Source organism: Salvelinus namaycush, chromosome 15, assembly GCF_016432855.1.
Source record: "Salvelinus namaycush isolate Seneca chromosome 15, SaNama_1.0, whole genome shotgun sequence".
In the NCBI taxonomy this organism is placed as follows: domain Eukaryota; kingdom Metazoa; phylum Chordata; class Actinopteri; order Salmoniformes; family Salmonidae; genus Salvelinus; species Salvelinus namaycush.
In genome coordinates this window covers 19,049,028-19,120,629 of record NC_052321.1, presented here as the reverse complement: position 1 = coordinate 19,120,629, position 71,602 = coordinate 19,049,028, and the positions used below count along the sequence as shown (strand labels likewise).

At 41.1% G+C, this 71,602-nt stretch overlaps 4 protein-coding genes and 1 long non-coding RNA gene across 8 annotated transcripts; 3 read left to right on the top strand and 2 right to left on the bottom strand.

Annotated features, from left to right (window-relative positions):
* The first annotated feature begins 13,233 nt into the window (after positions 1–13,233).
* LOC120060274 (pre-mRNA-splicing factor syf2) lies at positions 13,234–19,137 on the top strand. Of its 2 annotated transcripts, none has more exons than XM_039009455.1 (7): positions 13,234–13,286; positions 13,699–13,794; positions 13,960–14,085; positions 16,029–16,146; positions 16,882–16,972; positions 17,579–17,677; positions 18,606–19,137. In XM_039009455.1, exons 1-7 carry the CDS (start codon positions 13,269–13,271, stop codon positions 18,769–18,771), a joined length of 714 nt encoding a protein of 237 aa, XP_038865383.1. In that variant the 5' UTR covers positions 13,234–13,268; the 3' UTR covers positions 18,772–19,137. The 2 variants fall into 2 exon arrangements, with proteins under 2 accessions (XP_038865383.1, XP_038865382.1); XM_039009454.1 differs by having other exon boundaries at positions 13,238–13,326.
* A 7,184-nt stretch (positions 19,138–26,321) lies between these two features.
* Positions 26,322–42,482, bottom strand: LOC120060273. 2 transcript variants are annotated; one of them, XR_005478215.1, is made up of 4 exons: positions 42,337–42,482; positions 39,600–39,729; positions 26,601–26,679; positions 26,322–26,472 (listed from the first exon to the last, which is right to left on the bottom strand). It is a non-coding gene; the product is annotated as an uncharacterized LOC120060273 (long non-coding RNA). The 2 variants fall into 2 exon arrangements; XR_005478214.1 differs by lacking the exon at positions 42,337–42,482 and adding an exon at positions 40,661–40,871.
* Positions 41,327–43,652, top strand: mgst3b (microsomal glutathione S-transferase 3b). The gene is made up of 4 exons (XM_039009453.1): positions 41,327–41,546; positions 42,128–42,250; positions 42,793–42,865; positions 43,254–43,652. Exons 1-4 carry the CDS (start codon positions 41,421–41,423, stop codon positions 43,352–43,354), a joined length of 423 nt encoding a protein of 140 aa, XP_038865381.1. The 5' UTR covers positions 41,327–41,420; the 3' UTR covers positions 43,355–43,652.
* A 5,287-nt stretch (positions 43,653–48,939) lies between these two features.
* Positions 48,940–59,380, top strand: LOC120060271 (transmembrane protein 50A). Of its 2 annotated transcripts, none has more exons than XM_039009450.1 (7): positions 48,940–49,066; positions 49,863–49,996; positions 50,091–50,203; positions 50,339–50,406; positions 58,008–58,100; positions 58,250–58,310; positions 58,556–59,380. In XM_039009450.1, exons 2-7 carry the CDS (start codon positions 49,895–49,897, stop codon positions 58,599–58,601), a joined length of 483 nt encoding a protein of 160 aa, XP_038865378.1. In that variant the 5' UTR covers positions 48,940–49,066; positions 49,863–49,894; the 3' UTR covers positions 58,602–59,380. The 2 variants fall into 2 exon arrangements, with proteins under 2 accessions (XP_038865378.1, XP_038865380.1); XM_039009452.1 differs by having other exon boundaries at positions 48,956–49,066; positions 49,886–49,996.
* Positions 59,381–59,386: 6 nt separating this feature from the next.
* On the bottom strand, positions 59,387–62,850 carry rhd (Rh blood group, D antigen). The gene is made up of 10 exons (XM_039009449.1): positions 62,418–62,850; positions 61,597–61,783; positions 61,307–61,457; positions 61,078–61,225; positions 60,788–60,966; positions 60,446–60,583; positions 60,247–60,374; positions 59,950–60,029; positions 59,791–59,864; positions 59,387–59,654 (listed from the first exon to the last, which is right to left on the bottom strand). The coding sequence occupies exons 1-10, from the start codon at positions 62,563–62,565 to the stop codon at positions 59,628–59,630; spliced, it is 1,260 nt and encodes a 419-aa protein (XP_038865377.1). The 5' UTR covers positions 62,566–62,850; the 3' UTR covers positions 59,387–59,627.
* Positions 62,851–71,602: the final 8,752 nt, after the last annotated feature.

Sequence of the window (71,602 nt, the reverse complement as noted above, 5' to 3'; positions counted from 1 at the left end):
ATGGGGGTGCAATAAATGAAGAGACAAAAGGGAAGATTGCTCTTTACTGTCGAGGCATGTTCCAGAACAACAATCTAATTTGTATAATTTTCTCCACATCCCAAGTCCTCAACCCCCAACAGAATAAATAGTATGGTATTCTACGGTTTGTTTCTCCAGACAAGGCCACAGACCAGACCGATTCAGTCCATACAACCATCGCTGGTGCAGGATTTTGAGATTTGGAGGTCACTGTGGCTTATAAATAGGGGTGCAAAGGGAATTTTTCCGGAAATGTTCCATGGGAAGTTAAGCCCGGGTATTTAAGCCAGGAATTTGGGGAATTTTGCTTAAATTCATTTAAAAAAGTTAGCTTATAACAGGTAACCTTTTTTGTGGGATACACAAGGCAATTCTAGGTCTTGTGGCATATTTTGGTTAAACTACCCCAATTCAATGGAATTGCAACTCTCTGCATGTACAGTGCATTCTTCCATCACATGTACAGTGCACTCATCCATCACATGTACAGCTGATTCTCAAGATCTTGCACACTAATGAGATGCTATTGAGCCCACACTACTACACTGTCTGAGCCAAGGACTACATGCTTTCTGGTAAGTTTTGATTACAGTACTGGGTGGGGTGAATATATTTTATATGACATAAATATTCAGAGGACAGATTAAACTAAAGTTGAGATGTTTGGAAGGAACACACAACACTATGTGTGGAGAAAAAAAGGCACAGCACAGGAACATCAAAACCTCATCAAAACTGTAAAGTATGGTGGAGGGAGCATCATGGTTTGAAGCTGCTTCACTGCCTCAGGGCCTGGACAGCTTGCTATCGTCGACGGAAAAATTAATTCCCAAGTTTATCAAGACATTTTGCAGGAGAATGTTAGGCTATCTGTCCGCCAATTGAAGCTCAACAGAAGTTGGGTGATGCAACAGGACAACGACCCAAAACACAGAAGTAAAAACCAACAACAGAAAGGCTTCAACAGAAGAAAATAGGCCTTCTGGACTAACCCAGTCAGAGTCCTGACCTCAACCCGATTGAGATGCTGTGGCATGACCTCAAGAGAGCGGTTCACACCAGACATCAAGAATATTTCTGAACTGAAACAGTTTTGTAAAGAGGAATGGTCCAAAATTCCTCCTGACCGTTGTGCAGGTCTGATCCGCAACTACAGAAAACGTTTGGTTGAGTTTATTGCTGCCAAAGGAGGGTCAACCAGTTATTAAATCCAAGGGTTCACATACTTTTCCCACCCTACACTGTGAATGTTTACACGGTGTGTTCAATAAAGACATGAAAACATATTATTGTTTGTTCTGAGTTTAAGCAGACTGTTTGTCTATTGTTGTGACTTAGATGAAGATCAGATCAAATTTGATGACCAATTTATGCAGTCCAGGTAATTCCAAAGGGTTCACATACTTTTCTTGCCACTGTAACTACATAATCTCCACCCCTCAACTACTATTCTACAAGAGCACAGACACAAGGAACAACAGACACACCGGTCTCTACACTGCAGATGAGCTGAAGGCAGTCATCAATAACCTTGGACCACTGAAGGTATTTGCACTGGTGACAGACAATGCTGTGAGCATGAAGGCTGCTTGGTCTAAAGTGGAGTAGTCGTACCCTCACATCACACACATTGGCTGTGCTGCTCATGCACTGAATCTGTTCCTCAAGGACATCATGGCACTGAAAACAATGGACACAATCTACGAGAGATCCAAGGAAAAGGTTAGGTATGTGAAGGGTCATCAAGTTATAGCAGCAATCTACCTCACCAAGCAAAGTGAGAAGAATAAGAGCACCACATTGAAGCTGCCCAGCAACACCCATCTGGTGGTGTTGTCATCATGTTTGACAGTCTCCTGGAGGGGAAGGAGTCTCTCCAAGAAATGGCCATATCACAGTCTGCCGATATGGACAGCCCCATCAAGAGGATCCTCCTGGATGATGTATTTTGGGAGAGAGTGGTAAGCAGAGAGTGAAACCTATAGTAGTAGCCTTTGCACGGATTGAGGGAGACAATGCCATCATGTCTGATGTTCAGAAATCCGTACTGCCCTGCACACTTCACTATTTGCTCCAAGCAGAGGAAACTGCAGTTCTGAAATACATCAAAAAGTATGAAGACTTCTGCCTGAAGCCCATACACGCCGCAACGTACGTTGGACCCCAAATATGCTGGCAAGAGCATCCTGTCTGGTGTAGAGATCAACAACGCCTCTGGTGTCATCACTACCGTGTCTCACCACCTTGGCCTGGACGAAGCAAACAGGGGCAGTCAAATGACAGGTCAAGCAGGCAGGGGTCGATAATCCAGAGTAGTGGCAAAAGTACAGGACGGCAAGCAGGCTCAGGGGCAGACAGAGTGGTCAGGCAGGCAAGCTCAGCGTCAGGACAGATAAGGGTCAAAAACCAGGAGGACGAGAAAAGAGACTGGGTAAAAACAGGAGCTGAGAAAATGCTGGTTGACTTGAACAAACAAGATGAACTGGCACAGACAGACAGAAAACACAGGTATAAATACCCAGGGGATGAGTGGGGAAGACAGGCAACACCGGGAGGAGGGTGGAGACATGCACAAGGACAGGTGAAACAAATCAGGGCGGGAAACTTCCAAGCAAGGGCTTTGAGATGGAGATGCAATATGACAGTCGTGCCAACATATCTCATCAGCCAGCCACCTGGTGGAAGGGATTTTGTGGATCTGAGGCTCTTTCCCCTGTTGCCTCCATCATCCTCCAAATCCCACCAACATCAGCCGCCTCAGAGTGCAACTGGTCCTTGTTTGGGAACACACACACCAAAGCACTCAACAGGCTGACCAACACAAGGGTTGAAAAATTGGTGGCCATCCAGGCAAATTTGAGGCTTTTTGAGCCTGACAACGAGCCATCCTCAACAAGGTTGGAAAGTGACAATGAAGATGAGGCCTCAGAGTCTGATGTACAAGAGGTGGACATTGAGGAGGTCCAGGGAGAAGACATGGAAGCCTAAGAGGAAGACAACCAAAAATTGAGTTTCTAGACTATGTATGTTGGAAAAGTTTTTGGGAGATGCGATGGATCATTGGGGATCATTCAATATTTCCTATATTTTGTTGTTCAGTGAAATTATCCCATGTGAAGAGTCCTCATTTAATTAAAGTTAAATTTGTAACTGAATTGTTTTTTAAATTTCTATTGGAAGGATTTAATCATTTGCAATTATGTCTACTTATGATGATGTTAAAGTTTATGTTTCTGTCTCCATATGATATGGTAAATATATCCAATGCAAAAAACATCTACATTTAAATGGTATTAATATCATTTGCATATATTTCCGTGAATTCCCATATATTCCCGTTATTTCCCATATATTCCCGTTAATCTCACGGAAAGTTTCCACCTCTGAATATTCCCCAAAATGTGCAACCCTACTTATAACCTCACACTAAGTGCCAGTTTACATATTGCTTGTGGTCAAAGTTAAACAAATATAAAAAAGAAAGGTGGACAAAGAGGCCTGCTTTAGGCCCTATTTTCAAAATACTAAAGATCTATACAGACACACAATAAATTATACTTCTGAATGTGTGTTTATAAACAAGGCTCAATAATATCGTGAATTTTAATCTGAATCCGATAGATTATTCCTCTGTCAGTTCAGCTTCCTCTGCAATATGATCTGACATTACCTCCATCAGCTAGAGGAGACAAGCGCCTCACTCTCTCTTTTTCTCTCTCTCTCTGTTTCTCTGTTTCTCTGTTTCTCTCTGTCTCTAGCTCACTTACTATCCCTGCAACATCATCACAAGAGCTGGACTGGGCTCATGAGGGGCTGTGAGTCTGGAAACACCCCAACCCATTACTCACTCCCAGTCTGGTCTGGGGAGAGTCTAGCCGGCCCGCTAGTTACAGCAGGGAACATGCACCTCCATAGTATAGACTACCCCCATGCCAAACACAAGCCTTTCCCTCCGAGGTATTAGGCTTTAATGGACTCTGCTAAACACATTCTCTCCCTATTGGGGGGATATCTGGTTTCTACACCCTGTTTACATAGTTTCTCTCTATTTCTCTCTCTTTCTGTCTCTCTTTCTCCCTCTCTCTCTGCTTCTCTCTCTCTGAGACACACACACGCACACACACACATTATTTGCTGGAACTTTCCCCTCATGTATCAGGATTAAGAATAAATTCACACAGAATACTTTACATAGCACTCTGTGAGCTCTCCCTAAAGGGCTGGATTATAACCCACTGTAGAGGAAACACCTCATACGTTTACATACTGAACCCACAATCTCTACATCATTGGAGTGTTTAGAGAGCAATACGTGAAACAGTCCAACAGCCCAGGTCAGTTACTCTGGGATTCACTACATGACCAAAAGTATGTGGACACCTGCTTGTCGATCATCTCATTCCAAAATCATAGGCATTAATATGGAGTTGAACGCCCCTTTGCTGCTATAACAGCCTCACTCTTCTGGAAAGGCTTCCCACTAGATGTTGGAACAGTGCTGCAGGGATTTGCTTCCATTCAGCCACAAGAGCATTACTGAGGTCGGGCAATGATGTTGGGCGATTCAGTGTTCCAATTCATCCCAAAGGTGTTTGATGGGGTTGAGGTCAGGGATCTGTGCAGGTAAGTCAAGTTCTTCCACAACAATCTCGACAAACCATTTCTATATGGACCTCGCTTTGTGAATGGGGGCATTGTCATGCTAAAACAGGAAAGGGCCTTCCCCAATTGTTGCACAAAGTTGAAAGTACAGAATAGTATATGTCTTTGTTTGCTGTAGCTTTAAGATTTCCCTTCACTGGAACTAAGGGGCCTAGCCAAAACAATGAAAAACAGCCCCTGACCATTATTCCTCCTCCACCAAACTTTACAGTTGGCACCATGCATTGGGGCAGATAGCGTTCTCCTGGCATCCGCCAAACCCAGATTCGTCCGTCAGACTGCCAGATAGTGAAGCGTGATTCATCACTCCAGAGAACGCGTTTCTACTGCTCCAGAGCCCAATGGTGGCGAGCTTTACACCACTACAGCCGACGCTTGGCATTGCGCATGGTGATCTTAGGCTTGTGTGCGGCTGCTCGGCCATGGAAACCCATTTCAGGATGCTCCCGACAAACAGTTATTGTGCTGACGTTGCTTCCAGAGGCAGTTTGGAACTCAGTAGTGATTGTTGCAACTGAGGAGAGACGATTTTCTTCAGTCCCATTCTGTGAACTTGTGTGACCTACCACTTCGCGGCTGAGCTGTTGCTGCACCTAGACGTTTCCACTTCACAATAACAGCACTTACAGTTGACCGGGGCAACTGTAGCAGGGCAGAAATTTGACGGACTGACTTGGTGGAAAGGTAGCATCCTATGACGGTCCCACATTGAAAGACTCTGAGCACTTCAGTAAGGCTATTCTACTGCCAATGTTTGTCTATGGAGATTGCTCAGGTGGCTGAGGTTCTTGATGTCCTTCTTGGTCTTCCTGTGACACCAGGTGCTGAAGATGTCCTGGAGGGCAGGCAGTGTGCCACCGGTGATGCGTTGGGCTGACCGTACCACCCTCTGGAGAGCCATGCGATTGTGGGCGGTGCGATTACCGTACCAGGCGGTGGCCCGACAGGATGCTCCCAATGGTGCATCTGTCGAAGTTTGTAAGGGTCTTCGGGGCCAAGCCAAATTTCTTGTAAAAGACAATAGTTTAGAGGGAGGCCTGCTTGTTGCACATTAAACAAGTGGTCATGAGCCTCCACAACTTGTGGAAAACTCAGTTAATAATTGATACCGTTGTTCTTAAAGAAAGATCTCATTTACCACTTGAATGTCAAAGAAGCAACCTGGCAGTAGCTTGCATCACCAGATTTAATATTATATCATTGGTGGTGGTGTGAACTGGAGATAAAAATACCAATCAGGTTTTTTTTTTTACATGTAAAATGGTTTGTTACTGTTCCAAATGTTCTGATGGGAGGAAGCTGCTGTGTGTGTTCCGCGGTCAGTTGGTTTGATGTTGGGCCTGATTTGCTGCGTTGACCAAAGGGTAGATAGGAAGGACTGTTCCCCACACAGCTGTATATCCAGAGGCTGTTGGCAAGGCCAGGTTCCTACGCAGCTGTCCACAACAGAGTATTGTGAAGCAAAGTGAGAACTGTAATATCTAATTAAGCTTGTGGGGAAAGACGATGGGAACAGAGATGCGTAAACACATGACACTTTTGGCAACGCGCAACCGGGTGACACCTATATTGAACTTGTGTGTTTATGAATTAGTTTCTTGCTTTCATCAGTGCAACGTATCCAAATCTATTGATCTATTAATTAATTAATCTATTAAAACTATTAAGCTTTGATGAGTTCGAAAAAATAATGGTGTGCTTATTTCTATGGAGCCACACTACATGTCCTGTTTATGGTATAATTTTATTGATTGAGAATGGCCCTTTAAAAGTGAATCACAATGGACATTTTATCTCACCTTGTGTAATATCAACTATAGGTTTTTGGATTTTACCCTATTACACATAGTTGCTCATTAATGGTGTTGTATGTCGCCCTCTTGTGGTCATGGGCATCCCATCCCCCCAGGTCCAGTAAGACAACTGCTCAACAAGAAAAGCAAATGCCCACACTTCTAACTCTCAAATTCCATTTACTTTTGTATTGCTGTCCTCAATAAATGCTGCTCTCTCACTTTCATTTTGATCAGTAGAGGAGAGTTGAGTAAGTTTATTTATTTTTTACATTCAGCATCACTCTATCAAGGGAAATATAGTATTCTTCTAACAAAAATATCTACATACAGTATATTTCAGGATGTTGTGTATCCCTGGAAATAATCAGTATTCATGTAAACATTACAGTTTTTAAAACATAGCTTGTCCAAACAAAGTGGTCTCTTGGCTCACCTTACACAACTTATGGGGACAGGGTAAGTTAAGCCACCTACACATTTCTGTACTGAATGAAATATTACCACTAACTTTTTAAATCATGTCTATCTTTATTTCCCAAACACAATTCAACACAATCACAATTGCTTTTTTGTCTTTTAATCGTTTTAAATATATTTTAGTCCAAGCTTAACACCTAACAAACACGTTGTACTTTTTTAAAACACTTTTTACATAGGCCAGGCCCTGTTGTTACCTCATATCCCAGTGATAATGCCTTGCAGTACGCCTGGGAAGAAAACTCTTCCATTTGCTCAACTTGCAATTGGCGCAACCATTGGCTCAACTTACCCCACAGCCATTGGCTCATTTTGGCAAACATTTGACGATATTAGCCCACACAGCTACAAGGATGTACTTTCTTGTAGATTTAGGACCTCATATCGAAGCTTATGGAGACCCCAACTGATGTATAGAACAATCTTAATGATCTACTTTGGTTTAGATACAATAATTATGAAACCTCTAACACAATAAATTAATTTAACGTGGTGAAAATCTGTTTTTTGGACCTAACTTGCTTACCACTTTTCTTCCTTCACAGACTCCATGAAATGTTGACCTCTTCCTAAATATTTGGTCAAATGATGGTTTCCTAGAAACAAGGGTGGCTCAACTTACCCCTTTGGCTCAACCCACTCTCCCCTAATTATGATCATAAAGTTTGTGGATTAGCCTGAGTTCCTTTGGATAACAGCACAAGAGACATCTGTTTACCCACAATGTTGAGTCCGTGGTGCTGCTCTCCGTGGTCGTTTCTAGTGGAACAACCATAATGGGCTTTAATTGGGAATGTAAGTGTGTGTGGTGCAGAAAGAGCATTTACTACAAAACCAGTGGTATTTGAGTGCATACATTCATCTTTGTGTATGAATCACTCTCTAAATTCTCTTATATCGCACACTTAATCCTTTTCCACTCGTGGATAATAAAATGGTTCAAGAAGAATCAGAACATTCATTTCCATCATACAAAACATACTAATGTGAGGGATAGTGAAGCTTTTGGCTGAAATTAACGTGTGTCAAGCATTCATCACCATGTACGTATGCAGATGCAAAGATACGTTTGGTGTGACACATTTTACAAGGAGATGCATCTATGTATCCATGTGTAGCCTCCATTCATCTGTGCCCGTTGGCTATGTGTGAAGGCAGTGGGAGCTGTGAAATCAATGGGACACATTACAACTGCTAGAAAGAGATGATAATGACGTATTGTAGAGTTGGTTTCCGTTGATAATTCTGTGTGGGACATATGACAGTGTGAAAGATTGTGATTTCCTTCCAGCACGTGTCTGGGGCAGGCAAGAAGGAGAATTGCTTTAACACCTCTGGAATTATGGGCACAGGCTGGCCACCAGGCTGGCCACTAGACTGGCCACCACCAGGGCCATGGCTGTCATCACCACAGAGAATCTCACCTCCACCAGCAACCACACAGACAGGGAGGAACAGTGGGACAGTCAGAGTGTGTGAAAGAAGTGAGTGAAAAATAGTTTTGGAGAAAAGAGAAGTACTGAGCTATAGAGAGAAAAACGGTAGGTGGGTCATTAAAGGCATGTGTTGAACATACTGAGAAGCAGTGAAAGAACAAGGGAGAGAGAGAGAGAGAAGAAGAGAGAGGGAGAGACAAAACAAGAGTGGTTGCGCCTGTCATGGTTTTACTGACTTCAGTGGTGGATTTGGTGGGGATGGAAAACAAGACGCCATTTCGTGTTCCATTAATATATGCGGCACCATGGCCTCCTATCCCCGCACATACACGGGGGGGCCTTGATCCCTTACATGTGGGGCTTCCAGCCCAGTGATAGCGCTCTGTAGTCGGGGTGATGCAGCTTCAGGAGTAGCTCCTCATATTGGAGGAGTGTGTTTGTGTTGGCCCAGAATTAATAACTTTTCATTTAGTGCGGAAATGACAGGAATAGTAATTAAGGAAATGGAATGATTTTATTGGCCATGATGTTTATATTAAGTTCCAGATGTAAGGCAGCTGCTCATGCAGAGAGGCCCTGCCCCCGGAGCGATATCACTGGGCTAGAAGAAAGGGGGTGGGTTATTAAAGGAAGATAACGACACAAGCCAAATGCATTTCCCCATGTAAAAAAACATATAGCAGTGGTGGGTAGCCAATAAGACCAATATAATGTGCTGTTTTATGAATCAGGAAAGATTATGAAGTACTCTGCTATATGCCATATTTATAAATGTCCCCTGTAGCATTTTTGCAAGTGTGCCTTGTATTTGCACATATCAAATTACCCTATTACAGGCCCGATTTGCCTGACTGGAAAAGTTAATATTGAAGAGTGGTGGTTCAGCATTTTTTGGGTGGCCCAAACCCATGGTCGTCCCATCTCCTACTGTAATGGGGGCTTAACATCCCTTAACAAGCAGTGACAGAACTGTTGAGTCTCTCTATTGGAGGGCTGTGGGGCCCAGGGCCAGCCAGGGTTCCTAATTTAAAGTCAAGAATTTGAACCTTGCTGGGGCCTACTCTCCTGTATGTCCATAGAAAAGACTGACACTGGTGGTTCTAGAATACGCCATCTTTGTCCACACTAACCCAGGTCTATTGGAGGTGGCGTGCCTGGTAACAGCAATCCCCAGTATGCGTCAACAAGCCTTTTGTCCAGATGGACACTTCCAGTAAACACAATATGGGTGTCCTCCTGGCTCCTGGACTAATTGTGTCTGATATGTTGTCTCTAAAGCTGATCTCCAAACAGTGTCATTAGAGTAATGGTCATGAGTGAGCTGCTTTAATCAGCCTTTACAGCTCTGGATGAGATGGGGATTTATTCAAGAAGGGCTGGAGGAGAAACAGTCCTACACATTGGAACATGGAAGGACTCTCTCGCTCCCTCTCTGAGAACATTCTTCCATTGATTTGGGGTGTTCACCCATTCAAGTTATTTGTAATGGAGAACTCCTGAAGGAAGTTATTGGTTAATGTGTTGTGTGTGTGTGTGTGTGTGCGTGCGTGTGTGCGTGCGTGCGTGCGTACGTGCTAGCGTGTGTGCATGCTGCGTAATTACACGCGTGTGTGTGTGCTTGCCTGTGAAAGTGTGTTTATGATATACAACTGAGATACGTGTCAAAATCTGGAAAGATATTAATGGCACTAGAGTGATGTATTGCTCTTGAGTAACAACAAAGAGGACAAGCCACACGCTCATATTCAAAATTGCAGATACTCACACACGTATCATCATTTGCCAGAATTTAAGGATAACACGGAGGCAAAAGAACTGTTCCAAAAAAGCCTGTGTCAGGTTACTTTCTCCTTCACAATATCAAGATGAATGTTCTGCAAGCCACCATTTTGTGTTGAAATAGACAGTCTTTCAGTTGCTGTTGTTTTTAATGCACTTTGCCCTCTTTTTTATTTCCTATAACAGCAATGGCAGGGCCCTGCCCATTCCTTTAGTGCTGTTTTGCTTCGCTGTGATGTGCTCCCATCTGGTTCCCAGTGAAAATGCATCACTCCATTAACATTGCCTGTGATCTAGAGGATGCTTTAATCTAAGACTATAAACTCCACTTAATTACATCCTCAAAAAGAGCTCTATTAGTATAATGCAATCAAATAGGGAATACATCCATTCTGGCAAGTCAAACATGCTAAAGTTGCCATTTAACAGGGTTCACTATTGTCTAAAGAACAGATCTTAAAATCATATTTAATACATTCAGGCCACTGCATACTGTATTGAATTTGCCAAGAAAAGGATGTATTGTTGATTGGCATGAGCTGCCATTTTTTGTGCAGTGAAAGAGCATAACAACTGAGACTTCAAACAAATCAACAGTCACTGTCATGGTCTCTGGTCTCTGTCAGTGTGGAAAACTGAGGTCTGACTTTACGCTTGACCTTTCATGCTTTCTATTACTTCCAGTCATATCTGTAATCACACCATTGTTTGATTAAACATCAGGAGAAAAAAAGTAAAAGTCTGGTTATAATTTCAACATAAAGACATTATTATGAAATGCAAGATGCAAAGCAATGACTTTTGTCATGGTGTCACGATAATAGATCTGGCTCTCACACTGTGACATAATAGCTACGGTGAATACTCAGATAGCTCTCTATCTGTTCATAATTTAACCTTTTTTTATTGTTTATGTAACTAATGCCTGTCTCCCTGACATATCCAATAAGTGTCATTGTTACTTGATCCTCAATTCTTACAGAACTTTGAAAAATATATACAGTACCAGTCAAAAGTTTGGACACACCTACTCATTCAAAGGTTTATATTTATTTTTTACTATTTTTTACATTGTAGAATAATAGTGAAGACATCAAAACTATGAAATAACTATGTAGTAACCAAAAAAGTGTTAAACAAATCAAAATATATTTTAGATTCTTTAAAGTAGCCACCCTTTGCCTTGATGATAGCTTTGCACACTCTTGGCATTCTCTCAGCCAGCTTCAATTGGAATGCTTTTCCAAAAGACTTGAAGGAGTTCCCACATATGAAAATGTGTATTTTTTTATTTAACTAGGCAAGTCAGTTAAGAACAAATTCTTATTTACAATGACGGCCTACCCCAGCCAAACCCGGATGACACTGGGCCAATTGTGCGCCGCCCTATGCGACTCCAAATCACGGCTGGATGTGATGCTGCCTTGATTCAAACCAGGGACTGCAGTGATGCTTCTTGCATTGAGTTGCAGTGTCTTAGACCGCTGCGTCATGCGGGAGCCCACTTGTTGGCTGCTGTTCCTTCACTCTGCAGTCCAACTCATCCCAAACCATCTCAAATGGGTTGAAGTCAGGTGATTGTGGAGGCCAGGTCATCTGATGCAGCACTCCATCCCTCTCCCTCTTGGTCAAATAGCCCTTACACAGCCTGGAGGTGTGTTTTGGGTCATTGTCTTGTTGAAAAACAAATGACAGCCCCACTAAGTGCAAACCAGATGGGATGGCGTATCGCTGCAGAATGCTGTGGTAGCCATGCTGGTTAAGTGTGCCTTGAATTCAAAATAAATCACTGACAGTGTCACCAGCAAAGCACCCCCACACCATCACATCTCCTCCATGCTTCACGGTGGGTACCACACATGCGGAGATCATCCGTTCACCTACTCTGCGACTCAAAAAGAAACGGCAGTTGGAACCAAAAATCTCAAATTTGGACTCATCAGACCAAAGGACAGATTTCCACCAGTCTAATGTCCACTGCTCATGTTTCTTGGCCCAAGCAAGTCTCTTCTTCTTATTGGTGTCCTTTAGTAGTGGCTTCTTTGTAGCAATTTGACTGTGAAAGCCTGATTCACACAGTCTCCTCTGAACAGTTGATGTTAAGATGTGTCTGTTACTTGAACTTTGTGAAGCATTTATTTGGGCTGCAATGTCTGAGGCTGGTCACTCTAATAAACTGCAGCAGAGGTAACTCTGGGTATTCCTTTCCTGTGGCGGTCCTCATGAGAGCCAATTTCAATGGTTTTAGCGACTGCACTTGAAGAAACTTTCAAAGTTCTTGAAATTTTCCGGATTGACTGACCTTCATGTCTTAAAGTAATGATGGACTGTCGTTTCTCTTTGCTTATTTGAGCTGTTCTTGCCATAATATGGACTTGGTCTTTCACCAAATAGGGCTATCTTCTGCATACCTTGTCACAACACAAACCTTGTCACAACACAAATGATTTGCTCAAACGCATTAAGAAGGAAAGAAATTCCACAAATGAACTTTTAACAAGGCACACCTGTTAATTGAAATGCTTTCCTGGTGACTACCTCATGAAGCTGGTTGAGAGAACGCCAAGAGTGTGCAAAGCTGTCATCATGGCAAAGGGTGGCTACTTTGAAGAATCTAAAATCTAAAATATATTTTGATTTGTTTAACACTTTTTTGGTTACTACATGATTCAATATATGTTATTTCATAGTTTTGATGTCTTCACTATTATTCTACAATGTAGAAAATAGGAAAAAATAAAGAAAAAGCCGTTTGACTGATACTGTATATGTTCTCAGGTCAGTGGTAGTATCTTACTGGAGATAATGAATGAGGTATACACATGTGTGGAGTGAAAACAAGGTGACTTTTTTTATCCACCTATCAATGTATTAGGCAGGACAGTAGCCCCTTATTGGACAGAACAGTAGCCCCTTATTGGATTTCCCCCTTTATGAGTAATTATGTTTAATGTATTTTAAAAAATCTAAATACTATACAAATAATATTAAATATTTGATTTATTAAAAAATTAAAATTTATATGACGACCTGCAGTTCCGTTCATTGCGTAACATCCGACATTCAGAGTGAAGACTTCCTGCCTGCCAACCCAACGATGTCGTCCTGTTTTGAGGTTGGTGTTTTGACAAATGAAATCCTTCAATAATGAAAAGGTGTTTTTCATTATTTGTGATGAAGATAAACAATTATTGAAAATAAATATGGCATTTGAAATGTGTTAGTGTACCCAATGGAGTACTCCTGTCTTTTACAGTCCAATGGCCAGCGCTAATAGCATTAGCAAGCTAACGTTAGGTAATTTGCTAGCATTTCAGACCATTCTCTTTCGAACTCTTAGCTAGTTAACGTTATATGTTTTTAATTTGCTTTTAGTTGCTGATGTTTGTAGTGGATTAGCATGGTACGTAGAAAACGTTACCTTGCTTTGTCTTGCCACTGTAAGGTACAGCACGGATCCGACATTCGGAGTTAGTACTTTATGCAAGCTAGCTAATTAACGTTAGCTAAAACTATATTTTCCATAGGTATCTGCGTCGGTCACTGATGAACAGACCGAATGTGCTGCATCTCAGAAAAGAGAGGAGAGACTGCGAAAATTCCGGGAACTGCATTTCAAAAGGGTCTGTGTTCCAAGGTTATTCCATTTCAGACACATTTTAGTAACGTCATATGAAGCCTATCCTCATTTGAGTTTGGAAGTAGCTTGAGTTTACATGGTATATCTTGGATCTGCATTCTTTGTATTCACGTTCTGTAATTTATGTATTTTGTGGTATCCATTGCAGAATGAAGCACGCAAGCTCAATCACAAGGAGGTTGTGGAGGAGGACAAAAGACTGAAGCTACCAACTAACTGGGAGGCAAAGAAAGCCCGTCTGGAGTGGGAACTAATGACTGATGAAAAGAAAAAGGTACATGTTCATCAACTGACTTAATTGTAATATATTAATTATATATGCCATTTAGCAGATGCTTTTATCCAAATTAGTCATGCTTGCATACATTTTACATATGGGTGGTCCTGGCAATCAAACCCACTATCCTGGTATTTTTAAGCGCAATGCTCTACCAACTGAGCTACAGATGTCCACAGCTATGTTGAACATTATTATTATCACAGAGGCACTGCTTTCTGAATGAACCGTCACATGTGTAGGACAATGTTTTTTTTGTTGGCTGATGACAGAGAGCAGGATGTCAGAAGTCAACTGCAAGTTGGATAATAGATAAGTAATAGAGGTCGACCGATTATGATTTTTCAACGCCGATACCGATTATTGGAGGACCAAAAAAAGCCGATACCGATTAATCGGCCAATTGTTTTATTTATTTGTTATATTTATTTGTAATAATGACAATTACAACAATACTGAATGAACAATAAACACTTTTTTTCAACTTCATATAATGCATAAATAAAATCAATTTAGTCTCAAATAAATAATGAAACATGTTCAATTTGGTTTAAATAATGCAAAAACACAGTGTTGGAGAAGAAAGTAAAAGTCCAATATGTGCCATGTAAAAAAGCTAACGTTTAAGTTCCTTGCTCAGAACATGAGAACATATGAAAGCTGGTGGTTCCTTTTAACATGAGTCTTCAATATTCCCAGTTAAGAAGTTTTAGGTTGTAGTTATTTTAGGAATTATAGGACTATTTCTCTCTATACCATTTGTATTTCATATACCTTTGACTATTGGATGTTCTTATAGGCACTATAGTATTGCCAGCCTAATCTCGGGAGTTGATAGGCTTGAAGTCATAAACAGCGCTGTGCTTCAAACATTGCTAAAAGCTGTTTGAAGCAAACGCAGTAAAGTGCTGTTTGAATGAATGCTTACGAGCCTGCTGCTGCCTACCACCGCTCAGACTGCTCTATCAAATATCATCCTATACTTAATTATAATAAACACACAGAAATACGAGCCTTTGGTCATTAATATGGTCAAATCCGGAAACTATCATTTCGAAAACAAAACGTTTATTCTTTCAGTGAAATAAGGAACCGTTCAGTATTTTATCGAATGGATGGCAACACTAAGTCTAAATATTGCTGTTACATTGCACAACCTTCATTGTTATGTCATAATTATGTCAAATTCTGACAAGTTAATTACGGTCTTTGTTAGGAAGAAATGGTCCTCACACAGTTTGCAACAAGCCAGGCGGCCCAAACTGCTGCATATACCCTGGCTCTGCTTGCACTGAACGCAAGAGAAATTACACAATTCCCATAGTTAATATTGCCTGCTAACGTGAATTTATTTTAACTACATATGTAGGTTTAAAAAAATATACTTGTGTATTGATAATAAGAAAGTCGTTGATGATTAGGTACATTTGTGCAACGATTGGGCTTTTTTCGCGAATGCACTTTTGTTAAATCATCACCCGTTTGGCGAAGTTGAAGTAGGCTGTGATTCAATGATAAATAACAGGCACCGCATTGATTATATGCAACGCAGGACAAGCTAGTTAACCTAGTAACATCATCAACCATGTGTAGTTCACTAGTGATTATGTGAAGAATTATATATTTTTTTATAAGATAAGTTTAATGCTAGCTAGCGACTTACCTTGGCTTTTTGCAGCCACAAGGTCCTTTTGATGCTGCACTCGCGTAACAGGGGGTCAGCCTGCCACGCAGTCTCCTCGTGGATTGCAATGTAATCAGCCATAATTACGTCCAAAAAGGCTGATTACCGATTGTTATGAAAACTTGAAATCGGCCCTGATTAATCGGCCAAGCCGATTTAATTGATCGACCTCTAATAAGTAACGTTATAAGTTATATAGTAATTGTATGCACACTGTTGCTGTTTACTGACTTGGTGTGTGTCTGTGGGATTTCAGGAGTGTGCGGCCAAAGGGGAGGACTATGACCGGGTGAAACTGCTAGAGATCAGTGCTGAGGATGCTGAGCGGTGGGAGAGAAAGAAGAAGAAGAAGAACCCTGACCCAGGATTCTCAGGTGAGAGAGATTACACATTTTTTTGAGCGAACTGGATAGCTATGCCTCAGCTGGTCAGTTTTTCTGAACAAGAAAAACTATGGTTTCTACTTATAAGCTATAACTGGTAAGGCCACATGTTCAGGAAGAGCTACGGTCTGCCTCTTTAGCTGAGGGCCATTCAATCGTGCGCTTGGAGAGCATCTACCAGTATGTCATGCTGTACATCCTCAATCCATAAAAAAAAAAAAATGCTATCATCTAAAATAAGATACGCCTGGAGATACAAGTCGGAAAGTGTGACTTTAATATTGTGCTGTAGAGCCTGGTTGTTTTTGAAGACACCAACTTGTTTTTGAAGACACCAAAGGCCAGTCAGTAATGCAGCAGAAGTTAGATTGTGGAAGACGACTACTGGAGGTGGTACTGTCATTCCACAACAGGGCAGCCCTGTACCAAGGTATTCTGTAACGGAATTCTGGGTGCGTGTAAAGACCCCTCGGGATAAATCATTTTTAACTACCTCCAATTTAATCTGCCAAAAGGGATCACTGCGTTCCCCAAATATGGCTGCCATCTGTTGCATCAAAACGTCTCTGAATTAAACCTCTGGGGAGAAAATTATCACCAGAGGGGCTTGAAAGCGGCCTCCTCATCTCCCCTAACCAGACGCAGGTTTTGTCGCAGAGCTTTGCGCCTGCTTGTCGTTTGTTCCGGTAATTATAACCTCTCTTGTTTGCTGCCATTGGCCCGCAGGTTACGCGGAGGCCCAGCTGCGACAGTACCAGCGCCTCACCAAACAGATCAAACCAGACATGGACGGCTACGAGAGGCAGCGAGAGCAGTGGTGAGCCGGAGCCCCCTTATAAAACTCCTCTCTCATTTTCCATTACTGAGTGTCTTTGATATTGTCTCCAATGAGTCGACCGTGCAGGGTTGCCTCCCAATGTCCTCAAGCACAAGTCCTATATATTGGTTTTGAAAAGGCACATGTTTCAAAGACTGTTTCCCCCATAAAACGGGTACTATGAAATGTTTTAATTGTGTCAAATGGATAATTGACGCTACTATCACACAGTTTTCACTGATCATGTGCACAAAGGATTCAATTAAATGTCAGGCAGTGTTGCCCACTCCTGCCCCATGGTTAGTTTTGACATTGTCACAAAATCATTTAATGTCTTAAGTGTCAATGTGAGGCATACGCTCAGAGAGGAACGGTATGGTTATAGTTATGGTGGGTTTTCTTGATCAGCCAAAGATGAGTTCAGCACCCACAGGTTTTTCGCCTTAATTGCTGCCACATGTGGAGCTGTGAAGGGTGCACTACACTACAGCATAATGTTTCCAGTCATAGAGATGGGTCATATTCAGCTTGGAGAGATGGATGGTGTTGAGGAGGATCATTTAAAATTGATATTGTGTTAACCGACTCTCCTGTTCTGTCTCACAGTGGCGAGGACTTCCACCCCACATCCAACAGCCTGATCCATGGGACCCACATCCCATCCAAGGAGGGCATCGACCGCATGGTGGAGGATGTGGAGAAACAGTAAGTGTAACAGAGATGAGAGCGAGATCCTAACCTCCTCTGACCTCCCATTTAATGTACTGGAGTCCAAAACAAGGTCCATTTGTGGAAAGAGTGAGAGCCCTCTGTGAATGGGAGAGGCAGACATGTGCGTGCATGAAACCAGGGCATATCTGATGCCTACTGAATGAATCCCAGTGTTGGGAGCCTGATGGGACTGGCTGATAAGGCTCTTTTATGGTATCTCCCGCTGGGGAGGTGCTGGAAAACTTAGAAAGAAGATATGTGGCCTAGTTAATGAGCCCTCCTCTCTGATTCTCACCCCTTAGATTACCCTAGTTTCTGGTGCATCTGCATGATTTGGTGTTAAGTTGGTCAGAACAGATTTTCCCCAATAAAGTAATGCATGGCGGTGCCTTTCAAAAGAATGGCCATGGAATAGAGCGGTCGAGCTGCACGTTAGACCTTCCGTACCAGCTAAGGTCAAGTCCTGAAGTCCCTCACACCTGACCAGCATATTCCCTTCCGTAGTGTCCCTTGGTTACCTTTGCCTTCTATCTTTTCTCTCCTCTCAGTGCTAAACTATTTTTGAGAGGCCTTGTGTTAGTGATGCTCCTGTGAGAGATTAGACAGAGAAGGAGCTGCCAGGGCATGACGCACATCTCTGCTTTGAAGACACTAAGTTAAGGCTGTGAGTTAGAAAAGTGACTGTGTGCCAGCCTGTGTGTTCGAGTAGAAGAGTAAGGTTTTCCATTGGTGCTTTGGCATAATTATGAACTTGTAGACTGTCTTCGTTTAGGGATTGTTGCCTGTGTGTGTGTAAGTCGTTCTGGAGAGGTCAGATTTTCAGTGACTGAATGAGGTTTTTCTACTATGATTGTCATTCTTTTGGTTTGTAAGTTGTGTCCTTTTTGCTTTCTTGACACTGATCCTTTGCTGTTCTTCACAGGATTGAGAAGCGGGCCAAATACAGCCGACGCAGGGCCTATAACGATGACGCAGACATCGACTACATCAATGAGAGGAACGCCAAGTTCAACAAGAAGGCAGAGCGGTTCTATGGCAAATACACAGCCGAGATCAAGCAGAATCTGGAGAGAGGCACAGCAGTCTAACTGGACTGGTCAATCTAATGGACGCTACCATTTCCACTGCTTTGTTGTAACTGAAGGCCATAATTAGTCACTGTGATTACAGGACCGGCCATGTACATAGAAACCCCATTTCAGTTGGTCACAATGCTTACGTATCAGAGATCTAAGTTTGTATTTTGACGCTGACATTTCTTTAGAGCCATTTTCTAACATTTTACTGTATTGTTACTATAACACTGAATCAGGTGGAATGGCTAACTCTTGAGTACAACCTGAATAATCTTGTAATGCTATTTCTGCCTTTCTGTCAATGTTTATCGTGTGAATGAACACGCATTAAAAAAAAAAAGGAACACTTATAAAATAAAATAGCGTTTTTGTAATATAGCTGATTTGTAGGTCTTATCCTCAGATTGCTGCATGCAGTATGGGTTGGGTGGGGGGTGGCTTAATGTGAGAATGAAACGCTATCATTCACCTTAAGGCTACACTGTGTTTATTAGTTATGCCAGCAGAAGAATGTGCTAGTGTAGGTGCACGAGGGGATAAACAAATTAAACAATTTCATCGTTATCACTCATCTCTGTTAAGCCGACTGCCCCCAAGCAGAATATGAGCTAGGAGAGGCTTGTGACCTAAAATGAGATCAAAGACAGTCAACAGATTCACATGCTATATTCAGTTTCTCATTCTGTATCAATGCACACTATGGGTTATTCAAAAATACGATGTGGGGGTCCTATAAACGCGAATAGAATTTGATCCTCATCCTTCGTAGTTTGAATCAGACATCTGTGTAATGTTTCGTCGTTCTGAATAAGCCTCATGGGATATGGTAATAAGATGGGGAAGAGGTGTTTCAAAGGTTAGCATGCAAGAAAATATTTACAAGTTTATGATTTCTTGGTAGATGAGGACGGAGTGTGGGGGGTATACACCCTAGTCAAAAAATCCTATAGGATTTTGTGTCACCTGTATCAGAATCCTATTGGAATTCTATTTGACTAATTATTTCCTATTGGGAATCAAAAGTAAGGATTTTGTCACCCCAATCACAATGCTATTATAGCTTGTTTTCTCAAATGAACCCATTAAATTATAATTTGTCATTGGTTCCAGTACAATACAACAGCATTAATTACTACATTTCCATTGATCATTTCTGTTTGTCACCTGTAAGAAAGCCTGTCCTTTTAAGAGTGACTGATGACGTCACAACTAACGTGCGCTTGCAGTGTTAATTATCCTAACACCCAAGTTTAGCTCGCCAACTGTGGCTGTTCAGAGAATCTCCGGTTTTCTAACATTATTATTCGAACTATTTTATCCTTCACTGTGCGTAAATGCAAACACTGTGAGCACAGTATTTGTTTCCTGACGAAGTTTGAAATGTTTTAGTGAAATTTTCGTAACTGCAGCATTTATCCACTCGTTTTTATGCTAGCTAAGAAACTATGGTAACAGTTGCTGTTAGCCACATTTTGCCTGTCAGCTGACTCGCTCGCTAGCTTTTGTAACTATTTGTATGTGGTTTTTGAGTCGGTGTATTGTTATAGCAGATGAGAAGTTTTTTCTAAATGTTTGTGCCTTTTTATTATAGGCAAGACTACGCCATTTTCACGATTTCTGGTAGATCCCTTGTAGAAAAATCCTATAACATTTTGGAATCAGTCCTATTGGACTGCTATCCTATAGGATCTTATCTTATAGCATCGTATAGGAATCCAATACAAAAGTCCTATCAAATTTTGGAACCAGTCATATTGGACTCCTATTGGATAAAATCCTACAGGATATAAGGTCTATAGGATAGGTTCCAAAATATGATGATTTTCTATTGGATTTTTATATTTATTGGAATCCTTTTGGATTATTTGACTAGGGCAATCACTTTGGCATTTGATTCTACTTTGCAGAGTTGTTGGGACCTGGTTTGGTTCTCAGGTGAGGGTTGTTTCTTTTGGATTATCCTCTGATCAGCCTGAGGATATTGGCTGAAGATGTAAAGCAGGGGTGTCAAACTCATTTCATGGAGGCCTAGTGTCTGTTTTTTTCCTTTCAATTAAGTACTAGACAACCAGGTGACGGGAGTTCCTTACTAATAAGTGACCTAAATTCATCAATCACGTACAAGGGAGGAGAGAACCCGCAGACACTCGGCCCTCTGTGGAATGAGTTTGACACGTGATGTAAAGGAAATAAATACTACAAAACATTAAATAACCAGCTTACATTTAAGGCTATAAAACTATGATAGTGCTTTGCATTTTAGCCTCATGGAGAGCCAACTTTGGCAGTTATCTTTAGTGGTCTTAAATGGGCAGCACCATACATTTTATAGGTATTTCCTCTCCCTTTTCACTATTGGGCCAATCCACAATCATGTGCCTGATGAGCAGGCAATGACCCACAGATACCATGTCATGTTTTTCCATCAGAGAGATCACATGAAAGGGCTTTTTCCCCGTACAATGAGAAGAGAATGTGATAGGTTAGCCAAACGGCTGTTGGAAGTTATTCTCTTTGAAGATTGATTAGATAAGAGCGTGTATCAGTTAGAAATCTGCATGGAATTTGATTTGTTACACAGTGATAACTATTGTTAATACCCGTATATGGTACAGGGCTAGGTGTTTTTGAATGAAAATCTAATTCATGTGATTTACCCAAATAGATGCTTGGTATCCCTGGTAGGATAAATGAAATATCAAATGAAGTTTGCCCGCAAGGGGAGACTTTTAGCATTTTTCTCACGACAAACTGAAAAGGCATTCTGTGTTCCACACCCAATGTAATCCTTTATGCCCTGCTGTAAACACTAGTTTTTTTCTTTCCTAAAGATGTGTAAAGACACTTTTGTGGCATTGCCAGAATGTTCCCGATATAGGGCTCTATTCAATCAGATCCGCTTTAGCCGACATCTGCATAGCGGTTATTTTGATGGTGTAGGTCACAGGGGTGTCAAACTCATTCCACGGAGGGCCTAGTGTCTGCAGGTTTTTGGTTTTTCCTTTCAATAAAGCCCTAGACAACCAGGTGTGGGGAGTTCCTAACTAATTAGTGATGTTAATTCATCAATCAAGTACAAGGGAGGAGCGAAAACCCGCAGACACTCGGCCCCCCGTGGAATGAGTTTGACACCTGTGGTGTAGGAGGTGGAACTGCGTTTGAGCTGTTAAATCCACAAGTGGCTCCCGGCATTATACCTAAAGTGAACATTGCCATTGGCTGCGTGGAGTTGCATTAACAGAAATACAGCCTTGTTTACAAGTTGAAACACTGGAATGTGAGATGTAATCTACACCTCCATTAGGAAGATAGAAATGCTAATTTGAATGATTTCTCAATATGAGCGTCATTATTTCTATATAGCCTACACTTTCTCGTTCTGAACTTTTAATGCCAGGGGCGGGTGTGGCTTCATGACAATGATCGCAAGAGCAGCTGCTCAGCGATTTGACAGCGCAAATGCAGTTTCACCTCCAACGCTGCCAAAACATCTGCTATGCGTGTGTCTGCTATCGCCGGCAAACCCTTGATCTGATTGAATCTAGCCCTTATAGACTGCAGCTCCTTTTGTGGCCAGATCATACAATCAGAGGAGAGAAAATACCCTCATGTAAAAAGACAGAAGGGAGAATATCTGTCCTGAGGTGTGGCTGATTGCATTACTCCTGCCTGAACGCTTGCTCGTTATGCAGTAATTTATGCGTATAAAAGTAATGATATAAGAAAATCCTTGTGCATGAGGAATCCTCTAGACACACAAGGATGACAAGTCAGACCTGCCTTTCCTCCTCCCCATCTAATGAAATTACAAATGATTGTGGTTTGTTTGAGACTATGCACAATGACATTGATATTGACATCAAAGGTGTGGTGATCATACTTGCATTTTCATAGAGATAAGACAGTTGCTAAGCATGTACTGTATTGAACAATGTAGGATCTTTGTGTGGCATCTTTGATTGTGTGGCATGACATGGGAATATCAGATTCAAACCTCAAGCCATGGGATTGCAGTTTAATTTATTACTCCCCCATTGATAAAACACAGGAAATCACAGTTTATGGTAAATTAATCAGTTAAATTTACACATACGCCAAGATCTTGTCATAATAATAGGCTTACTGAGTCTCAGGTAAAATGCATCTGAAGGAAAGTATCTGAATACTAGCCAGTTTTATGAGCCATAATGACACTTTGGGTTAGATCAGGTAACTCAGGAGAGAACATGTTCAAAAAAAGCTCAGTCATGTGTTAGCAGACATTTGGCATGTGTTAGCAGACATTTTCTCTCCTCTCCCTGAACAAAGAGTTTAACTCACCCGCCAAAACCAAACCCCACCTTCACAAATACTGCTCTATGAGTGTGGCTGTGACTTCTGGATGATGTATGGAAAGTTTATTACACTGAAATCTGAGCCTGAGTAAATCATTCATTAAAACCACTAAACATGAGGTGGCCGTGTTGAAGGTAGGTGCTATGACAAGCTAAGCTATGCAGTTGTTTTTTTACCGGGGGTCCAATTCAGACCTCAAATCACTAACATAGCCATTGTCCCCCAATCAATTACTTACATTTGATTGGCTTTAACCACCAAAAACCATTCCATCACTAAACTAGTTGTCAGTGTCACTCATCTCTTGAAGTGTTGACTAATCAGAATACGTTCTGCAGCACTCACTTCAGTGGTGCAACTCTGACACTATGTGGTCAACATGTGCATCACAGCCAGGGGTGCAACTTTCACTGGGGGGAGCATGACCTCCTCACATTCAGAAATGTCATTTTTGCCCCCCCAGTTTTATCATTCTATTGTGACACAAAAAGCGGCATCGGTGTGCTTTAGGACCATGCGGACTCAGAGAGGTCAGGCAGGCTGTTTGGTGGTTTCAGCCGGCTGGAATTAGTATCGCGCGGACACCACAGAGTGTGAACAGAGGCAGCTGTTGTCTGTGTGTGTGTTTTTTCTTCTCTGAGTTGTAAAAGCAAGCAGAGCTACTAGCTACTCTATTTGACTGATGTAGCTGGCATGGTAACTGCTGTTTGACTTAACTAAAAAAAGTATTTATTCCCAGTGCTGAGCTAGTAGTGTATCTGACATGTAACGTTAGCTAGTGTTTAATCCCCTCTCGAAGTTCAGTGTGAAGTGAATAAACTAGCTAGCTAGTTAGTAGATACCACAGCCAGTTCAGTTCTAGCCTCTAGCTATCTGTCAGGTAGCAGTGTCTAACAGCTTGTGTGTATGGAAATGTTTTGTCCTGTTTCAACAGAAGTAAATTAACTCGGCTCGTTTTTGCCAGTTGATGTATGATTGTAGCTAGATATTGTTTTTGCTACATTCACAGTCAGTATAGCAATGTAACATCAGTTTCCCTGGCTAATTTCCTACTTTTCACACTGACACGGTATGAACAGCTCTACAGGCTTCACTGTCATGGTGCACAGTCAGTACACAACACTGCTCATCATGTCTTAGCAGGATCAGATGGTGACAGGTGTCCCAGTATGGTCAGACAGCCAGGCAAGACCAGTCTACGGAGCTCAGCTGAATTTTGCAGTATATTAACAGTATCAGTGAATGATACAAAGTTCCCTGTAATTGATGGGCAGACCTACAGTAGCAACAGGACAGCTGTTTAAAGTTACAGTCTGGGATCTGGGAATAATGGTAATTTCAATTATTAAACCATTGATTCTATTCTTGGATAATATAATGTATAAATGTACACCAAGGTAATTCTTTGTCATGCCTCATTTTAGGAGGATCAGATGGTGACATGGGGTCTCAGCAGGGTCAGGCAGCCAGGGAAACTATTTTAAGGCGGTCTGACAAACCTCAAGTTGATTTCCAAACTGTGTCAAGGATTGACAGTCTTTTCCCTGTTGACACAAAACATGTAAAACAAAAATGTGAGGAAGACCTGGGAGACACAACTGATGATGATGAATGGATTCAGATGTTAGAATGCCCCGTCATGTTGATATAATCTCAGGCATAATACTGCAGTTTAAGACCATCCATAGAAGGTACTATATGCCAGTGAAACTGAACATCATGCATTTAGAAGTAGTTCCTCTGCTGGAGGAGTCAAATCCAAATGGCGACATTTCAATATGTTATGCTATTGTGAAGGCTGGCTGAATTCTGGGAAAGAATATGTTCTTTTATCTCAGCATGTCTACAGATTCTCCCTTCTCCCTGTTTTTGTTTGCTTGGAAATGTGGATACTGGAGACTTATCAGAAGAAACTGTGTAACCAAGCATTTATAGTGGCTAAGAAATGCATTGCCATTAATTGGATGGTGGTTATCCTCCCACAATGTCACAATGGATGTTAAGTTATGTATCACTAGATTTGATTTATTACACGATTAAGGGTATACTATGCAACTTTCATAAGGTCTGGATGCCTTATATGGAATACTGTACGACAAAAAGAGTGTATTGGAAACATGTCCACGTCAGGGGTGATACCTATTTAGGTGTTCCTTAGCTGCTAGGTTGCTCAGTCCTGGCCCTAGGGGTCTGCCGTACTGTTGGTTGTCACTCTAGCCTTGGCCTAACACATCTGAAACCAATAATGAATGGTTCATTAAGATCCTAAAGCTGAATGGGATGTGTTGGGTTGGGGCGCTGCAGGGCAGTGGACCCCTAGACGCAGGACGGGGTGATCCAGCTATATTGTGTGCAAGTAAAAAGAGCTCTACAGTACTGTTAGGTCTATGATTTGAATTACAGTGAAGCATTTTACTCCTACTTTTGGCTCTATACTTAAAATCAAACGATGACGATGAAGTTAAAGTGCAGGTGAACATTTTTGTCTCATCTGATATTTTGGTTAAAAGACTCAGGCCACAAAAAAATAAACAATATACCATATTAGTTCTTACTAGTAATATATTTATTGCTTTAGAAACAAAGCATGCTCCGTGTAATTTTAGCGGAGAAAATTTGTTTTGGCTGGTAAAAAAAATCTGAGTGGCTGATATATTTTAAAATCTACCTGCCACAGTGGCTGGTGGACAGAAAAGTACATTTCACAAACACGAGTGAAATGCTAGCACTGTGGAGCCCTGACTTCCGTTGACTAGTGAAATAGACATTTTGGCATTGTACCCGCCAATGCCAAAATCTACCTGCACTTTGCAGGTGGCGGGCATTACATTAAGCCCTGAACATATTCTATTCTTATTAACAATAAAAGTGACACCAAAATGTTAAGAGTCAAATTAGATTGTTTAGAAATGAAGGAAATTAGGTTTGGATACCCAAAAAATTCTGACTGAGGACCCCCAGACACCCCGCCAGGTTATGTCCCCCCCACTTCTAAAGCCAAAGTTGCGCCCCTGATTACAGCTGACTAATACAACAGCAGCAGCATATACTGGAGGAAACCTTGATTTGATTCTGCTATACTTAAAAATGATTTCATACTGCTGTATGCACACAACCTTTATATGTTGACTAATGCCACAACAAATTAAGTAATTCCTGTATTGGTAATTATTGAATGAGAAAACACAGTTAAGTCAAGGAGCAAGGAATTTATTTTAAGTGTCTTTATTGGTTCGCTAATCAGCACTAGACACCACAATACGCTTCCGGGACCCAGTGACCAAACAGGTTCCTGCATGCTGTGAAGCACTCCACTCTTGGTGTTACTGTTGATGTGGTGGAAACTGAAATGGCTGTGGGCTTGGCCACTGAATTGTTCTGTGTGAACAAATAAAAGAGAAACTTTAGAATAATACAATTCAAGTGTGGCGCACAATACTTCAAGGAAACGTCTAAGAATTTTCAAATATAACATTTCTGCTAACTCAAACACTTGTGGCACTTACATGAATAATGCATGAGATTTATCTTCCTCTTGGGAGACATTTTAGGGATTGGGGAATCCTCAGGCTCTATGTCACTGTTCTGCAGCAAAGAGAAAACAAAAAGACTAAGTTGAGTAAAAAATCATATCAGTTGCTTTAGCAGTTATTTTCTAGTCTCACTATCAACACACAAAGCATAACTATCAATACATTGTCCTAGATGAGCAAAAGCTCACTTGTCTACAGTACAGTCGTGGCCAAAAGTTTTGAGAATGACAAATATACATTTTCACAAAGTCTGCTGCCTCAGTTTGTATGATGGCAATTTGCATATACTCCAGAATGTTATGAAGAGTGATCAGATGAATTGCAAAGTCCCTCTTTGCCATGCAAATGAACCGAATCCCCCAAAACATTTCCACTGCATTTCAGCCCTGCCACAAAAGGACCAGCTGACATCATGTCAGTAATTCTCTCGTTAACATGGGTGTGAGTGTTGACGAGGACAAGGCTGGAGATCACTCTCATGCTGATTGAGTTGGAATAACAGACTGGAAGCTTCAAAAGGAGGGTGGTGCTTGGAATCATTGTTCTTCCTCTGTTAATCATGGTTACCTGCAAGGAAACACATGCCGTCATCATTGCTTTGCACAAAAAGGGCTTCACAGGCAAGGATATTGCTGCCAGTAAGATTGCACCTAAATCAACCATTTATTGGATCATCAAGAACTTCAAGGAGAGCGGTGCAATTGTTGTGAACAAGGCTTCAGGGCACCCAAGAAAGTCCAGCAAGCGCCAGGACTATCTCCTAAAGTTGATTCAGCTGCGGGATTGGGGCACCACCAGTACAGAGCTTGCTCAGGAATGGCAGCAGGCAGGTGTGAGTGCATCTGCACGCACAGTGAGGCAAAGACTTTTGGAGGATGGCCTAGTGTCAAGAAGGGCAGCAAAGAAGCACCTTCTCTCCAGGAAAAACATCAGGGACAGACTGATATTCTGCAAAAGGTACAGGGATTGGACTGCTGAGGACTGGGATAAAGTCATTTTCTCTGATGAATCCCCTTTCCGATTGTTTGGGGCATCTGGAAAAAAGCTTGTCCGGAGAAGACAAGGGGAGCGCTACCATCAGTCCTGTGTCATGCCAACAGTAAAGCATCCTGAGACCATTCATGTGTGGGGTTGCTTCTCAGCCAAGGGAGTGGGCTCACTCACAATTTTGCCTAAGAACACAGCCATGAATAAAGAATGGTACCAACACATCCTTCGAGAGCAACTTCTCCCAACCATACAGGAACAGTTTGGTGACGAACAATGCCTTTTCCAGCATGATGGAGCACCTTGCCATAAGGCAAAAGTGATAACTAAGTGGCTCGGGGAACAAAACATCGATATTTTGGGTCCATGGCCAGAAAACTCCCCAGACCTTAATCCCATTGAGAACTTGTGGTCAATCCTCAAGAGGCGGGTGGACAAACAAAAACCCACAAATTCTGACAAACTCCAAGCATTGATTATGCAATAATGGGCTGCCATCAGTCAGGATGTGGCCCAGAAGTTAATTGACAGCATGCCAGGGCGGATTGCAGAGGTCTTGAAAAAGAAGGGTCAACACTGCAAATATTGACTCTTTGCATCAACTTCATGTAATTGTCAATAAAAGCCTTTGACATTTCTGAAATGATTGTAATTATACTTCAGAATTCCATAGTAACATCTGACAAAAATATCTAAAGACACTTAATGCTGCCCCCTATCCTAGAGAAGTTTTCACGTTTGGATGTAAAGCATAGCCAAATTCAACTGCCAGCTACTCATCCCCAGAAGATAAGCTATGCATATTATTAGTAGATTTGGATAGAAAACACTCTGACATTTCTAAAACTGTTTGAATCATGTCTGTGAGTATAACAGAACTTATTTAGCAGGCGAAACCCCGAGGACAAACCATTCAGATATATATACTTTTGAGGTCACTCTCTTTTCAATGGGATTTCATTGGGAATCCAGATTTCTAATTGACCTTCTTGCAGTTCCTACCGCTTCCACTGGATGTCAACAGTCTTTAGAAATTGGTTGAGTTTTTTTCCATTGTGTAATGAAGAAGTATGGCCATCTTGAACGAGGGTCACTTGAAGTGTACTGTTTGTTAGAGGCGCGTGACCAGAAAGCTAGCTACAGTTTGTTTTAATCCTGTATTGAACACAGATCATCCAGTCTTTAATTTTATCGATTATTTACGTTAAAAAATACCTAAAGTTGTATTACAAAAGTAGTTTGAAATGTTTTGGCAAAGTTTACAGGTAACTTTTGAGATATTTTTTAGTCACGTTGCACAAGTTGGAACCGGTGTTTTTCTAGATCAAACACGCCAAATAAATTGACATTTTGGATATATATATATCGATGGAATTAATCGAACAAAAGGACCATTTGTGATGTTTATGGGACATATTGGAGTGCCAACAACAGAAGCTCGTCAAAGGTAAGGCATGAATTATATTTTTATTTCTGCGTTTGTGTCACGCCTGCAGGGTTGAAATATGCTTCTCTCTCTTTGTTTACTCTGTTGCTATCCTCAGATAATAGCATCGTTTGCTTTCGGCAAAAAGCCTATTTGAATTCTGACATGTTGGCTGGATTCACAACAAGTGTAGCTTTAATTTGGTATCTTTCATGTGTGATTTAATGAAAGTTTGATTTTTATAGTAATTTATTTGAATTTGGCGCTCTGCATTTTCTCTGGCTTTTGGCCAAGTGAGACAGTAGCGTCCCGCCTAAACTCAGATTTTTGAATATAAATATGAACTTTACCGAACAAAACATACATGTATTGTGTAACATGAAGTCCTATGAGTGTCATCTGATGAAGATCATCAAAGGTTAGTGATTAATTTTATCTCTATTTCTGCTTTTTGTTACTCCTCTCTTTGGCTGGAAAAATGGCTGTGTTTTTCTGTGACTTGGCTCTGACCTAACATAATCGTTTGGTAGGCTTTACGACGAAAGCAGAATTTGAATTCTGACATGTTGGCTGGATTCACAACAAGTGTAGCTTTCATTTGGTATCTTTCATATGTGATTTAATGAAAGTTTGATTTTTATAGTAATTTATTTGAATTTGGCGCTCTGCATTTTTACTGGCTTTTGCCCAAGTGGGACGTTAGCGTCCCACATATCCCAGAGAAGTTAAGCAGCAAACTTTGACACAAATATTAATTTCCACATTCTCAACTTTTGGCCACGACTGTACATAGCTTCAACAAACAGCAGTTCCCATGCACCCTTTCTTTATTGAAGTCAAAGCTAAGCATCTGGTCATTACAAGAATTCTACAAGGGTCGTTTTCAAAACAAACAAAATATTGTAGAAAGAAAAATCCCTTCTGTCTGAGTAGCATGGTGATGATGCAGTTCTCCAAACCCCATCCAGAACACCACTTGTGTACCAAGTTATCTTTGGCATATGGACGGTGGGAGTTTGGTCTGTTTTAAGTTCTCTTGTCAGGAATACAGTCACCATAACACAGTCGAAATGCCTGGTGCTTCTTCAGAGTGGGAGGGAGACTGCTAAATAACAATGTTCCATTTCAACTGTAAGCAATGATGTATCAAATTGAATAGACATTTAGTTTGGGAGAGTATACAGTGTATTTGGAAAGTATTCAGACCCCTTCACTTTTTCCACATTTTGTTACATTACAGCCTTATTCTAAAATGGATTAAATCGTCCCCCCCCCCCCCCCCCCTTTCCCCAATCTACACACAATACCCCATAATGACAAAGCAAAAACAGGTTTTCAGACATTTTTGCAAATGTATAAAAATAACTGAAATATCACATTTGTGACTTGTTTCAGGAAACTAGGTGTATGTCGCACGTCACTACTTCACAGGAGAGGCATTTGAACGTATTTTTTTTTTTAAATCAAAATGCGTTTTTGTCAGATGCCTCCTAAAACATTAACTTTCATGTGCCTTAATAACAAACTTGTATGCCATCTGTAAATACGAATAAAATTGTTAAATTACAAGCCTAGTTGGTTTAGCCACAGAAAAAGCTGGCAACCTTGCCTCTAGCCATGATTGGCTGAGATAATGGATGGGCTGGACATGCCGAGAGAGGAGAGAGGATTGGTCTGCCATGTAGAAGGCTTCTGTCTATAACATGAGCTGATCAGTATGTGTAGGTAATCCTTTCTAACACGTAAAAAAAAAATATATATATCACGTAGAACTGCGAAAGTGTTGCTCTCCACTTTCTGCAGGACCGAGTTTTGAAATCAGTGGAATGCCCAGTAGAATTTGAGTATGACAGCTATGGACATGGAGAAAATTCTGGTGTTTGATTGCAAATATGCAGAGGGAGTCGAAAAGAGAACACGCAGAAGGCTGTTGTATAAAACACCTTTCTCCGGATTACATCTTCAAACTATTGGCAACAATTGCATCCGTGACAGACAGGGAGAAGCGTCCATCCATGTGTACGGGTAAAAGTCTAGCTAGCTACTTTTTCAGATATACAGATATACTTTTTCAGATAAGTTTCTAATTTTGTCAGAAAGTCGTTTTCATTTCAAGTTAAAGCATACTGCTGGCTAACGTTACTTGAATGATCTGTGCAGTAATATTATTTGTATCTCAGAGCCATTTGCATTGCTAGTTATAGTCTGTCAGCTAGCTAGCTAACATTGAACCTGGTTGGTTCGCTACCTGCAGATTCATGCAGGGTAGTAACGTTATGAGTTGGGATTATGGTTCATTGTTTGGCTAGCTAGCTAGCTAGCTACATGTCTAAACAAGACTCCACTATGCAAGCAACAATTTAATTGTACTGTTTACACCTTCTGTATCCTGTGCATGTGACAAATAAATTATGATTTTATTTGATACAGTATGTGTTTACCAGAGATGATAATGTGAAGACCAACATGACTTGCACCAAAGTCAAATTAGGATACAACGTTAGGCCAACAAGACAGTGTACAAGTTCTAAAATTCTCCAGTAAAATGCCCTGCTTTTATTTCATCACACTCACAACTGTAAGCTATTTTCTGTATTTGGCTTGCCATTAACTTGTAAATAATGATCTTGTAGTGAGTTTTTTTCCCTGTAATAATGAATACAAATGTGCTAAAGTGAAAACGTTGTCAGCTATATGATATGGTCATTATTTGAACTGGCTAGCCAGCTAACTTGACATTAGCTAGCTAACTAACAAGCTGGAAACAAACCAAAACATTGTTTAGAAAGTTACTGTTAGTTGCCTGGTTTGCTAGATTGCCATATACTAAATTAATTTTTAAGCGTGTGGGTTTATTGGTGTTAAAATACGCTATTTTGGACCACCAGGCTGCTGATGTCATTCACCCTGTAGTTTTTGTGTTTATACTTTTTTTCATAACAAGTTTGATAAGCTGCCTGCCATCCAGGACCTCTACACCAGGCGGTGTCAGAGGAATGCCCTAAAAATTGTCAAAGACCCCAGCCACCCCAGTCATAGACTGTTCTCTCTACTACCGCATGGCAAGCGGTACCGGAGTGCCAAGTCTAGGACAAAAAGGCTTCTCAACAGTTTTTACTCTCTGTTTATCATATATGCATATTCACTTTAACTATACATTCATGTACATACTACCTCAATCAGCCTGACTAACCGGTGTCTGTATGTTGCCTCGCTACTTTTATAGCCTCGCTATTGTATATAGCCTGTCTTTTTACTGTTTTATTTCTTTACTTACCTATTGTTCACCTAATACCTTTTTTGCACTATTGGTTAGAGCCTGTAAGTAAGCATTTCACTGTAAGGTACCTGTTGTATTCAGCATATGTGACAAATAAACTTTGATTTGAAATAAAAGATGGAGCTTCAGACCCTAATGATTCCCTTCCACCTGTGAGAAATAAACTTTGATTTGACATGTGAATCCTTAAAGAGATGGGTGGGGCTAAGGCTTAAGAGGGTGCTGAATGGATGTAGACAAAGAAGAGCTCTCCAGTACGTTTACCAAAATATTTTCTCAAAACTGGGGTTATAAGCTGATCAACATTCAAAGCAGAATTACTTTCACATTTTTCCTCAACTGTAGTATATGATATACCATTTTCTAGCTCTGAGTCTCTACTTTTATCCAATGAAAAAAACACAATTTCACATTTTGCTACATAAGACCAAATCGAGCCGGTCGGTCTACACGCTTGGCACACCTGTATTTGGGGCGTTTTTCCCATTCTTCTCTGCAGATCCTCTCAAGCTCTGTCAGGTTGGATGGGGAGCGTCGCTGTACAGCTTTTTTCAGGTCTCCAGAAATGTTCGATCAGCTTCAAGTCTGGGCTCTGGCTGGGCCACTCCTGTGTTGTCTTTGCTGTGTGCTTAGGGTCATTGTCCTGTTGGAAGGTGAACCTTCCCCCCCAGTTTGAGGTCCTGAGTGCTCTGGAGCAGATTTTCATGAAGGATCTCTGTACTTTGCTCCATTCATCTTTGCCTCGATCCTCACTAGTCTCCCAGTCCCTGAAACTGGAAAAACATCCCCACAGCTTGATGCTAATACCACGATGCTTCACCGTAGGGATGGTATTGGCCAGGTGATGAGCGGTGCCTGGTTTCCTCCAGACGTGACTCTGGGCATTAAATTTTTTTTTTTTTTTTTCCCTACACATACTGTAAGTGGCTATCGTGCAATTTGGAAGATGCATTGTATGTATATTCTAAAATGATTTTATACAATAGGCTTCATGTCGGTACCAACTTTCATTCAGAAATGATGGCTTAATAATAAAAATGGTGCTCTTGTAGGCTACCTAAAAAAAAATAGCACTACAGCAATTGTTATAATAAATGTAAAGCAATTGCGACGTGTGGTCAACTGATAATTCCAGCACTGGGACACCTTCATTGCGCTGCTATGAGACAAGCAGCTTGATAATCAATCAATGTCAGATTTTTGTTTTCACTGAATCTCCGTTTGGATATTTGGTTACAATAAGGCTGGGAAATGTTCACTAAGTTGAGGTAAGAAAGAGCTCATGGGTCTAGCAATTGAAAGCAATGCAGATCTTCTCTACACACACACACACACACACACACACACACACATTAGGCCTCTAGCCGACCCGATGAGCTTCCCTGATGTTTTCCTGAACTTTCCAAGACTTTTCTGATGCATTTCAGTCACTTAGCCTACTGATGTGAATAAACATTTGTACACTTCCCATAGGCGACTCAAGTAATTTGACATATTGTTTAAAAAGGTCATAAAGCCTACAATCGATTTAATGAATTAATAATAAGTGTTGATTGATTGATTTATCATTGGGAAAGTCACAGCGCATGGAAGAAAACAGCACTGCAGGAAGGGGTGCTGGAATTGCTGCAGATACAGTTGAAGTCGGAAGTTTACATACACCTTAGCCAAATACATTTAAACTCAGTTTTTCACAATTCCTGACATTTAATCATAGTAAAAATTCCCTGTCTTAGGTCAGTTAGGATCACCACTTTATTTTAAGAATGTGACATGTCAGAATAATAGAATGATTTATTTCAGCTTTTATTTCTTTCATCACATCCCCAGTGGGTCAGAAGTTTACATACACTCAATTAGTATTTGGTAGCATTGCCTTTAAATCGTTTAACTTGGGTCAAACGTTTCGGGTAGCCTTCCACAAGCTTCCCACAATAAGTTGTGTGAATTTTGGCCCATTCCTCCTGACAGAGCTGGTGTAACTGAGTCAGGTTTGTAGGCCTCCTTGCTCGCACGCGCTTTTTCAGTTCTACCCACAAATTTTCTATAGGATTGAGGTCAGGACTTTGTGATGGCCACTTCAATACCTTGACTTTGTTGTCCTTAAGCCATTTTGCCAGAACTTTGGAAGTATGCTTGGGGTCATTGTCCATTTGGAAGACCCATTTGCGACCAAGCTTTAACTTCCTGACTGATGTCTTGAGATGTTGCTTCAATATATCCACATAATTTTCTTCCCTCATGATGCCATCTATTTTGTGAAGTGCACCAGTCCCTCCTGTAGCAAAGCACCCCCAGAACATGATGCTGCCAACCCTGTGCTTCACGGTTGGAATGGTGTTCTTCCGCTTGCAAGCATCCCCCTTTTTCCTCCAAACATAACGATGGTCATTATGGCCAAACAGTTCTATTTTTGTTTCATCAGAACAGAGGACAATTCTCCAAAAAGTACGATCTTTCGATCGCAGTTGCAAACCGCAGTTTTTATGGCTGTTTTGGAGCAGTGGCTTCCTCCTTGCTGAGCGGCCTTTCAGGTTATGTCGATATAGGACTCGTTTTACTGTGGGTAAAGATACTTTTGTATCTGTTTCCTCCAGCATCTTCACAAGGTCCTTTGCTGTTGTTCTGGGATTGATTTGCACTTTTCGCACAAAAGTACATTCATCTCTAGGAGACAGAACGTGTCTCCTTCCTGAGCGGTATGGCGGCTGCGTGGTCCCATGGTGTTTATACTTGCGTGCTATTGTTTGTACAGATTAACGTGGTACCTTCAGGCGTTTGGAAATTGCTCCCAAGGATGAACCAGACTTGTGGTCTACAATGTTTTTTCTGAGGTCTTGGCTGATTTCTTTTGATTTTCCCATGATGTCAAGCAAAGAGGCACTGAGTTTGAAGGTAGGCCTTGAAATACATCCACAGGTACACCTACAATTGACTCAAATGATGTCAATTAGCCTATCAGAAGCTTCTAAATCCATGACATCATTTTCTGGAATTTTCCAAACTGTTTAAAGGCACAGTCAACTTCGTGTATGTAGATTTCTGACCCACTGGAATTGTGATACAGTGAAATAATCTGTCTGTAAACAATTATTGGGAAAATTACTTGTCATGCACAAAGTAGATGTCCTAACCGACTTGCCAAAACTATAGTTTAACAAGAAATTTGTGGAGTGGTTGAAAAACGAGTTTTAATGACTCCAACCTAAGTGTATGTAAACTTCCGAATTCAACTGTAAATGAACAGCAGGCAGCAGCTAGAAGGTATTTTGCAATATTTCAAAAGACAATTGGGGGGAAAAGTCTGAATAGGTGAATGCCACTGGCAAGTTGGTGGACTAGGATTTCCTCATATTGTAGGCCTAAAATCTGTGTACCCACTCTTTTCATTTGCCTATGCTATTGATTGCATTTAAGACATGGGTCCTTCGTTTTGTTGATCTCAGTATGTGAATGTCGGAGTAGCTTGTCATTCTTGTCATTTGCTTGGAATAAAAATATATTATTGTAATGTGTCGAGTCATGTAAAATGACATAGAATTGCAGGGAATTATTTTAGAAAGGCCCTTTTTCCCTCTGACCCACAAACTCCTCTGCCCCTGGTCTTCAGGATTGAGCCCCAAATGTTATGAAACTCGGGTGATGGCCCAGATCCAGAGCATCCCAAACATGCTCAGTGGGTGACATGTCTGGTGAGTATGCAGGCCATGGATGAACTGGGACATTTTCAGCTTCCAGGAATTGTGTACAGATCCTTGCGACATGGGGCTGTGCATTATCATGTTGAAACATGAGGTGATGATGGCAAATGAATGGCACAACAATGGGCCTCAGGATCTCGATTTTAGCATGTAAATCTTGGTGGGGCACACTCCCCAATTTTTTATATTTTTTATGCATGCCAGCAAAGCCACTACACAACACTAAACAATGCATTAATTGCACTATAATAGTGACAAACGGTGCCCACAAACTGTTAGGGCCTACATAAAGCTGCCCCAACAGCAGAGCTTTCTTTTCAGCACCATCAGTGGAGTCTTGTCTGGCAGCGAAACAGTTCATTCAGCCTAATTTACTGCCTTTAAAAAAACATTGCTGATATGGCTGATTTGCTTAAACAAATGTGGTTTCTACTGACAATTGAGATGTACAAACTATGGCATAAGGGGACGACGAGCGGATAAGAGGCAATCCGTAATTTTGATTAACACATTAATGATCGAGCTAGGGCGGACGTAGTCAATAACTATTTGTTCAATGACCTTTAAATGGCGTCAGACCAAGGCTCTGCATCGGTCCTCGTGCTCCTAGACCTTAGTGCTGCTTTTGACACCATCAATCACCACGTTCATTTGGAGAGATTGGAAACCCTAATTGATCTACATGGAAAAGTTCTGCCATGATTTAGATATGTCGGAACGATATCAGTTTGTCTCTGTGGATGGTTTGTCCTCTGACAACTCAATTGTAAGTTGCAGTGTTCCTCAAGGTTCCATTTTAGGACCACTATTGTTTTTACTATACATTTTACCTCTTGGTGATAACATTGTTTCCGAATGACAACTTTCACTGCTATGCGGATACACAGCTGTACATTTCGATTCAACACGGTGAAGCCCCAAAATTGCCCTCCCTGGAAGCCTGTGTTTCAGACATAAGGAGGTGGATAGCAGCAATTTTTTACTTTTAAATTCAGACAAAACAGAGATGCTAGTTCTAGGTCTCAAGAAACAAGGAGATCTTCTGTTGGATCTGACAATCTTGATGGTTGATGAACATATCAAGAATATTTCAAGGACAGCTTTTCGTAACATTGCAAAAATCAACTTTTTGTCCAAAAATTTAGAAAAGCTAATCCGTGCTTTTGTAACTTCTAGATTAGACTACTGCAATGCTCTACTTTCAGGCTACCCGGATAAACACGGCTGCTAGAATCTTGACTAGGACCAAAAAAATAAACATTTGATCATATTACTCCAGTGCTAGCCTCTCCACACTGGCTTCCTGTTAAGGCTAGGGCTGATGTCTAGGTTTTACTGCTAACCTACAAAGCATTACATGGGCTTGCTCCTACGTATCTCTCCGATTTTAGACCTACCGTACATACCTACATGTACGCTACGGTCACAAGACGCAGGCCTCATTGTCCCTAGAATTTCTAAGCAAACAGCTGGAGGCAGGGCTTTCTCCTATAGAGCTCAATTTGTATGGAGTGGTCTGCCTACCCATGTGAGAGACGCAGACTCTGTCTCAACCTTTGTCTTAATTGAACTCATCTCTTCAGTAGGTCCTATGATTAAGTGTACTGCTGCTCCAGTTTCAACTGTTCTGCCTGCAGCTATGGAACCCTGACCTGTTCACCGGACGTGCTACCTTGTCCCAGCCCCTCTGTTTTTGACTCTCTCTCTCGCTCTCTCTCTCTACCGTACCTGCTGTCTCGAACTCTGAATGCTCGGCTAAGAAAAGCCAACTGACATTTACTCCTGAGGTGCTGACCTGTTGCACCCTCTACAACCACTGTGATTATTATTTGACCCTGCTGGTCATCTATGAACATTTGAACATCTTGGCCATGTACTGTTATCTCCAACCGGCACAGCCAGAAGAGGACTGGCCACCCCTCAGAGACTGGTTCCTCTCCAGGTTTCTTCCTAGGTTCTGGATTCTAGGGCGTTTTTCCTAGCCATTAGTGCTTCTACATCTGCATTGCTTGCTGTTTGGGGTTTTAGGCTGGGTTTCTGTATAGCACTTTGTGACATTGGCTGATGTAAAAAGGGCTTTATAAATACATTTGATTTATTGGTTCATCACTTTTGAAATGTACAGTGACAGGATTCAGAACATGGGCCGTTCTTACAGTATTCTCCCTGGACACCAAGTCAGAACTGTAGGATAAATAGTTTTCACAACAATCGGTAATCTGCATTTTTGGATGCCGATTATGGCAAATTACATTGCATTCCACGAGGAAACTGCGTGGCAGGCTGACCACCTGTTACGCGAGTGCAGCAAGGAGCCAAGGTAAGTTTCGAGCTAGCATTAAACTTATCTTATAAAAAACAATCAATCTTCACATAATCACTAGTTAACTACACATGGTTGAGGATATTACTAGGTTAACTAGCTTGTCCTGCGTTGCATATAATCAATGCGATGCCTGTTGATTTATCATCAAATCACAGCCTACTTCGCCAAACGGGTGATGATTTAACAAAAGCACAATCGTTGCTCGAATGTACCTAACCATAAACATCAATGCCTTTCTTAAAATCAATACACAGAAGTATATATTTTTTTAACTGCATATTTAGTTAAAAGAAATTCATGTTAGCAGGCAATATTCACTATGGAAATTGTGTCATTTCTCTTGAGTTCATTGCACGCAGAGTCAGGGTATATGCAACAGTTTGGGCCGCCTTGCTCGTTGCGAACTAATTTGCCAGAATTTTACATAATTATGACATAACATTGAAGGTTGTGCAATGTAACAGCAATATTTAGACTTAGGGTTGCCACCCATTCGATAAAATGCAGAATGGTTCCGTTTTATTTATTTATATTTTACCATATTAATGAACTAAGGCTCGTATTTCTGTGTGTTTATTATAATTAAGTCTATGATTTGATATTTGATAGAGCAGTCTGACTGAGCGGTGGTAGGCAGCAGCAGACTCGTAAGCATTCATTCAAACAGCACTTACCTGCGTTTGCCAGCAGCTCTTCGCAATGCTTGAAGCACAGCGCTGTTTATGACTTCAAGTTTATCAACTCCCGAGATTAGGCTGGCAATACTATAGTGCCTATAAGAACATCTATAGTCAAAGGTATATGATATACAAATGGTATAGAGAGAAATAGTCCTATAATTCCTAGCTTTTTTACATGGCACATATTGCACTTTTACTTTCTTCTCCAACACTGTGTTTTTGCATTATTTAAACCAAATTGAACATGTTTCATTATTTATTTGAGACTAAATTGATTATATGTATTATATTAAGTTAAAATAAGTGTTCATTCAGTATTGTTGTAATTGTCATTATTACAAATATATATATATATATATACTGTATATAAAAATCGGCCGATTTAATCGGTATCGGCTTTTTTTGGTCCTCCAATAATCGGTATCGGTATTGAAGAATTATAATCGGTCGACCTCTAGTAACAGCTTACTACACAACATACACTAAGTATTACTTTCTTAGCTACAGTATACATATCTCCTGGCATATTACATCATTTATGCAGCAGCATACAAGACATTTTTTGGACTCACCTTGTTATGCTGGGCTCACTTGAACAGGAAGGTGGCGCAGTGGTCCTTGTGGGCAAATTTTGTCATCAAACTTTGTCGTCAAAGTCTAGCATTCTCTGGATTCATGGTGCTTTCAAGACAACTAGGAACTCTGGGGAAAAAAACAGGTTGAATCATGACGTCAGTGGTCTTCAGGTCGGAGCTCTAGAAAGAAGTCCGAGTCCCAGATTTGGAATTCCGAGTTCGATGACCGTTCAAAAGTTGACTTGAACTCACTGAAGTCTGAGATTTCCCAGTTCCAAGTTTCCATTTGTTTTTAATGCGGCAGAAGTCATGCTAGATTGACAGCATGGCCAATGTGGTTGCATGTGAATGTTTATCCTTTTAAGCTTGGAAAAGAGACCCTTAAACCCTGACTTGGACCACACACCCACTCCATTGAATAACAGGCTAGTGATTGCTTTGCAATGCTTTCAGTTAGCCACTTATTCCTTCCAAACCACTCATTGTTGAATTTGCGATTTCCAACTTGGCCGATGAGCACCGACACATTTTATCATGAATTGTTCTTCATATGACAAGGATTGAAAAGGATTTGCCAGTAGATTGTCGACTTGATTCATGATGACTGCTTGTCTAGCTAAGATTTTGAAAGTATGATGTTGACATGATCACTCCAGATAAAGCTACGGTAGATATGTGATTTGATTTCATAACAGGCAACACATTTTAGTTTTTTGCTAAACAGCTTTTGTGAGCCCCACCATTTTATCCCTGAATTTTATTTAACTAGGCAAGTCAGTTAAGAACAAATTCTTAGTTACAATGACGGCCTACCTACAGGGTCAGCCCCTGGAGCAAATTAGGGCTAAGTGCCTTGCTCAAGGACACATTGACAGGAATTTCACCTTTTCGCATCGGGTATTCAAACCAGCGAACTTTCGGTTACTGGCCCAACGCTCTAAGCGTTAGGCTACCTGCCGCCCAAATTAATGACGGTCGCCACGGTATCTCTGTGCATTCAAATTGCCATCGATAAAATGAAATTGTGTTCGTTGTCTGTAGCTTATGCCTGCCCATACCATAACCCCACCGCCACCATGGGACACGCCGTTAACACCGCCATCTGCCCAGTACAGTTGAAATCGGGATTCATCTATGAACTGTACACTTATCCAGCGTGCCAGTGACCATTGAAGGTAGGTATTTGCCAATTGAAGTTGGTTCTGCCCACTATGATTTGCACCCATTGGAAACGACAGGCTGTGCTCTATCTTGGGTTATTTTTTTAATTATTGAAATGGTGTATAAACTGTGATGGAGTGGAGTTTAGTCTGCTGCTTGGCCAAACTAGCCATAAAATAAAGTCAGCCTAGGTCATCGAGTGTCGCTTTTGAAAATTCCACCCTGCAATCCCTTCCCCTTGAAAACATTTCGCTTGTTCTTGAGGGTCAGTTTGCTACAGGCACTGCGCGTATTCTATGCTCTTTCCACAGCAGTTAGGACGGCGGGGTGATTAGTAAGTATTTCCCAAATAGAGTGCACATTATGTGGTTTACAAACAAAGTTTATTTTCAATACACCGGAGTTGCATTAAAGATTGGACATTGTTTTGGACGAGTTTACTGTTTACTGGCAGGCAACCCGTACAAGCAGTATGAACCATAATAGATCGTATAAAAACATGGATCGTAATAAACACAACGCGAGAAAATAAATATCGCGAGAGAGCAGCATACATAACCTCTCCCCTGCTTGTTACCAGCATAAACAAGCCGTGAATACAGGCGGAGGTTATTCTCGAATTTATAATTAGTTGTTATTTTGCTGTATTCTTTTACAATGGAAATTCTAGAGCTCTTGCCATCAAGCTTCGGATATGTCATATTTACATACTTTTATAGCTGGATCATGTTGAGTTATCTTGGTATTAAGGTTGGAGCTGCCAGAAAGAAATACGATGTGAAGGTAAGTACATGACGCTTCTGTCTGACGATGATGCGGAAATAACTGCGCTGCAATGCCAGATAAGTACATTTTAGCACTGTAATCCGTCTGGAACATAGCTTTCTTCTGTTCTGATCCGAGTTTATATAAACGAATATATTATTCGTTTATATAAATTTGAGCAGGATTGGAATTTGAGCAGGATTGGATCCTGTTCAAAGTGGGAGCTTCATTCAATGTCAGTCGGTCACTTCTTGCCTTGGCTTGACCGTACTTGAGGTGCTATGTACTTGGTGAACTTGAGTGAACTTGACCTGCCCTATGTATAGTAGTCTGTTATGCAAACAACAATGTGTACATGAGAAATACAGGTCACCTGATGATGGAGACGTTGTATATGTTAATGTCTTTCCCCTCTTCCATTATGTCAAGTATTTTGAATCTGGTCTCCAAGAACTTGGCCCGAATGCACCACAACTCCATCCTAACGATGATGATGCAGTAGACGGCTACTACTATCCCTATTGCTGGTACAGGAGCTCAGAGAAAATGAGTATTACTATGCCACTTCTCACTGACTTTTTTTCTCCTCTACTGGGCAGTACCCTACCATGTACAGTGACAAGGAGCAGGTGTTCAACTGCATCCAGAGGGCCCACCAGAACACACTAGAGGTCTACCCACAGTGGCTTGTGTTCCAAACCATTGCAGCTCTTGTCTATCCAGTATGTATCTGCTTACACAAACCAGCATTACCAGGTTACATCACTTACACCGCCACACACATAGGTTGGATTTAATGTCAGCTTACATTTGAGTGGCTCTTTCACAACCACATTCAGAAAGTAGTAGTCACCCATTTTAAAATCCTCTAAATCCTCTGCATGCTACTACCTAGTTGAACAGCATTCTTTTGTCAACTCACACACAGTGCACTATTGGCCTTATCCCTGTGTAAATACTGATAGATAAATGCTTCTAAAGAAAGGTTTATCACCAGTGTAATTTTCTGATAATAAGTAAACCAAGTGGGAGTGGCATACCATGTTCTCTGGATGATCATTGACAGCATTTGCTGCATTTATCTGTCCTCTTTACACAACCAATGACAGCACATACTAGTATAGGCCACACCTCACTGGTGTTGTGACAATGATTCAGCGTCTTCTCTATTTGACAGTTCACTGGCTATTACACTGTCCTACTTCCTCACTCTGTGTTTTACCCTTTTTCCTGTTACCCAATCACTCATCCCTCCACTTATAAGACTTCTGCAGCTGTGCTGGGAGCCATCTGGGTCACCAGCAGGTTCTCCTATGCCTGGGGTTACTACACCGGAGGTAAGACCATCTGTTGTAATGACATTCCACATCATGACATGAACACCTCTTATCTTTGTTTATTACTTTTGAGCCAGTTTCCTTTCAATAATTCACAAACAGGGTCACAGGGCATGAGTGAAAAAGGTTAAACTCCCAATACACTCCTTGTAGATTAGGTATGCTTTTAGCAACTATTTAGTATTTCAACCATAACTGCATTTTATCATTATTGTATACCATTATGAAAATTAGTACTAGAGCTGTATTTTATGAAAATGTAATGTGAAACGTGCTAAAATATCCCCACATTCTGCAAAATGGTAGCATGTAATGATAGGAAGAATCACACTCTTATTTAGCATTTTATAAATAGCTGTAAACTATAATAATTATATTTCCCCCCCAGATCCAGCCAAGAGGATGAAGGGTGCCTATGGGTACATTGGTTATTTTGGAGTCATCATTCTTTCCATCGCAGTGGCTTTGCAGTTGCTTGGAGTCTTGTGAGCCAGCTGGTTCTGTCCCCTATTTGCACTTTTTACTAAAGAAATATATCTCTTGCAATTGCTTGTGCCTTTTTATTCAAACAGCCACTATGATATGTAGCTGAAAAATATATTTTCAATTATGATGGTATTTTAATTGCTGTCGTCTTACCAGTGTGTAAACAATTATAGGCCTATAGTTAGTTGATACCGTGAGGACCATTTATTGTGATGTTTTTTTATATGATTATCAGGCATTTGTAACCTTTCATGCCCATCTACTGACAACGCTATGTTAATAAAGATTAATGTAAACATTGTCAGAAGTTATTTATCTCATATTCAACCATGTTATAAATTCCTATGTGCTGGACTTGATATATATAATTTTCCAAAGGGTAGAGAAATATAGAAGGCAAGTAATATGACACTTGTGGTCTCTCGTGACTGTTTCATGTAAATTGGTGGAATTACACATCAAACTAGGTCATGAAACAATCTACCAACCAATGGTCCCCCACGCCCCTTAATATGCCAGTGAGATGCAGACAGTAGCTTAAACTGTTGTGGCCCACTGGCCCATAGTGATTCTCTGTGATCCTTGACTTCACACCGCTCTATGAATACTCTTTTCAAAATGTTTTTATAAAATAGTGCAATTGAAACACTTATTTAAGTAAGGTCAACTGAATTGATATTGAACAGTATATGTCAGTTAGCAGGCCCAGTCCTGGTTGTAGCCTACAGTGTCTGTCTGCAATGGAATTTTATGAATGCCCATCCATGTGAGTCCCTGTGCTTATGGATAACTTCTATTTCCTTTCATCTCAGCAAGGTCAAATGAGGAAATTAATCATTTTATAATTTTTCTAGCTGAAAATTAGATCTCAACTAATTTTCTTGTTTATGGTTTCCAAATTGGATATCGAGTAACAGAAAACAAATAACAATGTATCACATTTTTTATTGAAATGTTTGCCTTTTGTTCATACCTGAAAGTACACGCCCTCAAATATAATATTCACAGCACATAGCCGGTTGAACTGCAGTACTGTCAGCAGGACAGAGAAAGGATTAGACATTTGTGTGACAGGAAGATAAAAATAGTAATGTTAGCTAAAATGCTTAACTTATCATGAAGTTAGCGTGCTAATAGAACTAACTCAGCGAAGCGCAAAAAGTATGAATGACCTGACTGCAGAGGCTGTATCACCCTAAATGCTCCACGGCCAATGCAGATGTCAGATTGACCATGCAGTGTCATTAAATTAGTCCCTCTACTAGTAGTAGCTAGCTAGTGGATATAAATTAGCATGAAAGGCGCTGCATGGTCAATCCAATGTCTGCAGTGGCATTACAGCATTACTGTGATGCGGCCTCCGCAGAAGTCAGAGCAACCATACTTTTTGGCTTCATGGAGCAGAGCGGTTGTGAAGGAAGTTGTCAAGGAAGTCAGTTTGTGATTATAAAGGACCTCCCTCCCCCACCTACAGTGAACCGATCATGTCAATGCGGAGCAATACAGAGCTCTCTGCAATGATACACAATTTGATAGGCGCATGGCGATGCGGCTTGATTTGGCCTCTGCATGCCTCCGAAGGCTCCGCATGTGCGTCACACAGTCCATATGAAGCCTCTAACCACATTTTTGGATCAAGCATACATTGGCTTTAAATTGGCTTTTCCTGCCTAACTGGCGGGCCGGTGTGGCGAGATTACTTGATCCGTTGGTATATAACAACACGAGCGCTTATTTCAAAGAGCGCTCCATAAACCACTCCCCAGTGGTCATATATAGGCATGTCAGTGGTGGGAAAAGTACCCAAATGTCATACTTGAGTAAAAGGAAAGATACCTTAACAGAAAATGACTGAAGTGAAAGTCATCCAGTAAAATACTACTTGAGTAAAAATCTGAAAGTATTTGATTTTAAATATACTTATAAGTATCAAAAGTAAATGTAAATTCAAACATTAATTTAAGTATCAAAATTTAAACTATACATAATTTCAAATTCCTTATATTAGGCAAACCAGATGGCACAATTATTATTTTATTTATTTATTTACGGATAGTCAGGGGCACACTCGAACGCTGACATAATTTACAAATGAAGCATTTGTGTTTATTGAGTCCGCAAAATCAGAGGCAGTAGGGATGAGCAGGGATATTCTCTTGATAAGTGGGTAAATTAGACCATTTTCCTGTACTGCTAAGGATTCAAAATGTAACAAGTACTTTGGGTGTCAGGGAAAATAAAAAGGTAAAAGTACTTTTTTTCCTTTAGGAATGTAGTGAAGTAAAAGTTATAAAAAATATAAATAGTAAAGTAAAGTACAGATACCCAAAAAACAACTTAAGTAGTACTTTAAAGTAATTTTACTTAAGTACTTTACACCACTGTCCGCCGTCGTTCTGTGTAGCCTTGTTATGCTAATGTTTTGAGACTAGTGTATTGCAGTTAATTTTGTCTTTGACTTAATAAGTAAAATCATTTTGAGTAGTAAACAGGCAAACCACGAGTCCCAGACAGCTCGCAATGTGGCAGGGTCTACAGACAATCACGGACTACAAAGGGAAAATCAGCCACGTCACGGACACTGACGTCTTGCTTCCGGACAAGCTAAACACCTTCTTCGCCCACTTTGAGGATAACACAGTGCCACCGACGCGGCCCGCTACCAAGGACTGTGGGCTCTCCTTCTCCGTGGCTGACGTGAGTAAGACATTTAAGCGTGTTAACCCTTGCAAGGCTGCCAGCCTAGACAGCATCCCTAGCCGTGTCCTCAGAGCATGCACAGACCAGGTGGCTGGAGTGTTGACAGACATATCCAATCTCTCCCTGTCCCAATCTGTTGTCCCCACTTGCTTTAAGATGTCCACCATTGTTCCTGTACCCAAGAAAACAAAGGTAACTGAACTAAATGACTTTTGCCCCGTAGCACTCACTTCTGTCATCAGAATCATCTAATATCAGGATGATATCACCTCTACCTTACCTGACACCCTAGACCTACATCAATTTGCTTACCGCCCTACTAGATCCATCGCTCTGCAAACTGCCCTATCCCATCTGAACAAGAGGAATACCTATGTAAGAATGCTGTTTATTGACTAAACAGTTGAAGTCGGAAGTTTACATACACTTAGGTTGGAGTCATTAAATCTAGTTTTTCAACCACTCCACAAATTTCTTGTTAACAAACTATAGTTTGGCAAGTCGGTTAGGACATCTACTTTTTGCATGACACAATATTTCCAACAATTGTTTACAGACAGATTATTTCACTTATAATTCACTGTATCACAATTCCAGAAGGTCAGAAGTTAACATACATGAAGTTGACTGTGCCTTTAAACAGCTTGGAAAATTCCAGAAAATGATGTCATGGCTTTAGAAGATTCTGATAGGCTAATTGACATAATTTGAGTCAATTGGAGGGGTACCTGTGGATATATTTCAAGGCCTACCTTCAAACTCAGTGCCTCTTTGCTTGACATCATGGGGAAATCAAAAGAAATCAGCCAAGACCTCAGAAGAAACATTGTAGATCTCCACAAGTCTGGTTCATCGTTGGGAGCAATTTCCAAACGCCTGAAGGTACCACGTTCATCTGTATAAACAATAGTACGCAAGTATAAACACCATGGGACCACGCAGCCATCATACCGCTCAGGAAGGAGATGCGTTTTGTCTCCTAGAGATGAACGATAATGTACCATAATGACCATCGTTATGTTTGGAGGAAAAAGGGGGATGCTTGCAAGCCGAAGAACACCATCCCAACCGTGAAACACGGGGGTGGCAGCATCATGTTGTGGGGGTGCTTTGCTGCAGGAGGGACTGGTGCACTTCACAAAATAGATGGCGTCATGAGGGAGGAAAATTATGTGGATATATTGAAGCAACATCTCAAGACATCAGTCAGGAAGTTAAAGCTTGGTCGCAAATGGGTCTTCCAAATGGACAATGACCACAAGCATACTTCCAAAGTTCTGGCAAAATGTCTTAAGGACAACAAAGTTAAGGTATTGGAGTGGCCATCACAAAGCCCTGACCTCAATCCTATAGAAAATTTGTGGGTAGAACTGAAAAAGCGCGTGCGAGCAAGGAGGCCTACAAACCTGACTCAGTTACACCAGCTCTGTCAGGAGGAATGGGCCAAAATTCACCCAACTTATTGTGGGAAGGCTACTCGAAACGTTTGACCCAGGTTAAACAATTTAAAAGCAATGCAACCAAATACTAATTGAGTGTATGTCAACTTCTGTCCCACTGGGAATGTGATGAAAGAAATAAAAGCTGAAATAAATCATTCTCTCTACTATTATCCTGACATTTCACATTCTTAAAATAAAGTGGTGATCCTAACTGACCTAAGACAGGGAATTTTTACTATGATTAAATGTCAGGAATTGTGAAAAACTGAGTTTAAATGTATTTGGCTAAGGTGTATGTAAACTTCTGACTTCAACTGTAGCTTAGCATTCCACACCATAGTACCCTCCAAGCTCATCATTAAGCTCGGGGGCCCTGGGTCTGAACCCCTCCCTGTGCAACCGGGTCCTGGACTTCCTGAATACTTATGTCATGCAATAAAATGCAAATTAATTACTTAAAAATCATACAATGTGATTTTCTGGATTTTTGTTTTAGATTCCGTCTCTCACAGTTAAAGTGTACCTATGATAAAAATTACAGACCTCTACATGCTTTGTAAGTAGGAAAACCTGCAAAATCGGCAGTGTATCAAATACTTCTTCTCCCCACTGTATATCTCACTGATCACCCCCAAAGCCAATTCCTCCTTTGGTCGTCTTTCCTTACAGTTTTCTGCTGCCAATGACTGGAACGAACTGCAAAAATCTCTGAAGCTGGAAACACTTATCTCCCTCACTAGCTTTAAGCACCAGCTGTCAAAGCAGCTCACAGATTACTGCACCTGTACATAGCCTAATTACATATCTATAGTTTAGCCCAAACAACTACCCCTTCCCCTACAGTATTTATTTATTTATTGATTTAGCTCCTTTGCACCCCATTATTTCTATTTCTACTTTGCACATTCTTCCACTGCAAATCTACCATTCCAGTGTTTACTTACTATATTGTATTTACCTCGCCACCATGGCCTTTTTTTGCCTTTACCTCCCTTATCTCACCTCATTTGTTCACATTGTATATATACTTATTTTTCTACTGTATTATTGACTGTATGTTTTGTTTATTCCATGTGTAACTCTGTGTTGTTGTATGTGTCGAATTGCTATGCTTTATCTTGGCCAGGTCGCAGTTGCAAATGAGAAGTTGTTCTGAACTAGCCTACCTGGTTAAATAAAGGTGAAATAAAACATAAGAAAGTCAAAGAGGAAATTAAGTGCAATACTACACAGAACGACGCCGGACACATAGTAAAATGAGAGGCTTTTTATCATATTAAAACGTGTCCCAGTGCAACATAATTGCTCTGCCCACTGGGGCGTGCGCTTTTTGAAGTAAGCGCTCGTATTGTAGTATTTCAACGGATCGAGATGCCCTACCGGTGAGTACAGTACACTGCGGTACAGTGCAGAGCAGATCGACAAAAATGCGCAACTGACGCTGACATTGGCACCTCTAACATCAAAGAGGCGTGGAAAGTGAACTGAGCAGGCGTATGATTGAGCTCACTCGGAAGCAAAGTAATAAACGGCGTCTGGGTGGGTCCATAACGAACATAACAAAAAAAAAAAGGTAATTTATTACCTATGAATATTAGGTGACAGTTTAATTTCTAATGTTTGTTTGTTATTGCTGTTAAGATATTGTTGTATTTTGGGATATTGGGTCTTGCGTTGCGAACAACACAAAGGATCGTTCAAGGAAGTGCTGGTGCACCCAATGCTTTGAACAATAGACTGCGATCAAACTCACACATGGAGATGGCGCAGTATCGATTTATTTGAAACAATATTTAGCTATCGATTGATACACGTGTATATTATCATAATTCATTTGATTCAAGAAAACTACGTTTGTTCTGGTGGTTGTTGATTAGATTATTTGTGTTTGAGATCTTATGCGCTTTAGAGCGTCGTAACAGCTTTGTGTTTACGCAGCTTGACCTAATTTTACACAATATGGATAGGTGTAAAAAGCATTTATGGGGCACTAAATAGGTGAATCCTTAGCACTGAAAGCTCAGGTAAACTGAGTCGGCATAGCAAATAGCAGATGCTTGCCAACTAAACATTCGTTTCACAGTGCTGAATTGTTGGATTCTTGTTATAAATATAGCTAAATAGCTACCTCGTCCATTTTACGTGTTGATACACCACATGTGTCATGAAGCTATGCGGTATACTATTTCGTATGCATGGAGTAGGTACCTGGCACTTATGCCATCTCATGAACTAGTATCTGGGCAACATTTTACCAGTAGTGGGTTTGATAAGTAAATGTATTCATTGGGCAGGTATTATACATGAACTGTAATTAGCTACCTAGCTGTAATAGTTAACTCCATCCCTGCCTGGGTCTCTTACTCTAGCCCAGCTCCTTTTCCCTTCACAGCTCAGAACCATGTCAGGGTTTTTGGACAGCATCCAGTGCGGAGAATGCGAGTGCAATGTGGACTGGGGAGAGAGGCGAAACACCATGGCATCTATAGCTGCTGGAGTCCTGGTATGTTTTACTTTACTATCACATTTGACAACTGTACATCACTGTGAAGTGAGAAAGAAGGCGTATTCCTAAATCCTAATCCATATTCCTGCAGTTTTTCACTGGTTGGTGGATAATCATTGATGCAGCTGTGAACTATCCAGATGAGGTGACTTTCCATCACGCCTATCACGCCTGTGGTGTCATCGCTACTGTGGCCTTTCTCATGTAAGTCATGCTGTATTGTGAATGTGTCCAATGGAGTTGTGGTCAGTCTCATTTTAATTCAGGAATTCAGTCTGTTGAAATTCTCCTTGAAAATAAATTGAGCTCTTTCAACTTTTGTCTTTGGTATTTCTCTAGGATCAATGCTGTCTCGAATGGCCAAGTGAGAGGGGACAGCTACAGTGAAGGTTGCATTGGACAGACAGGTATGTGTATGACAGGATTATTCCATTCTAACTCCATTCCTTTTCCTAACTGCATTCCATTCCTTGAATTTAAGATTCAGTCCTAAATGCAGAATGATGTAGATAAATCGAGCAGCTCAGAGCTGAACCTATGTGTTCAGTTGCTGACGTTGCTGAATGCAGGCCTCACTCTGTGGACAATTCTTTGTTTTATTGAAAGAGTACGGCCGGATGAGCTATTTTTGACAAAAATAGCATCAGTTTTGTCAGGAAATGTGTACTTTTCCACCTAAAATATTAGCGATCCTTGTATGTAGCCGACTGCCACAGCAGTGGAGATGGGTAACAACTGCCTATGAGCACCCTATGGGGTTAGACCCTGCTGCGTAGAAGCTTCAAGATATGCCCTTATATGGAGCTTGATGTCACGGATAAAACATTTTGGGGAGTGAGAAGGAGCTGAGAAGAAGGTACCAAATGTCACTGTTTTCTGATAAAAGATACAGAGAGATGCAGAGGATGGTTAGCAGCAATTTTAAATAGTAAATACTATGTAAATACTCCTGCAGCCCACATTGCACCGCTGCGTGTGTAGCAAGCACTTCAGCGACGATGCATATGAACGGGATATGCAATCTGAAATAATGGGGACAATAAACTGAAGGACACTGAAAGATACAGCTGTGGCTGTATTTCCATGGGCTGGATCTGGTGCAGTGGCAAAATACAAAGGCATGTTTAAGAAGAGAAAGCGGCAAAGCAAGCATGCAGAATTATGTAGCCTAGCCTGATTTGACGTTCGAGGGGTTCTTATTGTGTTATTACCATTGCATCATCATGTAGGCATACTTTTGTATATATAGTATATGTGGACACCCAGCCATTCAATCTCCATAGGAAACATTGGCAGTAGAATGGCCTTACTGAAGAGCTCTTTCAATGTGGCACCGTCATAGGATGCCACCTTTCCAACAAGTCAGTTCTTCAAATTTCTGCCCTACTAGAGCTGCCTGGTCAACTTTAAGTACTGTTATTGTTAAGTGGAAATGTCTAGCAGCAACAACGGCTCAGCCGCAAAGTGGTAGGCCACACAAGCTCACAGAACGGGGGCTGCGTAGCGTGTAAAAATTGTCTTTCCTCCGTTGCAACACTCACTACGTAGTTCCAAACTGCCTCTAGAAGCAACTTCAACTGTTTGTCAGGAGCTTCACAAAATAGGTTTCCATGACCGAGTAGCCGCACACAAGCCTGAGATCACCATAAGCAATGCCATTGGACTCTGGAGCTGTGGAAACGCGTTCTCTGGAGTGATGAATCACGCTTCACCATCTGGAAGTCCGACGGATGAATCTGGTTTTGGCGGATGCCAGGAGAACGCTACCTGCCCCAAACCATAGTGCCAACTGTAAAGTTTGGTGGAGGAGGAATAATGGTCTGGGGCTGTTTTTCATGATTCGGGCTAGGCCCCTTAATTACAGTGAAGGGAAATCTTAATGCTACAGCATACAATGGCATTGTAGACGATTCTGTGCTTCCAACTTTGTGGCAACAGTTTCAGCATGACAATACCCCCGTGCACAAAGCAAGGTCCATACAGAAATGGTTTGTCGAGATCGGTGTGGAAGAACTTGATTGGTCTGCACAGAGCCCTGACCTCAACCCAATCGAACACCTTTGGGATGAATTGGAACGGCGACTGCTAGCCCGACCTAATCCCCCAACATCAGTGCCCGACCGCACTAATGCTCTTGTGCCTGAATTGGAAGCAAGTCCCCGCAGCAATGTTCCAACATCTAGTGGAAAGCTTTCCCAGAAGAGTGGAGGCTGTTATAGCAGCAAAGGGGGACCAACTCCATATTAATGCCCATGATTTTGGAATGAGATGTTTGACGAGCTGGCGTCCACATACTTTTGGTCATGTAGTGTAGGCTTATGTGCTCTACACTGTGCTTATGTGCTCTATAATTTGTCCACACTTCGCGGATTTCTGAATCATGAATTCACTGGCAACGGAGCAGAGCGAGGTCTGCATCCAGCAACGTCACGAGTCACATGACCAATTTTTGCAGCTTTTTCATTACAGCACTATGGGGAGAGGGCAAACTCCACTGAACTAGTTTAAATGTATGGAATCACTCGGGAGTTTCTGGATTTTGGGTAAACAACTCCTTTAATTTGGATTTTGGGGGCCCAGAAGCTGTGACTTTTTGCTCTTACAATACGCACACACACAGAGAGAGATTGGGGTGGCAGGTAGCCTAGTGGTTAGAGCGTTGTACTAGTAACCGAAAGGTTGCAAAATCGAATCCCTGAGCTGACAAGGTAAAAATCTGTCGTTCTGCCGCTGAACAAGGCAGTTAACCCACTGTTCCTAGGCCGTCATTGAAAATAAGAATTTGTTCTAATCTGACTTGCCTAGTTAAATAAAGGTAAAATAAAAAAATATATATACACACACCCACATACAGTTGAAATGGCAGCAGTTTTACGGGCGCCCAACCAATTGTGCTATTATGTGTTTTTTTTTGTTGCGTTATTTGTAACTTATTTTGTACATAATGTTTCTGCAACTGTATCTTACTGCAAAAAAAGAGCTTCTGTATATTAGGACAGCGATCACTCACCTCGGATTAGACAAATATTTTTTTTCTTCAACAAACAAGACACACAAGACTCCAAACACCCCACAGGGCCGACATCCCCGTTATTTGCAAGAGGAAGCGACGCAAAGAGCCGGATGCCTGGTCGGTACCCGAAAAAGGCGAGTGGGAAAGCTGCCTTTACCGTCAATAATACTCGCCAACGTGCAATCATTGGACAATAAACTAGACGAGGTACGATCACGAATATCCTACCAATGGGACATCAAAAACTGGAATATCCCATGTTTCACGGAATCGTGGCTGAATGACGACGTGGATATTCAGCTAGCGGCATACACGCTGCACCGGCAAGATAGAACCGCACACTCCGGTAAGACGAGGGGGGGGTGTTCTGTGCATATTTGTAAACAACAGCTGGTGCACGAAATCTAAGGAAGTCTCTAGATTTTGCTCGCCTGAAGTAGAGTATATTGTGATAAATTGCAGGCCACACTACTTGCCTAGAGAGTTTTCAGCTATACTTTTCGTGGCTGTTTATTTACGACCACAGACAGATGCTGGCACTAAGACCACACTCAGTCAGCTGTATAAGGAAATAAGCAAACAGGAAACCACTCACCCAGAGGCGGCGCTCCTAGTGGCCGGAGACTTTAATGCAGGGGAAATTAAATCAGTTCTACCAAATTTCCATCAACATGTTAAATGTGCAACCAGAGGGAAAACATTTCTAGATCACCTGTACTCCACACACGGAGACACGTACAACGTTCTCCCTCGTCCTCCATTTGGTAAATCCGACCACAACTCTATCCTCCTGATTCCTGCTTACAAGCAAATATTAAAGCAGGAAGCACCAGTGACTCAGTCTATAAAAAAAGTGGTCAGATGAAGCAGATGCTAAACTACAGGACTGTTTTGCTATCACAGACTGGAACATGTTCCTGGATTCTTCCGATGGCATTGAGGAGTAAACCACATCAGTCACTGGCTTTATCAATAAGTGCATCGAGGACGTCGTCCCCACAGTGACTGTACATACATACCCCAACCAGAAGCCATGGATTACAGGCAACATTCACACTGAGCTAAAGGGTAGAGCTGCCGCTTTCAAGGTGCGGGACTCTAACCCGGAAGCTGACAAGAAATCCTGCTATGCCCTGCGACGAACCATCAAACAGGCAAAGCGTCAATACAGGGCTAAGATTGAATCATACTACACCGGCTCTGACGCTCGTCAGATGTGGCAGGGCTTGCAAACTATTACAGACTACAAAGGGAAGCACAGCCGCGAGCCTACCAGACGAGCTAAATCACTTCTATGCTCGCTTTGAGGCAAGCAACACTGAGGCATGCATGAGAGTATCAGCTGTTCCAGGCGACTGTGTGATCACGCTCTCCGTAGCCGACGTGAGTAAGACCTTTAAACAGGTCAACATGCACAAGGCTGCGGGGCCAGACAGATTACCAGGACGTGTGCTCCGGACATTTGCTGACCAACTGGCAGGTGTCTTCACTGACATTTTCAACATGTCCCTGATTGAGTCTGTAATACCAACATGTTTCAAGCAGACCACCATAGTCCCTGTGCCCAAGAATGCAAAGGCAACCGGCCTAAATGACTACAGACCTGTAGCACTCACGTCTGTAGCCATGAAATGCTTTGAAAGGCTGGTCATGGCTCACATCAACACCATTATCCCAGAAACCCTAGACCCACTCCAATTTGCATACCGCCCAAACAGATCCACAGATGATGCAATCTCTATTGCACTCCACACTGCCCTTTCCCACCTGGACAAAAGGAACACTTACGTGAGAATGCTATTCATTGACTACAGTTCAGCGTTCAACACCATAGTACCCTCAAAGCTCATCACTAAGTTAAGGATCCTGAGACTAAACACCTCCCTCTGCAACTGGATCCTGGACTTCCTGACGGGCTGCCCCCAGGTGAGGGTAGGTAGCAACACACGCTGGTCCTCAACACTGGAGCCCCGCAGGGGTGCGTGCTCAGTCCTCTCCTGTACTCCCTGTTCACCCACAACTGCATCGCCAGGCACGACTCCAACACCATCGTTAAGTTTGCAGACGACACAACAGTAGTAGGCCTGATCAACGACGAGACAGCCTATAGGGAGGAAGTCAGAGACCTGGCCGGGTGGTGCCAGAATAACAACCTATCCCTCAATGTCACCAAGACTAAGGAGATTATTGTGGACTACAGGAAAAGGAGGACCGAGCACGCCCCATTCTCATCGACGGGGCTGTAGTGGAGCAGGTTGAGAGCTTCAAGTTCCTTGGTGTCCACATCAACAACAAACTAGAATGGTCCAAACACACCAAGACAGTCGTGAAGAGGGCACGACAAAGCCTATTCCCCCTCAGGAAACTAAAAAGATTTGGCATGGGTCCTGAGATTCTCAAAAGGTTCTACAGCTGCCACATCGAGAGCATCCTGACTGATTGCATCACTGCCTGGTACGGCATCTGCTCGGCCTCTGACCGCAAGACACTACAGAGGTTAGTGTGTACGGCCCAGTACATCACTGGGGCTATGCTGCCTGCCATCCAGGACCTCTACACCAGGCGGTGTCAGAGGAAGGCCCTAAAAAAGACCCCAGCCACCCCAGTCATTGACTGTTCTCTCTACTACCGCATGGCAAGTGGTACCGGAGTGCCAAGTGTAGGACGAAAAGGCTTCTCAACAGTTTTTACCCCCCAAGCCATAAGACTCCTGAACAGGTAATCAAATGGCTACCCGGAATATTTGCGTTGTGTGCCCCACCCCCAACCCCTCTTTGTACACTGCTGCTACGCTCTGTTTATCATATATGCATTAGAGGTCGACCGATTAATCGGAATGGACGATTAATTAGGGCCGATTTCAAGTTTTCATAACCATCGGAAATCGGTAATTTTGGACGCCTATTTTTTATTTTTATTTATTTATATATATTATTTTTTTTACACCTTTATTTGACTAGGCAAGTCAGTTAAGAACACATTCTTATTTTCAATGACGGCCTAGGAACGGTGGGTTAACTGCCTTGTTCAGGGGCAGAACGACAGATTTTTACCTTGTCAGCTCAGGGATTCAATCTTGCAACCTCACGGTTAAACTAATCCAATGCTCTAACCACCTGCCTCACGAGGAGCCCGCCTGTTACGCGAATGCAGTAAGAAGCCATGGTAAGTTGCTAGCTAGCATTAAACTTATCTTATAAAAAACAATCAATCAATCATAATCACTAGTTATAACTACACATGGTTGATGATATTACTAGTTTATCTAGCATGTCCTGCATTGCATATAAACGATGCAGTGCGCATTCGCGAAAAAGGACTGTCGTTGCTCCAAGGTGTACCTAACCATAAACATCAATGCCTTTCTTAAAATCAATACACAGAAGTATATATTTTTAAACCTGCATATTTAGCTAAAAGAAATCCAGGTTAGCAGTCAATATTAACCAGGTGAAACTGTGTCACTTCTCTTGCGTTCATTGCACGCAGAGTCAGGGTATATGCAGTTTGGGGCGCCTGGCTCATTATGACATAACATTGAAGGTTGTGCAATGTAACAGGAATATTTAGACTGATGGATGACACCCGTTAGATAAAATACGGAACGGTTCCGTATTTCACTGAAAGAATAAATGTTTTGTTTTCGAGATGATGGTTTCCGGATTCGACCATATTAATGACCTAAGGCTCGTATTTCTGTGTGTTATTATGTTATAATTAAGTCTATGATTTGATAGACCAGTCTGACTGAGCGATGGTAGGCAGCAGCAGGCTCATAAGCATTCATTCAAACAGCACTTTCCTGCATTTTGCCAGAAGCTCTGCTGTTTATGAATTCAAGCCTATCAACTCCCGAGATTAGGCTGGTGTAACCGATGTGAAATGGCTAGCTAGTTAGCGGGCTGCGCGCTAATAGCGTTTCAAACGTCACTCGCTCTGAGACTTGGAGTAGTTGTTCCCCTTGCTCTGCATGGGTAACGCTGCTTCGAGGGTGGCTGTTGTCGATGTGTTCCTGGTTCGAGCCCAGGTAGCAGCGAGGAGAGGGATGGAAGCTATACTGTTACACTGGCAATACTAAAGTGCATATAAGAACATCCGATAGTCAAAGGTATATGAAATACAAATCGTTTTGAGAGAAATAGTCCTATAATTCCTATTATAACTACAACCTAAAACTTCTTACCTGGGAATATTGAAGACTCATGTTAAAAGGAACCACCAGCTTTCATATGTTCTCATGTTCTGAGCAAGGAACTTAAAACGTTAGCTTTCTTACATGGCACATATTGCACATTTACTTTCTTCTCCAACACTTTGTTTTTGCATTATTTAAACCAAATTGAACATGTTTCATTATTTATTTGAGGCTAAATTGATTTTATTGATGTATTATATTAAGTTAAAATAAGTGTTCATTCAGTGTTGTTGTAATTGTCATTATTACCCCAAAAAATCGGTATAGGCTTTTTTCGGCCCTCCAATAATCGGTATCGGCGTTGAAAAATCATAATCGGTCAACCTCTAATATGCATAGTCACTTTAACTATACATTCATGTACATACTACCTCAATTGGGCCAACCAACCAGTGCTCCCGCACAGTGGCTAACCGGGCTATCTGCATTGTGTCCCAACCACAACCTGCCAACCCCTCTTTTACGCTACTGCTACTCTGTTCATCATATATGCATAGTGACTTTAACCATATCTACATGTACACACTACCTCAATCAGCCTGACTAACCGGTGTCTGTATGTAGCCTCGCTACTGTATATAGCCTGTCTTTTTACTGTTGTTTTATTTCTTTGCCAACCTATTGTTCACCTAATACCTTTTTTGTACTATTGGTTAGAGCCTGTAAGTAAGAATTTCACTGTAAGGTCTACTACACCTGTTGTATTCGTCGCATGTGACAAATAAACTTTGATTTGAAATAAAAGATGGAGCTTCAGACCCTAATGAGTCCCTTCTACCTCATTGTATCACTGATTGCAGGAGCGCGTGTGTGGCTCTTCATTGGCTTCATGCTGGCGTTTGGATCTCTTATTGCTTCCATGTGGATCCTGTTTGGAGGATTCGTAGTGCCCAGTAAGTCCAGCATTCCCACTCAGCATGTGCTTATGGTTATGTACCCCAAACTAATAGCTCATGGACATTGAGCGGTCACTGTGCAAAAAATTGTAAAGAATGATAGTAAAGTTTGTTTACATTTTATTTTATTTTTTATCTGTTCACAGAGAAACCTGTTGTGTATCCTGGTATTGCGGTTTTCTTTCAAAATGCATTCATTTTCTTTGGGTAAGTATTCTTCAAAATGTTCATCATGTTTTACCTTAATTAAATGTCATTTTCTGATAAGTTATATGTACTATAGATATTCTCAGATATTCCCTTGGAATGTATTTCTGGCCTAGTAGTGAATCCGTCACTTAAATGTATTAGAGTCTAAAATGAACTATAATACCTTTTAAATAGAACTACATTACAATACATTGTCTATGCTAGTTATTTTCTCTAAATAGACACCCAGTCTTTTCTTGCAGGGGCTTGGTGTTTAAATTTGGACGCACCGAGGACTTGTGGCAATAATGATTTCTCTCCATGTCATATGATCTGTTCTCTTTTTCTGAGACAGTTTACACTTTGTTCAATCAAAACACCTACTTTCCGTTTTTCAAGCGATACAAAATATTAATTTTGCATGATAACTTTTTTTTTTGCTTTTAGATTAACGTGTTTAATTTATTAGTAAATTGGTTGTTGTACAAATGCACTTTTTACAATATAAAAAGCACAATTTGCAATTTATCATCTCTTAATGCAATGTTATTTTCTTTTCACTCAAAGTATGGAGCTATTCTGTTACAATTTACCATCTTACATTATTTATAATGGAAACCTTCAAAAACAGATTATTTACAATACCCATTTGTGCACTCTAATGATATATTTTGCTCCATTTGATGAGGAAATTTTCATTATTAAGGTACAAACATCTGAGGGGGAAAAGACAGGACATATGTATATATCTCTCAGAGTGTTAATGTTGTAAGTAGACTTACTTACTGTACATTTACTGAAAATAATTTAACATTGAATGTGGGCAAACAAAAGTTTTACAATAAGTTGTCTAGATGTGGAGTCTCTAATTGGGTAGTTATACTGAACCATCATTTGAAGGTTCTTAAATCAAGCTGTAGTTTTAGTGTGGTTTGATTCTTCAAGGTTTCAATGCGTCTCTATTCTTTGACTATGTATTTGACTGTAATGCTTATACATTTACAGTACTTGTATAATAACCTAACCATGAGGTCACTTTTCTGATCCTGAGAAACCATGGCAGCATTAAACACAAAATGTACAACACACACGTACGAGATGACAAGTCTTTATTCGCAGCTCTCACAGGCCAGTTTCTCTCTTCTCTTGGCTAATATTTAAAGTTTGACTAACACAAAATAATCACAATCACATATTCCAGTGCAGTTTTCACATACTACACATTTTGAAAAATGTAATAAGCTGAAGATGCATGGGAATATTGTATGGTTGAAATGATGCATTGGTTCATTGCACTCCTGACACTCAACACTTCCTTTTTTCTTTTCCAACCTCTCACCTTTTCCCTGCTAGGTGGGGAAACTGGAAAAACAATGATTTAAGTTAGACAGCATAACTTTAGAGGCACAAATGTATTGCTTCAACTGCATGCATATATTTTTTAACCTATCAATTGTTTGATACAAACTGAGCCTTTCTGTCATCACTGATTACTTACCTCCCAGAAGGCCTGGTCATCAAAGCATTTCTTGTTCTGGGGTGGCCTCCAGAAATCACATTTCAGAAGAAAACCTGAACAGGAAGGAACATGTTTGTGGTTAAAACTCCAATTCACCAGTGAGTCCAATAACATACGTACAGTACTGTTGAAAGTCACCTGTGATGAGTCCCAGAATCATGCTCAGGCTCAGGGTGATGAGGAGCGTGCAAATGTGGAACACAGCAAATCGGACGGCCCTGAAAGATGCATAACATCATTCAAAGGAAACCCCCATCAATTTGAAAATGTTCTTATGTATTCACCTTAAATGATTTATATAAGTAGAGTGATTGTTATAATGTAATGCCTTATCAAATGCGGAGATAATTTTTTAATTTTTTTTAAAAATATGTCCCCAATGCTCTTCCATTCTCTTCATATCCTGTAAACATAGGTGCTTTTAATGCTGCGTACGTTGTGAGATCATCAGAGTCAGCAATCTGTAGGAGAAGTTGAACCATCCACCCCAGGATTCCAGGCAGACCATGGACACTAAGGACTCCGCAGGTGTCATGACACTCAAACGCAAACAGCATGAGGGGCTGAAAGATAAAAAGCAGTAAAATGTGATAGTGAAAGCCCATGGGCAATTCATGAATTTGTTTATACGTACCTTAATGTATCGGGATCCCAAGGTTGATATCAGTGCAGCAGCAAATCCAATCGCCATAGCTACCCACGGCAAATGAACAGCTGACATAGCAACCCCAATAGCAACACCACCAGCAAAAGTACATCTCTGAATATGAAACTGAGAGGAGAAAACATCCACACACAATTATTTTTAGTGGATCGGATAGGGCAACTCTATCCCTCAAGATGACAAAATATGTGAAATTCTTAAATTGTACTTCTATTCTACTTGATCAATATCCCACTTTAATGGCTAGCGCTGCCCTTTAACTTCCCACCTATGGGTGGCCCTGGCCATTCAAACATGTTTTCAGGTCATTACCAGGTTGAGTTTCCCTTGGGGACTAGTGAGGACAGAGAAACCAGCAGCTGTGACGGCACTGACTGCCAGGGCCAGGTAGGTGCTGTAGACAGCTCTCAGGTTCCTCCCCCTGTCAAGATGATCAACCTCTACCAGCACAGAGTTAAAACTGGGCCAGAACATCCACAGGAACAGAGTCCCTGGAGAGCAAGAGATGCACGTACCAACCAGAAGTTAACACTTGTATTATTGCAAACAGCATAGTCGAACAACAAACACATTATTAGTGGAGCACTAGCATTTCCATGTACCCATTACAGAGAACAGACCGGTCTTGCGGTCAATTTTCTCTTTCTCATGCTGTTGCTCGGATCCCTGTCTGTACAGGACCCATGATAACATCAGTCCAAAGAAGGCCCCAAAGATGTGGAGCAGCATGATGGTATTCAGAAACTGCACCTGTGTGTAAACAGACCACCCAATCATCAGTATACAGTCTAAAAACACATCGTCATCAGATTCATCACTTTATCGGCTTACCTTTAGGAATGTCTGGAGTAGCCAGCCATTCAGCACAAATCCAGATATCTCCAACAGGGCAATAAGAAGGAGATGGACAGGATTGGTCTTCCCAAGGACAGCACCTATGGCAACGAGGGAGGAAGCTGTGCACATCTCTGCAACAACCAAGCTGGTCCAAACACAGGAAAAGGGGTTCAAAATGTATGATATATGCTTCCAACAGATAACTAAATATAGATATTAGCTATAATCAAAATACTGAAAGAAGAAAATGCCTATCCAATACACCTCAACTTATTTCTCAGTACCTTCTCATATTTATCCCGATCTTTCTTCTGTGATACATAGACTCAACACCGTTCAGGATAACTGCCCACTGGACAGCCATGGCTGCCACTAGGAGGGTAAATCCTGCTCCACTGAAGCTGTACCGCACCAGGAATGTGGCCAGAAAGCCAAAACCCAGAATCACCATCACATGAACATCCTGAAATTCTGTGAGGAAAGAGGGGACACCTAATATGTCACAGCTGGGAAAGAGATTGTATCACTAGTCTTGTAAGCCTGTAAGAGGATAGAGTTGAATTGTTTTGTGTTGCCCCACACAAATATTGTGTATCACTGAAACTGCACAATGCAGCTAGCTGTTATGTGGGAAGGCGTTGGGAGGCCATATCCACCCCAACAAGTCCAGCTGCAACTCTTGCTGGCCCCACCAGATTAAGCACTTATCACTCATAACCAGTGTTGGCAGCCCCTACTCATTTTTTTGTTCTCTCTCTCTCTCTCTGACTGTCTGTCTGTAAACAAACACTGTAGGCTATAGCCTCAAAACAATGTGAAAACTATAATTTTGATCTCATGGATGAGCAGTTCTTGTACCCATTGTTTGTCTATTAATTTGAGTGGTTATATTTCTCCAGTCCCATCCTCCAGTCTCATCACTCAGCTGTAGTGGAGAGATGGCTTTGTTGTTTGAAATGCTGATTACATTTAACTAATATATTCCCAGAGCATGCTTTAATAAGAAACTTTTTGTCTCCTAATAACAATATTAATAATTATCTTGAAGTATACCTCTGTACACCACCTCTCCAAAAAAGCACATTACAATTGTTCTTTAACTCACCTGCGTAATAGTTGGTGAATGCATGTTGTTTAGTTTGTACATTTTGTTCAATTTCAACATAACGAAATACTACGATGAATCCCGTCTGCAGAAAAAAGAGCAGAGGCAGCAGACGAAAGCGGAGACTCTGTGCGTATTGGGGAGCCATCGGCGCTTCTAACCAAAAATGACCAAATGGTTCCAAAACAGAATTGTCTGCGCGCAACCCCTTCTACGTGAAACTGGAATGTCCCATTGGGCAAGGAAGAGCAGCTACTTTACCCTCTGTTTTATCTGTTTATGTTTACAAGTCAAAATGTCGACGCTGCTGCAGGTGTTTGGGCAATCCCTATTTTGTATCGATGTGCATGTAGAGTAGATGACGTTACATATTGGTGTTTTAATTTTAGATAAATAATATCAGTTTACTTTAAACCGCATTTGTAAGTGAAAAAATATGCTAGTAGGCATAATCCCAGTAGAAAATCGTCTGCAGGAGCCTACTGTAGCCTACATTTATCAAAAACGTTTAGGACCTAGATAAGGAGCTAGATACTCAACATAGGCAACATATTTAGCACCCATAGCATGTGTATTGGCCTTTGACTCAGATATTAACACAACAATAATTTTGATCTGGATTAAATGTTTTGAAAACCTGTGCCCAGGTTGTTCAAATTGCTCCAGTGTGAGTGGTTGAGTCTGAATAATATATACTTTATCCTAAAGTGTGCACTTGTTTACTACTCCCCACAAATCTAAAAGTATAGACCGCTTTCCAGTACACGACACAAACGTCATGCACAGATGACGCGACTCTCGCAGTAAGAAAGCCATCACCATCTGCACACATTCAACATTATTACAATGTTACTTCCAAACAAAACAACTTTTTTTAGGTTCTCATAGCTTGCAATGATGTTTTGATTATTGCTTGAACAGTCGCTAAGATTATATTTGGCTGTGATCTTTGCAAAATAACTATTTTGTATGCAACAGTTGTTAGCTAGTATGCTAACGCTCATTGATATAGGCTGTAGCAGAAGCTCAGTGGTGTAAAGTACTTAAGAAAAAATACTTTGAAGTACTAGAGTAGTTTTTTGGGGGTATCTTTACTTTACTATTTATATTTTTGACTACTTTTACTTAACTACATTCCTAAAGAAAATAATGTACTTTTTACGCCATACATTGTCCCTGACATCCAAGTACTCGTTACATTTTGAATGCTTAGCAGGACAGGAAAATGGTCAATTTCACACACTTATCAAGAGAACATCCCTAGTCATCTCTATTGCCTCTTATCCAGGGGACTCACTGAACACAAATGCATTGTTTGTAAATTATGTCTGAAAATTGTACCGTCTGGTTTGCTTAATATCAGGAATTTGAAATGAGTAATACTTGTACTTTTGATACTTAAGTATATTTAAAACCAAATACTTTTAGACTTTTACTGAAGTTGTATTTTACTTGATGACTTTCACTTTTACTTGAGTCATTTTCTATTAAGGTATCTTTACTTTTACTCAAGTGTGACAATTGGGTACTTTTTCCACCACTGCAAAAGATAGCCAAAGAGCAATTTTACTGGTTGAAGTTGAAGTGTTTTAGTATAATGCAGTTGATTTGCGATGATGACACAAACATTAAATGAAGCAGGACATTCAAACTAGCCTTAAAATCCAAAAGTAGTGTGAAATACACTCATAAGCAACATGTAAATAGAGTTTTTATTATACTGAACAAAAATAAGTGCAACATGCAACAATTTCAATGGTTTTACAGAGCTACAGTTCCTATAATGAAATCAGTCAATTTAAATAAATAAATAAATTAGGCCCAAATCTATGGATTTCACATGACTGTGCAGGGGCGCAGCCATGGGTGGGCCTGGGAGGACATGAGCCCATCCACTGGGGAGCCAGGCCCAGCCAATGAGAATTCGTTTTTCCCCACAAAGAGGGTTTATTACAGACATAAATAGTCCTCAGTTTCATCAGCTGTCCAGGTGGCTGGTTTCAGGCGATCCCGCAGGTGAAGAAGCCGGATGTGTAGGTCCTGGGCTGGCTTGGTTACACGAGCTCTGCGGTTAAGAGCCGGCTGGACATACTGCCAAATTATCTAAAATGACAAACGCGGCTTATGGTAGAGAAATGAACATTAAATTATCTGGCAACAGCTCTGGTGGACATTCCTTCAGTCAGCATGGCAATTGCACGCTCCCTCAAAACTTGAGACATCTGTGGCATTGTGTTGTGTGACAAAACTGCACATTTTAGAGTGGCCTTTTATTGTATCCAGCACAAGGTGTACCTTTGTAATGATAATGCTGTTTAATCAGTTCCCAGATTTTTTGGGGTCAAAATCCAAAAGTTATGCTGTATGTACTACTGCAAAAAAACGTTCTGGGCTAATAATGTAAGAAATAACAAAAAAAAACAAAATACTGCAAAGTTGCTTAGGAGCCAGAAACATAGCGGCCATGTCTATCGGCGCCATCTCGTCTCCCAGTTGTCTTGAACGCACTGAAGATTTCAGAGTCTGAGATCACTGTTCCCAGATGTTTTAAATGCGGCACCAGTCATTTTGAAAGCACCAGTAGCCTACTGCTGCTCATTTGAGAAGGGCTCTCCTCCCTGCTTTTGCCAGTTCACGTAACAGGCCACGGGCCATAGAACGGTGTGCACCGCAGCTACCAGTGTGTTGTGAACAACAGAGTAAGCAACAATAGTGGAATCTGCAGTTCGCTTAAAAAAAAAAAGAAAACCGATACAATTAGATGAAACATTCCACAATTGGACTAGATCATGCTAAACAAGGTTGGAATGTTGTTATATAAATTCAACAAAAGACAATTATTAGTTAATTTGTCCGAAAATGTAAAAATCTGTTGAAATCACACTGGATGTATCTTCAGAATTGCATTGGGGGCATACTTATATGCAGTGTACAGCCAAACCTATGGATTGTGCACCCATGAAATGGGGTATCAGCCTACTCAGTGACACCCACAGAACACAATTCTCAAGAGTTCAACACATAGCAAAGTTCAATTGGTGGCGTTCTGAGTTAGGCGTAGTAATAATGTCAGGTCATCACATTGGGTAGCCATAGCAATTGACATGGAGCAGAGAGTGAGTAAAAACATTACCTTGTGGAATAATGGACTCCTTTTACAGCAATACAAAATGGAGATCAAGGGTACTATGTAAAGATTGCAAAAATACCTTGCTGTGTAATACTAGGCATTCAATAAAGTTGTGATGGATATTGTCCTTGATTATGAATTCTGGCATCGATGCCCTAAATAAAATAAAAACAGTCAGATGGCAGCAGTTGAAGTATCTATACTGAACAAAATATAAACGCAACATGCAACAATTTCAAAGATTTTACGGAGTTACAGTTCTGATAAGGAAATCAGTCAGTTAAAATAAATAAATGAGACTCTAATCTATGGATTTCACATGACTGGGAATACAGATATGCATCTGTTGGACACAGATACTTTTTTTTTTTTAAAGGTAGGCGCGTGGATCAGAAAACCAGTCAGTATCTGGTGTGACCAACATTTGCCTCATGCAGTTTGACATCTCCTTCGCATAGTGTTTATCAAGCTGTTGATTGTGGCCGGTGGAATGTTGTCCCACTAGCCTCTTCAATGGCTGTGTGAAGTTGCTGGGAATTGGTGGGAAATGGAACACGCTGTGGAACACATCGATCCAGAGCTTCCCAAACATAATCAATGGGTGACATGTCTGGTGAGTACTGTATGTAGGCCACGGAAGAACATCTTCAGCTTCCAGGAATTGTGTACAGATCAAATAAAATAAAATTTTATTAGTCACATGTGCCGAATAAAACAGGTGTAGGTAGACCTTACAGTGAAATGCTTACTTACGAGCCCCTAACCAACAGTGCAGTTTAAAAAAATACAGATAAGAATAAGAGATAAAAGTAACAAGTAATTAAAGAGCAGGAGTAAAAAATAAAAAAAGACAATATATACAGGGGGGTGCCGGTACAGAGTCAATGTGTGGGGGCACCGGTTTGTTGAGGTAGTATGTACATGTAGGTAGAGTTAATTAAAGTGACTATGCATAGATAACAACAGGGAGTGGCAGTGGTGTGAAGAGGGGGGGAGGCAATGCAAATAATCTGGGTAGCCATTTGACTAGATGTTCAGGAGTCTTATGGCTTGGGGTTAGAAGCTGTTTAGAAGCCTCTTGGACCTAGACTTGGCGCTCCGGTACCGCCTGCCATGCGGTAGCAGAGAGAACAGTCTGTGACTATGTGACATGGGGCCGTGCATTATCATTCTGAAACATGAGGTTATGGTGGCGGGTGGCGGATGAATGGCATGACAATGGGCCTCAGGATCTCATCACGGTATCTCTGTGCATTCAAATTGCCATCGATAAAATGCAATTGTGTGTTCATTGTCTGTAGCTTATGCCTGCCCATACCATTACCCCATCGCCACAATGGGGCACTCTGATCACAATGTTGACATCAGAAAACCGTTCCCCACACAATGACATATATGTGGGCTGCGGTTGCGAGGCTGGTTGGATGTACTGCCAAATTCTCTAAAACAACGTTGGAGGCAGCTTATGGTAGAGAACTGAACAATCAATTATCTGGAAACATGCCAATTGCAGCATGCCAATTGCACGCTCCCTCAAAACTTGAGACATCTGTTGCATTGTGTTGTGTGACAAACTGCAGATTTTACAGTGGCCTTTTATTGTCCCCAGCACAAGGTGTACCTTTGTAATGATAATGCTGTTTAATCCACTTCTTGATATGTCACAACTGTCAGATGGATGGATTATCTTGGCAAAGGAGAAATGCTCACTAACAAGGATGTAACAAATTTGTGCACAAAATTTGAGAGAAATAAGCTTTTTGTGCATATGGAATATTTCTGGGATCTTTAATTTCAGCTCATGAAACATGGGTCCAACACATTACATGTTGTGTTTATATTTTTCTTCAGTGTATGTATGTTTGTTTTCCAAAGCAGTAATTTCAGGGCAAAGCATTAATACATTTTGTGACAAAGGAATGAGAGATTTTTTTCTGTCAACTACAGTGCATTCGGAAAGTAATCAGACCCATTGACTTCTCCACATTTTGTTATGCTACAGCCTTATTCTAAAATAGATTAAATTGTTTTTTCCCTCATCAATCTACACACAATACCCCATAATGACAAAGATAAAACAGGTTTTTAGACATTTCTGCAAATGTATAAAAAAATATATAAAAAAATATCACATTTACATACAGTGCCAGTCAAAAGTTTGGACACACCTACTCATTCCTGGGTTTTTCTTTATTTTGACTATTTTATACATTTTAGAATAATAGTGAAGACATCAAAACTACGAAATAACACATATGGAATCATGTAGTAACCAAAAAAGTGTTAAACAAATCAAAATATATTTTGTATTTTAGAATCTTCAAAGTAGCCACCCTTTGCCTTGATGACAGCTTTGCACACTCTTGGCATTCTCTCAACCAGCATCATAAGGTACTCTCCTGGAATGCATTTCAATTAACAGGTGTGCCTTGTTAAAAGTTAATTTGTGGAATTTATTATCTTCTTAATGCATTTGAGACAATCAGTTTTGTTGTGACAAAGTAGCGGTGGTATACAGAAGATTTGGTAAAAGATCAATCTTCTACAGCTGCACCATTGAGAACATCTTGACTGGTTGCATTACCGCTTGGTATTGCAGTTGCTTGGCACTACAGAGGGTAATGCATATGGCCCAGTACATCACTGTCACTTTATACATACAGTGCCTTCAGAAAGTAGTCATACACCTAGACTTATTCCACATTTTGTTGTGTTACAGCCTGAATTCGAAATGGATTAAACAGATTATTTCTCACCCAGCTACACACAATACCCCATTATGACAAAATGAAAAAATGTTCTTAGAAATGTTTGCAAATGCATTTAAAATGAAATACAGAAATATCTAATTTACATAACTATTCACACCCCTGAGTCAATACATGTTAGAATAACATTTGGCAACGATTACAGCTGTGAGTCTTTCTGGGTAAGTCTCTAAGAGCTTTGCACACCTGGTTTGTACAATATTTGCCCATTATTATTTTCTAAATTATTCAAGCTCTGTCAAATTGGTTGTTGATCATTGCTAGACAACTGTTTTCAACTCTTGCCATAGATTTTCAAGCAGATTTAAGTCAAACCTGTAACTCGGCCAATCAGAAATATTCACTGTCTTCTTGGTAAGAAACTAGTGTAGATTTGTCCTTGCTTTTTAGGTTACTGTCCTGCTGAAAGGGGAATTAATCTCCCAGTTTCTGGTGGAAAGCAGACTGAACCAGGTTTTCCTCTAGAATTTTGCCTGTGTTCTGTTTCTTTTTTATCCTGAAGAACTCCCAAGTCCTTAACGATTACAAGCATACCCTTAACATGATGCAGCCACCACTATGCTTGAAATTATGGAGAGTGGTACCATCCTCAGTTTTCTCCTATCACAGCCATAAAACTCTGTAACTGTTTCAACTCCCCGAGCAGTTTCCTTACTCTCCTGCAAAGGAGTTAGGAAGGACGCCTGTATCTTTGTAGTGACTGGATGTATTGTTACACCATCCACAGTGTAATAACTAACTACACCATGCTCAAAGGGATATTCAATGTCTGCTTTTTTTACCCATCTACCAATAGATGCCCTTATTTGCAAGGCATTGGAAAACCTCCCTGGTCTTTGTGGTTGAATCTGTGTTTTAAATTCACTGCTCAACTGAGGGACCTTACAGATAATTGTATGTGTGGGGTAGAGAGATGAGCTAGTCATTAAAAAGAATGTTAAACACTATTATTGCACAGAAAGTGAGTCCATGCAACTTATTTTGTGACTTGTTCAGCACATTTTTACTCCTGAACTTATTTAGGCTTGCCATAACAAAGAGGTTGAATACTTATTGACTCAAGACATTTCAACTTTTCATTTGTAATTAATTTGTAAATTTTTTTAAAACATTATTTAACTTTGACATATGGGGTTTTGTGTGTAGGCCAGTGACAAAAACATAAATGTAATATATTTTAAATTCAGGCTGTAACACAACAAAATGTGAAAAAAGCAGAGGGGTGTGAATACTTTCTGAAGGCAATGTATCTACCTCAATTACCTCGTACCCCTGTACATCAACTCGGTACTCCTACCCCTTGTATATAACCAAGTTATCGTTACTCATTGTGTATCTATTATTACATGTTTGACTTTTCTAATATTTCTCTATTTTCTTTCTCTCTGCATTGTTGGGAAGGGCCCATAAGTGAGCTTTTCACTGTTAGTCCACACCTGTTGTTTACAAAGCATATGACAAATACAATTTGAGTTTATATATTTTTATTTGATTTGATATACTGACTGGGATGGCGATTCCCTCAGTCAAAGTCCTGCAATAAGAGTTAAAACACTAATGTTTGTTTAAACTCTACATATTTGTGTTCTGTGGATGTCACTGAGTAGGCTGATACACCATTTCATGGGTGCACAACAGTGGAGGCTCCGCAGAGGAGGACCATCCTCCTCAGTGAATTTCATAAAAATATATTTAAAAACAAATTTATCTAAAAATTATATTTTTATAGATAAAACTATACTAACTATATTCACGTCACTAAATCATTTATTAAAACACAGATTGGAGGGACGCCATGTGCGACTGACGTGTTTTCCGTTTGCTCCCGTGGTATTTTTAAAGTTTATGTGAATTTTGCAGCAGAACCGTATTTATTTTCATATATTATTTTGGTGATCCCTTCCCGTAAAAACCAAGACTACTTTACTTCCAAATGTCAGCATGTCGACGAAACATAAGGCCAAAAGCATGACTTTGAGAAAACCCGGCCTACAAGACACACTCTCATCACCGCCCTCTCCTGAGCCTGACGGCCCGGGGACTGACACTTTACCCGGGGGGGCGGCTTGGCCTGGCGGCGCTGAAATGAACATTCTCGAGGCCATCAAACTACTACGCTCTGAGATAGTTGAAATGAAAATGGAGGTGGTTGCTACGATTGAGGCCCGAATAAAGGAGGTTTCTGATACTTTAAAAGCAGATCTAACCATCCTGCGGAACGAGCGGGGCCAGCAATCACATGACTCAAAACAACAATGGCGTCGCACACTACAACGATTGCAGCACTGGAGACCTCCGCTACAAATGTCTCCGACTTAACTACATCCCTGGAGGCTGACGTGAAACGCCTAGCTGCGGATTTGAAAAAGGTGAAGGAGAGCTGTGTAAGTTTAGAGGGATTCTCTCGCCGCAACAACCTGAGACTTGTATCAGTCCCAGAGTCAGCGGAAATGCCTCGCGCCACGGATTTCGTTTCTGGGCTGCTGAAGGATGTTCTTGCCTTAGATGAAAAGCCCCTGATTGATCGTGCCCACCGGTCGCTGCGCCCAAAGCCCCGGGATGGGGAGAGGCCCCGTGACATAATTCTTTGAGTGCACTTTTTCCATGAGAAGATGGAGATTCTCCGACGAGCCCGCAATACCACTCTGAGCTTTCAAGGACAGAGCTTCTCCATCTACCAGGACTACTCCCCCACCGTTTCCAGGCAGCGCGCAGCTTTCGGACAGGCCAAACGACTACTTCGGGACCATCCAGGTGTGAAGTACGGACTGCGATTCCCGGCCCGTTTATGGCTATCTCATGATGGTAAAGACTACACATTTGAATCTCCGGATGAGGCTCTCTCTCACATTCAACGTCACATCAAGAAGTCTTGAACTTGTTCATAGTTCAGCAACTGTTGCTTGCGAACTGTGGATAGTAAGTAACCCACCTGTGGTACAATTATGTTTAGCTATAACATGCTAATTTTGTATAGTTGGGGAGTTGGCGAACCCATTCAGGCTTATTTGATGTGATCTAATGTTTTGATCATCTAGTGTGCTTGCCTTACAAGCATTCAGTCATTTTAATTTCATTGTATTGAGGTTTTACTTTACTCCTGTGTTTCTAGGCTGTCTTGCTCACCTATTCAGTTTGTTTACATAGTGTCTCAGTGACTCAAAATATTCTTGGTTATTTGTTTACTGCATCCGTTTGCATTGACCCAGTAAACAGTAAATGCTTCCCGAGGCGACACGTTTTTTGGGGTCTTCACTTAAATTGTAAAAGTTCTGAGCGTCATTGGT

Excerpts from the sequence above, each read along its gene's own strand:
- LOC120060274 (XM_039009454.1), top strand. The coding sequence starts at position 13,303 with ATGAAATCCTTCAATAATGAAAAG. Across the intron at positions 13,327-13,698 it reads AATCCTTCAATAATGAAAAG|GTATCTGCGTCGGTCACTGA; the intron begins GTGTTTTTCATT and ends TATTTTCCATAG. Across the intron at positions 14,086-16,028 it reads TGACTGATGAAAAGAAAAAG|GAGTGTGCGGCCAAAGGGGA; the intron begins GTACATGTTCAT and ends GTGGGATTTCAG.
- mgst3b (XM_039009453.1), top strand. The coding sequence starts at position 41,421 with ATGGAAATTCTAGAGCTCTTGCCATCAAGCTTCGGATATGTCATATTT. Across the intron at positions 42,251-42,792 it reads TTGCAGCTCTTGTCTATCCA|ACTTCTGCAGCTGTGCTGGG; the intron begins GTATGTATCTGC and ends TCCACTTATAAG. Across the intron at positions 42,866-43,253 it reads CTGGGGTTACTACACCGGAG|ATCCAGCCAAGAGGATGAAG; the intron begins GTAAGACCATCT and ends TTTCCCCCCCAG.
- LOC120060271 (XM_039009450.1), top strand. The coding sequence starts at position 49,895 with ATGTCAGGGTTTTTGGACAGCATCCAGTGCGGAGAATGCGAGTGCAAT. Across the intron at positions 49,997-50,090 it reads CTATAGCTGCTGGAGTCCTG|TTTTTCACTGGTTGGTGGAT; the intron begins GTATGTTTTACT and ends ATATTCCTGCAG. Across the intron at positions 50,407-58,007 it reads AGGTTGCATTGGACAGACAG|GAGCGCGTGTGTGGCTCTTC; the intron begins GTATGTGTATGA and ends CACTGATTGCAG.
- rhd (XM_039009449.1), bottom strand. The coding sequence starts at position 62,565 with ATGGCTCCCCAATACGCACAGAGTCTCCGCTTTCGTCTGCTGCCTCTG. Across the intron at positions 61,458-61,596 it reads ATCGGGATAAATATGAGAAG|CTTGGTTGTTGCAGAGATGT; the intron begins GTACTGAGAAAT and ends TGTTTGGACCAG. Across the intron at positions 59,865-59,949 it reads GATTCTGGGACTCATCACAG|GTTTTCTTCTGAAATGTGAT; the intron begins GTGACTTTCAAC and ends CTTCCTGTTCAG.